The 60948-nt window shown below is 36.8% G+C and overlaps 2 protein-coding genes and 1 non-coding gene across 3 annotated transcripts; 2 read left to right on the top strand and 1 right to left on the bottom strand.

The window, feature by feature from the left end:
- Window positions 1-1892: 1892 nt before the first annotated feature.
- On the bottom strand, window positions 1893-4548 carry LOC130933222 (uncharacterized). Its single transcript, XM_057862810.1, has 5 exons — window positions 4125-4548; window positions 3681-3995; window positions 3267-3591; window positions 2803-2919; window positions 1893-2693 (listed from the first exon to the last, which is right to left on the bottom strand). Exons 1-5 carry the CDS (start codon window positions 4419-4421, stop codon window positions 2572-2574), a joined length of 1176 nt encoding a protein of 391 aa, XP_057718793.1. The 5' UTR covers window positions 4422-4548; the 3' UTR covers window positions 1893-2571.
- An 872-nt stretch (window positions 4549-5420) lies between these two features.
- LOC130979774 (uncharacterized) lies at window positions 5421-8140 on the top strand. The gene is made up of 3 exons (XM_057903315.1): window positions 5421-6009; window positions 6507-7502; window positions 7602-8140. The coding sequence occupies exons 1-3, from the start codon at window positions 5421-5423 to the stop codon at window positions 8138-8140; spliced, it is 2124 nt and encodes a 707-aa protein (XP_057759298.1).
- Window positions 8141-28469: 20329 nt separating this feature from the next.
- Window positions 28470-28577, top strand: LOC130955935 (small nucleolar RNA R71). Its single transcript, XR_009076946.1, has one exon. It is a non-coding gene; the product is annotated as a small nucleolar RNA R71 (small nucleolar RNA).
- Window positions 28578-60948: the final 32371 nt, after the last annotated feature.

The following is a 60948-nucleotide window of genomic DNA, read 5'->3' as shown; positions in this document are numbered from 1 at the left end:
GAGTAAGCTAAGATAATTGGTGCAGAAATCCACTTCTGGGGCCCACTTGGTGTGTGCTGGGGCTGAGACTAAAGCTATCCACGAGTAGAGGCCTTTCTTGGCGTTAAACTCCAGGTTATGACGTGTTTTGGGCGTTCAACTCCGGATCATGACGTTTTTCTGGCGTTTAACTCCAGACAGCAACATGTACTTGGCGTTCAACGCCAAGTTACGTCGTCTATTCTCGTGCAAAGTATGGACTATTATATATTGCTGGAAAGCCCTGGATGTCTACTTTCCAACGCCGTTGAGAGCGCGCCAATTGGACTCCTGTAGCTCCAGAAAATCCATTTTGAGTGCAGGGAGGTCAGGATCCAACAGCATCAGCAGTCCTTTTTCAGCCTAAGTCAGATTTTTGCTCAGCTTCCTCAATTTCAGCCAGAAAATACCTGAAATCACAGAAAAATACACACACTCATAGTAAAGTCCAGAAATATGATTTTTGCCTAAAAACTAATAATATTTAACTAAAAACCAATTAAAACATGCTAAAATCTACATGAAATTACCCCCAAAAAGCGTATAAAATATCCGCTCATCACTACGCATAAAAGGTGGAACGTCTATTGGTTGACTAACTGCGCCACTGCGGGAGGAACCACTACATTCTCCACTGCTGCCTCTAAACCCACACCACCATCCTCGTCTTCGTCGCCGACTTCATAAGTAGCTTTGAAGTCCTCTTCGTTATGACGCTATCACTGTTCATTCCTTTGTACACTTCAACTCTATCATCCTCTATATCTCTAAATCATATTGAATCCCATCTTCTATATTTTCAAACTCAACATACAGCTCAATCTTTGGCTGTCGCACTAAAGTCTGCCATTGAATATGGAACATATTCTATATACTTGCATCGTTAATGATCAGCATAATATCAAACTGTATTAGACCACTAAAAACTATAACGGGATTCCCATACAAAATATTGCTTACTCTCCTGAACATATCGTTCTCCATACTTTGACAGAGACTGTTCTGAAACTCCATGAACATCTAGTGTATGGAACCACAAACGAAAACAGATTCTCACACACAAAACTCACTCTCTCATGAGTATTATGTATAATCTCACCGTTGTGATACCAAATTTGCAGTACCCTCCATCACATCAGAAACACACTCAAACAACTCTTTTCTTCGCAATGAAATGATACCGAACTTTACTTTATATAGGAAGAGCATTCATAACACCCCCACGTGTTGCATCTCCAAGCAACCTGAGACACGTGTCATCACGCGCAGACTCAACAACCCCCTCCCCCTTTGTTGGCGGCAGTTATCTACACTAAATGCACCCATTTTTATTAAAAGCACAAACAATATTTTCATATTAAAAAAAGGAAAATGATGAATCGATCTCTGTTTTTTTGGTTCGCAGACATTTAAATCCCTGAAGATTTAAAAATATATTTAAGTCATTGATCTCTTCAAAATCAGACATATCGATCCCTAGATCTAATTTGTTCAATTTTAAAAACTCTCTCACGTATACATCCGTATAAACCAGATTAGTACAATGACTATTGAGTCTGACAAACTTAAGTATCATGAGAGATTAATATGTCTAAATTTTAAAAATGTCAAAAATTTAAATATATTTTTAAATTCTCAAAAATTTAATGTCTGCCAATGTCCTTTCCTCTAAAAAAATATCCTGTAATTACCCTTTCATCGTACAAAATTTAAATGATATTTACTGGCTAATGCGGCCGACATGGGCATCTCTACAAGTTCTAATTTTCGGAATTTTGATTTATTACACATAGAAAAAAGAAAGTAAACTTGATTACCAAAACAGAACAACGGCTGGTACGCATGAATGGCACGATTAACAAGCAGAGACAAGATCAAGAAAATTCCTTTCTTTATTATTTCATAGTATTTAAGATGGACAGGCTGGAATCAGAATTTTACTGACAAGTAATTCCCCAAAACGATTCCGTTCGTAATACACTCGACGATTGGAAGGAAGGCCTCAAAACCCCTCTGCAAATCTGGTCTTAGCCCCCTTCAAATTCCGTCGCTGGCTTTAACCCAAAACTAAAAGCACCACACCATTTAAAAATTCAAAAACAGAAGAAGACAAAAATTGACCCATCCATCTTTTGCTTGTGAGTTGTGACCTTCGAAGCCCCCATCAAAAGGAACAAAAGCATCATATTATCACTACAATGCTACCTGGCAATATGGCTCTTTCCCAGAGGCTCCCAACTTATACTTTATTTTCAACCTATACTCTCTACCTTTTGTGGAAAGCAACAACCCACAACCCACACACCCCCCCCCCCCAAAAAAAAAAAACAAAAACAAAAAAATAAAATAATAGTAAAATAAAATCATATCTATAACCCACCTCACAAACAATACCCCCTGTAGAAGAAGACTACACTACATTTCCCTTCTAAACACTTTCAATTTCCTACCCTAGATTTTATCCCTCTAATTCGAAAAACCAAATAACAAAAGAAGTGATTTACTATTCCATTTTTCCCCATACAAACAAAAGGGATGAATATGAATTTAACTTCAATACGTCCACTCCTGCGGCAGCTTGATTTCATTGTTACTGTTGAGTGCGTGCTGGGGCCTCATGTTGCGCTTCTGCTGAGACGTATGGACATAATTGCTTCTGAGCCTTGGACTAACAACTGCATATGCAACAAAAGTCAAAGATCCACACAGCTCAGTGAACCCAATGTTCAATTAAAATAATATCATTCCAAAACCATTTAATTATTATATATTATTATTGCTTACCATGTTCTTCCATGTTTGAACTGGAATTGAATCGATGCGGCAGGCACCCCACCATGTCATCAACATTCAGATTTAGGGCTTGCGCCACTCTAGCTGGAACCAACACCGTCGCACACGCTGCAAACACGCAAAATTACTTCAGTAATCCATTAACACAATTATTAGCATTAACTTCCCAATAAAATAATAATAATAATATTCCCCCCAAAGAAAAAAGCGAAAAAAAAAAAGAGAAAAAACCAAAATCATAAAACAAGGTTTAGCAATTGGAGGCAGAAACCTGCATTTACTCACTCCAACCCTTCAAGAAACCCTCATAAAACGCCACTATTAGTAACAGCCACCTTATTAAATGCAACGAACACTTGAAAAGACATGATTTTTCATTCATTTCTGAATCACAAGGACTAAAATACCCCGCAAAGGAAAAACAAAATCTAGCTAGAGGGGGAAAAAGTATTGACCTGGCTTCTTTTTGGTTTCAGGGGTATCAACACGACGCGGGAGGAAGACGCCAGTGCCAGCACATTCCCTGGTAGTGGAAGGGTTGGTGAGGAACACAGCCCTCATTCCAGAACCGTACTGCTGCTGTTGCTGCTGATTATGGTGCTTGTGGTGCTTGTTCTGGTTCTTGGCAGCATGTAACGAAGGCCATGCAGATGGAGACAAGCCAAGTGGCCTAACACTTCTTCCTCCTCTGTTTCTTGCTCCCATTTGGTTACTCTGCCTCTGTTGGTAAACACCTTTACCACCCCACACTGATTCGTGTTGCTGCCTCATCATCTGAATCTAAACAAGAAAATGACAAATAAATCCACTGAATAAAAAAGATAAATTTTGTCGAATGAAAATAATTGAGGGTTAAAATGGGTTATTACTTGTGCAATTTGAAACTGCTTCTGGTGGGAGAGTGCCTGCTGAGTGTAGAAAGAAAAGTCCGAATTGGCGCCGGCGGCTGTGTTGGGAATGGAAGGGGAAGGGTTGTAGGGGTAAGATGGTAATTGTGGTTGCTGTTGTTGTTGTTGTTGGGAGAGGCGCATCCTTTCGACTTCCCCTGCAGCCGCGTGCAGGAGATCCCATGTGGCCTTTGCGGAGCAGAGGTTGCAAACGCTGCTAGGACTTCCCTCGCTCGACCCCTTACTGCACCGGAAGGCGCATAGCGTCGATTGTGGCGAACCAGATGCGTAACCGCCCTGCACAAAAACCACGAAAAAACATAACCGTCACAACTAATTCAACAAAAAGAATCAGTTTCTTTGAGAATAAAAAGAAGGGGGGGAGGGGGGGAGGGGGGGGGGGGCAGTAAGTGCTTAGTATATTACTGTGGGTTTGGTGGAATGGGAATGTACGGTAGAGTGAGCAACTTGGTGAGTCAACTCGGCGACTCGGTGGAGATGGTCGTCCTCGTCGCTCTCGGTCTCGCTGGAGCCACTGATGGGAGAGCTTAGGTCAGAGGAAGCCGCCCCGGTAGAGAAGCCGAAGGGAAACACAAAATCGTCGCCACTAGAGTGGTACAGCGAGTCTTCGTTCGAGGGGAACGAGGCCGTTTCGTCGTCGTCGTTGTCGACGAGAAACTGCGGCGGAAGCCAAAACTCACCGTCGTCCAAATTCTCAGCCATAACGAACAAACCACAAAGGGCAGAAAGGGAAATGTGAAAAAGCGAGGGAACGGTTGTTACTTGTGAGGAAAGGTTATGAGAATATGGAGAGAGAGAGAGAGAGAGAGAGAGAGTGCGGGTCGGAGTGTGGTTTCGGTGGGAGATGGAGAGAGAGAAATCCAGGGGGTATTTGTAGAGGGGGGTTTGTGTGGGGTGAAAAGCGCGGTGCTGTATTTGTCTACGCGCTGTTGCGGTAAGTGTGCGGCATGCGCGCGCCGGTCTTCCAGTTTCAGAAATATCTGCTTTTATTTAACAAAATCTTCCTTTCTTGATAAATAATTAATACTAGAAAAAATTGATAAATTAAAAATTTTATATAAATAAGAAAGAAAGTAATGATTAAAATTTTACACCGATAATTCTATCTTAAAAAATTAGAAAGACTAGTGCATCAATGCGGCTCATTTTTTTCGAAATGGGGGCATGAGTGAGCTTTACTCCGATATGGTTAAGGGGGGAAACAGACACATATGTAGGACAGATTGTTGTCAGTTTGAGCAGCAGAAATACGGACCGTGTGTTTTTTTTGTAATCAAAATTTTGAATAAGAAATCGCAGGGTCCGATTAGTGTGGGGAGGAGCAGAATTTAGTGTTATTGAAGTCGGACCCTACGAATTCAAGATGATTGATATTTCGAACATATCGTTGGGTCCGAGTTCATAGCCGAGGTAACATTGAAATCGGACCCTCCGTGTTGTGGAGGATCTCGGACGGTCCGAGTTGGTGGCATACATTTTAAACTTGCTGCAATGCATGGTTAACCTAGTCGAAGGGTCCGATTTCTGCAACGATGGTGATATAAAAGTGTGAGGTGAGTTGGTGGGTGCTTTGTGGCGTCTTCTTCGTATCTGAACTGCCGCTTCTTCTTCCTTCTTCTCTCCATTTTTTACCGTTTTGAGTTTTGAGAATCTTGTAGTTAAAGATTAATGTAATGCCTTTTTTGTGTTGAGTGAGAAAAAATGAGTGATAGAGTATTACTAAAAGTATACTACTTTGGTCAGATCTTGTTACAAACGACAGAAGGAGTTAAATTTATTTGTGAAAATCCACTAGATGTTGTTATTCCCTTTGTTATCTCATTTGAAGAGTTGAAAGGTGTAATATGTGAAAAGATTGATTCTGAGAGGGCAAGAAAGATATCGTGTATGCTATACAGATATCCCATACCGGTGTTTGGTGGATTCGTCCAGTATCAAACCAAATATGTGACGGACGAAGCGAGCATGCAGGAGATGTTTTCAATGTATTTTGAAAATCGGTTCCAGATCTCGTGGATCGAGATGTATGTTGAGTTCGAACAATCTGAGGCAGACCGAAATATTCTACGGGAAGATTATAATAGTGACAGTGAGGAAGAGTTCGAAAGCAACTATGAATTTGTTGCCCCAAATGGAGATGAAGATGAAGGTGACGCACCCATGGCCCCAGATGTCACGGAAGTGGCAAATGCACTCGGGAACGAAGTTCCGTTTGAGGAGCCATCGTTCATGCGAGTTTTAGACCTGGAAGCCATGCATGTTCCAGAATTTCCAGAATATATGACTGCAGGTACGTGAATGTTGTGTTAGTCCTTTATTACATAGACATTCATTCAGTTATGAGTTAGCAAGTATAGGGGTGTTTTTTTTATTTATGAGTTAACTTTTATATGCTAGAAGTATGAATTAGAAATTAATAATAAAATTGTGCATGGTATGGTGGTTATGACGGATTGAATGAGTTTGTGATAATGATTTGCACTGGTGCGTGCCTTTTAACGGTTCAACTCCCATGAACCGGACCAGACAGGGCCGGTCCGGTTTAAAGGTTTGCCGGTTGAACCAGCCTGACCGGTCCGGTTCGTTTGGTATCCCAGTTGAACCGAGAAATACGGATTGCTTTTTAAATATGCTGATGTTCTTAGTTATTTGTATGGAGTGACATCATAACATGTTGTGAGGTTCCGAGTTATAGCATGCTGGATTAATTGAAATTTGATTAACCTTTATAATTGCTTTTTAAATATGTACGTGTTAATGAAATTTTTGGTATTTCTGTTGTCCCAGCAGAAATTCCTATTGTGGAAGACAGTGAATTTGGCGTAGGTATAGAGTTCAGTTCAAGAGAAGCTGTTATTAAGGCGGTAAAAGACTATAGCATACGACGAAGCGTAGACTACCGGGTGTTTGAGTCTGAGCCGTTGACATTTTATGCCAAGTGTACACAATATGGGTCAGGGTGTGATTGGCTTATTAGGGTTAGCTTGATCAGCAGGAGGTACTGTTGGGTTATAAGGAGGTATAATGGTAGTCACACATGTACTAGAGCCACCATTTCACAGGATCATTCGAAGCTGGATTCTATCACAATTGCAGAAGCAATTAAGCCACTGGTTGAGGCGGACCCAGCATTGAAGGTAAAATCGGTTATAGCTGAAGTCCAATCGAAGTTCAACTACACCGTCAGTTACCGGAAAGCATGGTTGGCTAAGCAAAAAGCAGTTGAAAAAATATTTGGTGGTTGGGAGGCATCTTATGAAGCGTTGCCAATATGGTTTGAGGCCATGTGTCACAAGGAGCCATCAGCTGTTGTTCATTTTGAGACTATGCCTGCATATCAAGGCGATGACTTGGTGGCTGATATTCGTGTAATGCATCGTGTATTTTGGAGTTATTATCCTTGTATTAGGGCATTCAGACATTGTAAGCCAATTGTACAGGTAGATGGGACGCACTTATACGAAAAGTATAAGGGTTGTTTGCTTGTGGCAGTTTCACAAGATGGCAACAACAATATCATCCCAATTGCATTTGCTATTGTGGAGGGAGAGACATCCGATGCATGGCATTTTTTCCTTAGCAACCTTCGTCAACATGTTGTAACTCGTGATGGTGTGGGACTAATATCCGACAGGCACGAATCCATAAATGCGGCTGTGGAACGCAGTAACGGAGCGTGGTCACCTTCAAGAGCTTTTCATATATTTTGCATCAGGCATATAGAGTCAAACTTCTTGAGAAAGTTCAAGGCACCGTACCTCCAAAAATTGGTCGTGAACATCGGTAACCATTTATCAAATTTAAGCAATTTATTTTTATATGTTCCTTACATAAATCTACTGACCTACACTCATTTGCTTTGCATATGTTGTCATCTTCTAGGATATTCTAGGACGGTGCGGGAGTATGAGGTGCGTTACGAGCGGTTACGGGAACGTGGTGAGGCGTACACAAACTGGTTAAACCGAATTCCTCGCGAGCAGTACGCATTGGCCTTCGATGGTGGGTATCGATGGGGGCACATGACAACGAATCTTGTGGAGTGCATTAATTCAGTTTTGAAGGGTGCACGCAACCTCCCCATAACTGCTCTTGTGAAGGCAACATTCTACAGGCTAAATGAGTTATTCACCCGAAAAAGAGCGGAGGCGGAAGCAAGGATCAATGCTGGGCATGCGTTCTCTGAAATCGTGACATCCAAGTTGCATGCAAACCAACTTGCATCAGGAAATATTCAGGTTAGTTGCTTTGACCGCCAGAATGAGGTCTTTGAGGTTCGGGAGATGCCAAGTGGAATGGAGTTTGCAGTCGATCTACGTGGCCTCCGATGTGACTGTGGTGAGTTCCAGGTGGACAGGATCCCCTGCTATTTACTATTACATAATGTCCCTAATATACTAAACATATTACTAATATACTAAACATAGTTTCCAACACAAAGATATTACTACACTAAGTCATTACTACATAGTTTCCAACATATACCAATTCTCCAACAAAAAACTAAACAACTACTTTCTCATTCCCCATTTTACATCCTTCACAATGCTCTTGCATTTCTTGACCGCTTTTTTAAATACAGAAGGAGTAAAACGATTAGCGCTCCGACGTGGGGGATCGATCCTTAGATTGTAACCTTTGACGTTGTCATCCGGACTGTGTGCCTGACCTGTTACCAATCAAGGGATAAAGAACTAGATGCAGCATATTACATATTCATAAGCAACATAATTACAACAAATCAAGAAGAAAAATCCACATACAGATGCCAATTATGCAAACAAGATACATTCAAATATAGAATAAGTCAAGTAAAATATTAAACATAATACCATCGTTACGAGATTCTTCATCCTCATCAAACTCTTCAATATCATCCTCCTCATCATCGCCTTCCTCATCTGGGTCGTCAACTAGATAGGCATCGGTTTCTCGTTCGAGTGTGTTAGTGTCTTCCTCAATAAGTCCCATGTTAAGACGGCTAGGATTTTGACTATTAATGACACCGCGACCACCGTCACTCCTACTAGAGTCGACAGATACGAACCCTCCAGAAGCAACGGATGAGGTATGGCCTGGATACCTCGCATCCAGTGAATACCTGCCTGGCATGATCTCAGGCTGATGGCCATATTGTGACTGTGTTGCATCTGCAGTCATGAAACCAAGCAACTGGCTAAAAGAAGGTCCTTCACCTGTTTCAAACTGTGACATACCCCAATATTGTTGCTGCATTGGAAATGATGAGGTGAACTGTGTCTGATGTTGATACTGGGTTGTGTCTTGAGGTTCTTCTTCTTGAGTCGGATTTGGAGGTGATATTTGTGGCTCTTGATCTTCATTGTCCTCATCCATATCCTGACTACCCTCCTCAGTATCCTGGTTACCCCCATCCATATCATCATTACCCGCATCCATGTCCTGGTTACCTTCATCATTATCTTCACCCACAAGATTCAACAAGGCTAAGCGGTTTCCATATTTTGTACGGTACCAGTTCATGTAAGTATCCAAATGATGCTCTGAAGGCGTGGGAAGCTCAGAAAGAACATAGTGATACCTGTTTGTCCAATGCATCACCCATTTTGAATGACTCGGTGCCGTGGCCCAGTTAAGATTCTTAGGACCAGTCAGAACCTCTCCATGGGCCTTATCCAAATTCTGCTCAACAGTAGGTACTCCCTGAAAGAAACCAAACTGTCGCCTGACCCTATCGGTCGCATGCCACTCGATACATTCAAATGACACTAATGGAACTGTAGCGCTCCAAACAACCACTTGCATGTAGACCTCAGCAGGAATTATGTTTGGATCCACACGATCCACAGCATAAGCAACCCAAACAAACTGAAAAAATAGGGAATACTCATCATAACAACCCACAATGCAAGTAAATTCTAAAAACGCATGATGCTTTCTAAGAAAACTTGTTTTACTAAAACTGACCTGTCCTTCCTGAAGTTCATCAAAAGCCTTCCTAAAGTGATCTAGCTTCAAATATCTAAATCGTCGGTCACCACGCTCCCAGTTACGCCACCTAAAATGATGTTCTCAATTAGATCAACTGAAGCTTAAATATCAAGAAATGGGTACATTGTAACATAGTATTACCTGTTTGCTAGTGGAAAACTGCGTGGTTCTCTAGGAACCGGCGATAGATAAGGTAGTCGGATCCAAGCCCATACCAGCAGAAGTGTTAGTGGACCATCTATTTCCTTACAGTTATAACGAGATGCCCTGCATAACGCCCTGTAAAGGTGTGCTAGGCATGCCGAGCCCCAACTATACTGGCCAATATTCACAAAATCACGTAGCAAGGGTAGAAATTTCCAATGAACACCTGCCCCAGACTTATCCCCAAACAGGATCGTTCCAATCAGCAACATAATGTGGCACCTAACATACCTCTGTATATTTATTTCATCAGTCAATTGTAAATTCTCTTTTAGATTCCTCAGTCACGTCAGTTTTATGCAGCTAGATCTACACTCCTCCTTTCGCGGTGCAACCCCTAACTGAAGCAAACACTCCGCCTCCAAAGCTTCATAACTACTCATTGTCATCCCTGTCACTGGAAGACCATCTGTGGGAAGACCAAGAATTAAAGCTACATCTTCAAGTGTCACAGAACATTCACCAATGGGAAGGTGAAACGTATGTGTGTCTGGATGCCAACGTTCGATTAGAGCATTTACCAATGCTTTCTGACACTGCACTATCCCAATCTGAGACACATGATAGAACCCGGTAATTCGCAAATGATCCTCCACCCTATCGTTGTACCGATCCGGAGGAACTGGATGGTTACATGTCAACATTCTTGATTTCTACAATAAAAAAAACATAACAACTTACTAGTCAGATAATTAACAACTACTAACTTACCATCATGAATGAATTTACCGATTATATAACTAATTCTTCTAATTTCCAAAATAATTTAATTAATCCTAAAAATTATTCGTAACTGCAGCTGAAACCCATTACACCCACATATATTCCTAATCATTATTTTCAACAATATTACATCATTTACAATAAAGTCGAATGTTAATTACTCTTTTGCTAAATATTTTTTTCCTCCATAATAAAAATTATTAACAATCAGTATATGCCATCAATTATATTCTCACAACAGTAATCATTAACTTGCTAATAATAATTACTAAAATTAATAATTTATAAATATTCTCATAAAGGAAAATCAAACATGCTTTAATTAAAAAGAATCTAACTAATCATTCAGCATTAACACTTTCTCACAAGAACAATAACATTAACATAACTATTGCCATAACAGAACAATTATACTTAATTTTTTTATAAATTAATTTAAATAAGATTGTATTACACTTAATTATAATTATAATAAAAATTAATATAAAATTCAAAATACAAAAACATTAAACTCCTAGTGACTTACTAATATCTACGGTCTCTCCCTCTCTGCAACACTCCAAAACACAAAACCTATCAACAATAACAATAAAAAATTGCCTAACACTGATATATAAATATAATTAATAATCTGTAAATAAAATTAAAAAAAAACTATATAATAATCATTTTATTTATATTTCACAACTACTTAGACTTTAACATTAACAACAACAATTATGATAATTAATTTTTAAATTTTAATAATTATTCACATAAAAAATTACATACGTTTTACCAAAAATTTAAAAAATTTAAAAAATACTTACATAATCAGGATCACTGAGATAATGTATAATGTGAAGCTCAGAACGATCAAAATCTTTAATTTTATATTTTTTTGACATTTTTCTTCTCCTCCACCATGCAACACCAGTACAGAGAAAGGAAGAAGAAGCTGAGTTTGAGAGTGAAATTTGAGATAGTGGTGTATTCGGATGGTGAGAGAGAGGGGTTTCTTGTTTTAACATAGCACCGTATATGCATCAGGTGGGGAAGCGACGCGTGTCTCCTGTCCAGCGAACTCGGACCGTGCGATTGGCGAAAGGGAAATCGGACGGTCCGCATGCATTCCAGAACTCTGAGGGTCCGAGTTGCTGCGTGACGTCACCCAAATGCATGGAACTCGGACCATGCGTTTTCTGTTCATAACTCGGACGGTCCGAGTTGCTTCAGGACTGTCACCACATTCTTGTTAAGCACCCCCACCCCCATATCGTGTTCATACACCAGCCTTTGGGCCATATGTAAATTAAAAAACCGCATCGATGCACTACTTTATTTATTAGATGTATACAATAATACTAATAAATATAAAATCAGTCAAAATGGTAAATATTTTATATTTTCATAATAAATTTCGAGTTCAACTGCATTTTTTATATTCTCACGTATTTATTGATTTATTTTTTTATTATTAAATTAATAATAAAATAATAAACATGTAATTAACCAATATAGCAAAAAAACTTATACTACTACTAGGAAATTTTGAGAATAAATTCTAACAGTTGTATATTATAACGAATATAAAAATATAATTTATATATTAAAATTAACTATAAAATTAATTATTAAAATTAGTTATTATATATTTATTTATAAAAGTATATATTATTTAATTTATATTTAAAATATATTTTATATTTTAAAATATATTTTGTATTAAAAATTTATTTTAATAACTAATTTTAATATATACTTAACATAAATAAAACGAATAATATTTTAGGTTAAGAAATTTGTGCGTCAAATTTTTTTCAGTCGTCGTTGTAAAATGTAGATAGTAGAATAATAAATATTAATAAATTATAATTTATAGAAGATAAGAAATAGAAGTAGATAACATTATGTTAAAAATTATATTCATGATTCAATTAATGATAAAATAATTATTTTGATTTGGTATTTTAAATTTTATAATAATATGGAGTGTATTAACAAAGATAATTATTTTATCCGAGCACATTAACATTACTCAATATCTTCGTTTAAAGATTATAAATTTATTTAATTGTATTTTTCAGAATTGATGCTCCTTGCAAAAAATATTCTTCGAATTTTAATATATTTGTTTCTTTAACTAAAAATTTCTTAGAAAATTCTCTAAATTCCCAAGAGTAAATTAAAATATTTTTGGTCTATGATGTATATTCCTAGAATTATAAAATTATCAAAACATTCGTAATATATTTAATTATAAAATTATTATACTTTTGAAAGAGTTTTTTTAAATTTTATATATAAAATCATATTCCCAAGTCGTGGAACTTCTTTACTGTCCACCTCTTTGCTGGAAAAATATTAGAAATAAAAATATAATTCCTGAAAATATTAAATATATGATAATTATTTTTTATTTCTTACAACAAATATGAAAATATATTATTCTCAATTCATTAAACGAGTAAAGAAAACACTTTTCTAGAGCTTTTTTCTTTTAAAAAAAATTGATAAACGATAAATCTATAAATTTGTCATAAAATGTTTTGGAGAAATCGATCCCGATGTCAAATTTTATTCACCAAAGAAAATTCCTTGTGAATTAGTAGTTGCATATACCATAATGTATTTTATGCTGCTTGGTACATTGTGTAGCTAGTACATATATAAAAATATGCATAAAACATTAGAAATTAGAAAATAATCATATAGTATTCTTCTTAGTCGTTGGATCCAGCAAAATATGAGCTAAGTATGATTTAGGGTCAGTCACATGATTTGCAATCTTTTTAAGATAACTTATTTATAATTGCACATATTGTTTATTTTTCATCTGAAAAGAAAAGATTTGGAAAGTGTAAAAAGCACATTGATTTGTTGAGGTGTGTGTGACAGTGAGACTGTGAGAGCGTGAGTTATGCAAGCAATTTTCAAAAAGGAAAGGAAGCAGTCGCACAAGCCACGACGTGAGTTGAACTTTGAGCCACAGTGGGTCCATTCAAAATCCATAAAACATGAAATTTTTTTTATTTAAATTAAATAAATATATAAATTACTAAAATACATATATTTACGAAAATACGTACTCTACATAACATATCTTAGATGCTGAGGGATAATTCAAAAACTAAACATACTTTGATGTCTGAGACATCGTTCTATGATAGGATAATGTTGATATGTAACATCTTAACTATTAAAATGTTACGTTTTCGGTTGTATTATTCTGATAGTTTGGATATTACGACGACTCTTAAAATACGTAATACTAAAATATGAGATTGTTTAAAATTTTAAATCGTATTTTTCAAAAATCATTTTTTTAAAAACATAAATCCATACTTATAATTAGAGGTGTGCATGGTCCGACTCGGCTCGAAGATCCGGTCCGGTCCCGAACACTTTAGGGACTAATTTGGTATGATTTCATCGGGTTTAGGGTCGGATAAGGGTCTCAAAAATAGACCCGATCATTATTTTGGGTCAAGGTCCGGGCCATAACTCGAGTCACCCGAAATTAGTCCGGTGGCCCGGTCACCATACACAATAAATATTTTGTATTATTAGTGATGGATGATGGCTATTATTATGTGAAATTTAAGTATTGTAGACCTTAATATTTTGTATTATTAGTCATTATATATAAGACTATAAGTTAATGTTTTATATTTAAAATGCATAAAATTTTAGACTAATGCATAATATTGTGTTATTTGTATTGATTTAAATATTATGTATTATTAGGCAATATTAGTATTGATTATGGTTATGCTTTAATTTTAGAGAAGAGTTAGTTCTTGTTATATTTTTCTAAGTGAATTTTACCATGGCAAATAATGGTTGGAGTCTTAGAAATTTGGATATTTTTACATGCTAACTTATAAGAAAGTATCAAAGTAATATAATGTTAACGGCCCGATTTTCACCCGGTATAGTTGTGGCCCGAAAGGGTATAGGTTTCATCGGGTCTAGGGTCGAGTTCGGGTCTCATAAATGGACCCGGTGCATATTTCGGGTCGGGTCTGGGTCACATCAAATCCGGTTTCACCCGACCCATGCACACCCCTACTTACAATACTTACAAGACACACACACACACACACACACACACACACATATATATAATTGTTTACAAGTATTTCATATCAAAATCTTATCCCTCTTACAGAACTTGCAAAGTTAAAGACGAGGGAAACATAAATACTAAAACAATACAAAAATATCGTCTAAACAGAAAAGAAATAAGCTCTTCTAAACTTCATTGTCCATTACCTGAAAAAGAAAAGACCTGTAGGGGAGTGAGAACATCGTCCTCGCTAATTCTCACTATGGTAGCGTTTGGTGGAGAGGCAGAGACAGAAAGACTGAGACTGAGAGACAGAGACTAAGAGACAGATTGAAATAGTATTCTGTTTGGTACAAAGTGGAAGATAGAAATTGAAATAAGAATAAAATTCTAATTTAATTTGTACAAAAGGATAAAATTGGAATCAATTAATTGAAATGAAGATATTTTAGAAATAAAATGTTATTAAAATTTCAGTCTCCATCTCTAAAAATTTTAGTCTCCTGTGTTCCCACTTTTTGGAGGTATTGAAATACTAAAATTTTAGAGACAGAGATAGAAATTTTAGTACCAGTCTCTAAACCAACAAATATGATGCCGAGTCTCAGTCTCCCAGTCTCTGTCTCAGTATCTCAAAACAACCGCTACCATAGGATTAGAGAATTACTATAATAGGATACGTGAAAATAAAATTATTTTTAAAGTACAGTGATTAATAACCGCCTTAGGTATCTTTTCAAAACCAAAGATTTATATTCAAAAATCCTAGATCCTTTTCAAAAGAGAAAATTGTTAATTCTTCAAAAATTCTAAACCATTTTTTAAAAGTTTTTCCTAGATAGCAGGAAAGACCAAGCTGATCCAAGCATAGGTTCATTAAGTCTATGCTGAACCAGTTTAATTTTTCATACTTTTCTAAACCAAAAACGCAAACCAAACATGGCCTTTGGCCCATCTTATAATCAACCACGGTCCTAGGCCCAAACAACTCAATCCACGGCCAATTCACCACAAATTCAACCAATTTCAGACACAAACACAAGTAAGAAGGTTCAAACACGAACAAACAGTTACATTAAGTAGAGCAATTAGCTTTTAAACATAATTATTCATATAGAAAAATCAATTACAATATGCACACCCAAACAATGTCATATAGATGCATATGATGAATGCATGTCCTATGGCTGATGAGTCTCATCTGTCAGTTATATAGCCAACCCGACAAGTCTTGGTAGCTAACCATTGGACTGTCCCTCTGTCGTGCATCCCAAATCTCAAATCATATAACACACACCGGTGTATATCCATGGGGGTGAGCTCATCCAGAAATTTCACAGTGACCGGCCACACTTACGACATAGGGTTAGCAGAGTATCGAGTCTTGATCCGGAGCACGTGGTGGCAAGCCACTGCTTTCACCCAGGGATACTCGTGTCTCAGATATAGAAGTGCATACTTATATAATCATTCATATTTCATTCATCCAATCTCATTATAGCCATTTCTCATAACGCACATACAGTGTATAAGTACTTCCTCAACAATCCACATTAAATCAATCATCATTCATGCCATAGGTCACTTTTCTCAAATCACTTTATTTTAAAACCGAAATCAAATTAATCTCTGTCTGAATTTTGAAATCCTCATTTCTCAAATGATTTCAAACTCATAAGCCATTTTGCCTCAAAAGTAAATTCCTAAACAAAGCCACTTTCCACAAAATCTTTCCAAACTTCCAAAACCATGCCAATAAAAATATATTCTGCAAGATTCAAAATTATTCATCCTAAAAACAAGGTTTGGTAATAAAATTTCTCAGCAGAGTCTCAAGATTTTAGGAGAGAATAACCTAACTCATTTTTCTCAAATTCATTGAAAATATCTAAAACCTTAGTTTCTTGATTTAAATAAATAAAAATAGAATTTAAGCCAAACCAAGTCGTGCAATCAATTACTCCGAACAAATTTTAAAAAAATAATCTCTTTTACTTAAACCAAAACTAACTCCAATTCCATGATTAAATCTGAAGCGTTTCCAATTGCTCAGAAATTGTTTTAGTTTTGCAAAATCCATAATTTAAAGAATACTTCAAACTTTTCCTAAAACGTTGTAAAATGCGACTTGTCAATCGAAATTCAAACTTTTTCAAAGTTACTGAAACTCCTCTAATTGAAATTCTCAAGTCAAATTCAAAAACATAAACCCTTTTCATGTTTAAAACAGCCTTAAAACATAAGTTTCTTCGCAATGACTTGCTCTCAAAAGAGATATAATACTTTTCTTAAGAAACAAGACTAAATCATAATTCTCATTTTAATAATTCATTTCAAAACCTAGTTCATCGCTTTCTTAAATAATTCAAGTAAAATAATTAAAGTCTTAAATTCACAATTTTCCAAATAACATTTCAAATAAAGTATTGGATTTTATAGGAATTTTGGCAGCACCTCCCCTAAAATTTGAACTTTGTCACCCTTTTCGGGTTCCAACCAAACCATTCTACAACCCTCTTCAACGAGTTCAAAATCGAATTAGTTCAAAATCAAGCTGATTCCAAAAGTGCATATTATTTTCCTATTTCAAGAAAACCGGTTTAAACTCATTTTCAAGACTTTAAAGAATCACTTCAAGAACTATTTGTTTAACAAAAAACCAAACAATAATCTAGTCAAACAAACATTCATAGCCATCCAAGACAACCAAACAATACATAAGACTTATATAATCACTAAATGTACATTTTCTCACATTAATATCTATATATAACAATTCCAAATCATAAAGTTTAGTTTTCTGCCCCTACCTCTATATGTCGAATCCCATAACCCAAACGCGTCAAAGAATTCATTTTCTCTCGACCCGAAATCAACGACAGCTTCAAATCATAGCCCCGCACACTTTTGCAACAGCATAAATAGCTTTAAAACACAACATGCAACCTCGATTACTAACTCCTAACACATTAATATCGCAAAGACTTATTATCCGTAACAGAACACTAATGCGGGGGCTTATCAAAACATAAATACTTACTGTAATAAGAAAACGGAGCAGGGGCGGTGTCTGAACCGGTTTGGCGGCAGCCCTGGTAGCCATCCCAAGTGACAGCGGCGACCAGAACTCCAACGACAGCGACAACCAAACACGATGACGTCTTCTCCTCACCAGTGGCAAAACCCATGGTGGCGACAATGGCGAGGCGGCTGGGCTCGTCCACGACGACGCAGAGGCAGTTTCTCCCTCTCCCACGTGCGTCGCCCTCTTCCATCAGTCTCTATCTTTCTTTGCGAACTTCAAGGATGACGACGACTTGGTGAGGACGAACGGCGACGACGAACAGAAGCGGCAACTTCTTGGACGACGGCGGTGGCGCAAGCAACACGACGCAGTAACAACGGCGGTCCACGATGATGGTGCGAGCTCCTCCCTCCTCCACCTCTCCTTCTTCTCCAAGGCCCCTCCCTTTTTTCCCATTTCTTCTTTCTTTTTTTTTCCTTCTTTCTTCTTTCTAAAGTGTTGATGTGTTAGGTTTGTGTTTAATGGGTGTGTGCGTGGGTGACCAGAGTGGGGGGGGGGGGGGTTGAGAGAGTGAGTGTAAGTGTGTTAGGGTTTGGGTGGTGTGGGTTAGTTTAGGTATTTTTGTTAAAAATAGGGGTAGTAATATAATTTTATAAAATAATTAAAAGTTGAATAATAATTAAAAATCAAATTAAATATAGAGTATCCATCTTTAAAATACCTTTCAATTACAATTTGCAAATTATTTTTATTCACATGCTAATTTAATAAAAATTGGAGATAAGTAAATTAATTCTGCTTTATTTATAAAATAAGGTTAAAAATATTAAAATTAAGACATATAGAATACTCATTATTTTTAAATTATAAAAAATTCTAAATTGTAAATAAGAATTTGCCTGGTATATATACAAAATCTCAAAAATATAATCTCAAGTAATTATAATAAATTATAAATAATTTATTAATAACTTTTCAAAATCTGAGGTTTTACACAAGACATATCCTGAGTGCACCCGGATGTGTGTTATTACGGAGATCGAATATTGAGCACCCGAGATATGTGACAAATTAGAAAGGGGTTTTAGTGTTCAGGATGTATACAATTTGACTGATTTGGGTCTTAGCATCCCGAAATATGCTCGGATGCATATATAAGGTCATAGCAACCGAGATTGCTGTGCATTTGAATAATTTTTAAGAATTTTGTTAATTTTTGAACGCTTAGGTTTGAGTTCCTTAAGTAAATATGGCTCCCCAAGAACATATCCGCGATATATACATCAATAGACTGAATGCTACTTGGTACGTAGCTGGAGTTTTAGATTTTGATGTTAGTAGTTTTTCTTATTTTATTTTCAGTAAATAATTAGTTTATATGTTTAGACTTTAGTAACTTAGTTTATGTGATAGGACTTAATGACTAGACAAAATTAGGCAATATATATATATATATATATATATATATATATATATATATTATTTATTTATTTATTTATTTAGTCAGGTATAGTATGGTTTGATATTTTATATAATTGATTGTAACTAATTGTAACTTAAGTTAAATAAATAAAACAGGTAACTAATTGTAACTTAAGTTAAATAAATAAAATAGGTAACTATTAATTAATACGTTAGTGAAATTAACAAGTAATTAATTGAAGTCATACCCAAATGTGACAGTCAGGTTAGAATAGTGCAACATAAATGATTTACTTTTTTATATATTACTTGATAGTCCTGTCTTTAGTTAGTGCTATGAATATTAACAATACAAATTATATTCATACTATATCTGTTACATTTATTATCGATGTTTATCTACTTGATTTAGAATTTTTAGTAATGGTTAAACACAATTAATAGTTTAAACGAGATTAATATGCAAGAGTAAATATTATGGATATTGCAGAGACCACAGTTACTGTTGCCACGCCGTGTGACTCTGGGTCTCCTCCCATCGGACATCCTATTGCCTTACATTAAGGAGGCAGGATTTGGACATGCAGTAGAGTTGATGGATTTCATGTTTGACAATTCATTGATCTCTACATTTGTCGAGCAGTGGAGGTCCGAGACCCACACGTTTCACCTTCCATAGGGTGAGGTCAGCATTATGCTCTAGGATGTTGCCTACCACATTTGGTCTGCGTACTGATGGAAAGTTGATTGGGGGTTGTACCAAAGACTTTCAACGATGACATGGACACCCCACGTGGGAGTGGGTTGAGGATTTACTTGGCGCCAGGCCGCCACCACAACCAAAGGGAGGGAAGCATGTTTTCGGGGTGAGGATGAACTGGTAGAGGGACAAGGTTTTACACATTCCAACTAGGGTAGTTCTGGATACACTCCGTCAGTACACCTGGTGCTACTTGATGATGCTTATCAGGGAGTTTCTGTTCACAAGCAAGTCTGCTACACTTGTCCCTTTGAGATGGCTGCCGCTGTTGGAGGATTTTCATCGTTGCAGCCAGTTGTCATAAGAGTCTGCACTGCTCTGTCATACATATCACTCATTGTACACCGCGACAGAGCGTGATGTGACCGACATTGTGGGTTGCATGCTGCTTCTTGTCTCCTTCATCACCGTGTTTTACTATCCGATTGGAATAAATCACAACAAAAAAAGAATTGATTATGCCCCATCAAATCAAAACAGAAAGAAGAGGAAGAAAAGATTAATTTGTGAATTGTGAGTAGATGGTTGAGGGATGGGTTCTATAAATAGAATTATTCTGCAACATATCTTGGGTGCAGAGACACCTAAACCATAATACATATATCTCAGATACTGAGATCCAAATTACATCCTTGACTATATCTCGGATGCTGAGACCCCATCCAGAGTATTGTACATATCTCGAGTTTTGAGATTCCATTCTATGTTGCCATATATTTCGAGTGTTCAAAATCCGATCTCTTTAATAACACATATCCCGGGAGCACCCAGGATATGTCTTGGCATCGTTTGATTACAGCACGGGGTATCAGATGTCGAGATATGTTCATTTTTTAGCTTACCCCTCAGCATCCGAGATGTGTAAGATTACGCATTTTTGTAAATATCTTATATTTTATGTATTTCTGTAATTTATATATTTATTTAATTCAAATAAAAAATTCCAAAACATGCCAATAATTTAATCAAAGTATTTTTTTAATAAAAGAGAAAATATAAGTAACTGATTAAGAGTACAGCTAATTGCAGTTAACTAATAAAAAATCTAATTAAAATGTTAAAAAATTATTTTAAAATTTAAGAAAACACAAAATCCTTTGAACAAGGCTTCTATTATCTCTTCCAACGTCTTTATTATCTCCTCCAATTGTAATACCCTTACTACCAGAATGGCACGCTTCTAGATGCACCATAACAAAGTCATTACGATAACATCCATATATTTAAAAATAAAAATAGAAGCCTTTAACTCGAATCCACATCAACTTTTCTTGGAAAACTTGAAATACTTATTTTTTGAAAATTAGTGCACGAATTTCCACACTTTGTACAACTAAACTAGCAAGTGCACTGGGTCATCCAAGTAATACCTGATTGAATCAGGGTCAACGATCCCACGAGGATTGTGATTTGAAGCAAGCTATGATTATCTTGTAGATTTTAGTCAGGCGGATAGAAGAGTTATTGGATTTGAATGCATAAAAGTGAAATAGAATATAAAATACTTTGTGAAATTGAATGTAACCATGGATGAGAAGATGGTTGAGGATTGGAGATGCTTTGTCCTTCTGGATTAACTCTGGTCTTACTGTCTTCTTCAACAGTGAATGATTTCTTATATGGTAAGCTATATGTGATTGACGCTGGTTTGAGCAGCCGCCAATACTCCTCCAGATCTTAACCCCAGGGTTAGTTTGGATCCATTCTGAGTGAGGGTGAAGCTCCTGCAGTCCATTCTCCTTCATGATCCTACTCAAAACGCCACAAACAAGGTCGGATCTTCCGGATTAGAGAATGTTGTGCCTTTGGGTTCTAGCCTCTACCACAAAGCCCCTAATCTCCCCATACCTCGGCTAAACTAGTGTCTTGAGAGTCTCCAACGAGGTCGTGGATTAGCCATCTAAGAGATGTATAATCAAGTTGGTGGTTTGATGATTTCCAGTTACGTATTTACACGAACCTAAGAAGAACACAGGTGGTTGTCAGGCACGCGGTCTTAGTATGAAAAACAAAGATGATTGTCACGGGTCATCCCGTTCATCAAGTTGAAGAACAAATATACATCTTAGAAGTGAATCAAACACGGATTGAAGAGAAATAGTAATACTTTTATTAATCTATAAAACTCAGTAGGACTCGTCCCCTCAACCTAGGAGGTTTAGAAACTCATACTGAGAGAATATATGGTGTGCGAAATTGTGATCACTACTTTTCACAACTCAAATAATCCCTAGTAATGGCCCCAAAAACTTAGTGCTCAATACCATGGCATAAACACAACTTTGCACAACTAACCAGCAAGTGCACTGGGTCGTCCAAGTAATAAACCTTACGCGAGTAAGGGTCGATCCCACGGAGATTGTTGGTATGAAGCAAGCTATGGTCACCTTGTAAATCTTAGTCAGGCAGACTCAAATGGGTATGGGTGATATACGAATAAAACATAAAGATAAAGATAGAGATACTTATGTATATCATTGGTGAGAGCTTCAGATAAGCGTATGAAGATGCTTGTCCCTTCCGTCTCTCTGCTTTCCTACTGTCTTCATCCAATCCTTCTTACTCCTTTCCATGGCAAGCTTATGCAAGGGTTTCACCGTTGTCAGTGGCTACCTCCCATCCTCTCAGTGGAAATGTTCAACGCACCCTGTCACGGCACGGCTATCCATCTGTCGGTTCTCGATCAGGCCGGAATAGAATCCATTGATTCTTTTGCGTCTGTCACTAACGCCCCGCCCTCAAGAGTTTGAAGCACGTCACAGTCATTCAATCATTGAATCCTACTCAGAATACCACAGACAAGGTTAGACCTTCCGGATTCTCTTGAATGCCGCCATCAGTTCTTGCCTATACCACGAGGACTCTGATCTCACGGAATGGCTGGCTCGTTTGTCAGGCGAGCACTCGGTTGTCAGGCGATCAACCATGCATCATGTATCAGGAATCCAAGAGATAAACATTAGAGCCTTGTTGCTTGTAGAACGGCAGTGGTTGTCAATCACTTGTTCATAAGTGAGAATGATGATGAGCGTCACATAATCATCACATTCATCAAGTTCTTGAGTGCAAATGAATATCTTGGAACAAGAACAAGCGAATTGAATGGAAGAACAATAGTAATTGCATTAATACTCGAGGTACAGCAGAGCTCCACACCTTAATCTATGGTGTGTAGAAACTCCACCGTTGAAAATACATAAGAACAAGGTCTAGGCATGGCCGTGAGGCCAGCCTCCCAATGATCTAAGAACTAGATGTCCAAAGATGATCTAGAGATCTAAAGTGATTAAAGATGTAAAGATCAAAAGATGTAAATACAATAGTAAAAGGTCCTATATATAGAGAACTAGTAGCCTAGGGTGTACAGAGATGAGTAAATGACATAAAAATCCACTTCCGGGCCCACTTGGTGTGTGCTTAGGCTGAGCATTGAAGAATTTTCGTGTAGAGACTCTTCTTGGAGTTAAACGCCAGCTTTTATGCCAGTTTGGGCGTTTAACTCCCATTTTGGTGCCAGTTCCGGCGTTTAACGCTGGGAATTCTGAAGGTGACTTTGAATGCCGGTTTGGGCCATCAAATCTTGGGCAAAGTATGGACTATCATATATTGCTGGAAAGCCCAGGATGTCTACTTTCCAACGCCGTTGAGAGCGCGCCAATTGGGCTTCTGTAGCTCCAGAAAATTCACTTCGAGTGCAGGGAGGTCAGAATCCAACAGCATCTGCAGTCCTTTTCAGTCTCTGAATCAGATTTTTGCTCAGGTCCCTCAATTTCAGCCAGAAAATACCTGAAATCACAGAAAAACACACAAACTCATAGTAAAGTCCAGAAAAGTGAATTTTAACTAAAAACTAATAAAAATATACTAAGAATTCAACTAAAACTACTAAAAACATACTAAAAACAATGCCAAAAAGCGTACAAATTATCCGCTCATCACAACACCAAACTTAAATTGTTGCTTGTCCTCAAGCAACTGAAAATCAAATAAGATAAAAAGAAGAGAATATGCAATGAACTCCAAAAACATCTATGAAGATCAGTATTAATTAGATGAGCGGGGCTTTTAGCTTTTTGCCTCTGAATAGTTTTGGCATCTCACTTTATCCTTTGAAATTCAGAATGATTGGATTCTTTAGGAACTCAGAATCCAGATAGTGTCATTGATTCTCCTAGTTAAGTATGATGATTCTTGAACACAGCTACTTCATGAGTCTTGGCCGTGGCCCAAAGCACTCTGTCTTCCAGTATTACCACCGGATACATACATGCCACAGACACATAATTGGGTGAACCTTTTCAGATTGTGACTTAGCTTTGCTAGAGTCCCCAATTAGAGGTGTCCAGGGTTCTTAAGCACACTCTTTTTGCCTTGGATCACAACTTTATTTCTTTCTTTTTTTTTCTTTTCGTTTTTTTTTTCGCTTCTCTTTTTTTTTTTGTATTCACTGCTTTTTCTTGCTTCAAGAATCATTTTTATGATTTTTCAGATCCTCAGTAACATGTCTCCTTTTTCATCATTCTTTCAAGAGCCAATATTCATGAACCACAAATTCAAAAGACATATGCACTGTTTAAGCATACATTCAGAAAACAAAAGTATTGCCACCACATCAAAATAATTAAACTGTTATAAAATTCAAAATTCATGCAATTCTTATCTTTTTCAATTAAGAACATTGTTTATTTAAGAAAGGTGATGGATTCATAGGACATTCATAACTTTAAGGCATAGACACTAAGACACTAATGATCATAAGACACAAACATAGATAAATATAAGCACTAAAATTCGAAAAACAAGAAAATAAAGAACAAGGAGATTAAAGAACGGGTCCACCTTAGTGATGGCGGCTTGTTCTTCCTCTTGAAGGTCTTATGGAGTGCTTGAGCTCCTCAATATCTCTTCCTTGTCTTTGTTGCTCCTCTCTCATGATTCTTTGATCTTCTCTAATTTCATGGAGGAGGATGGAATGTTCTTGGTGCTCCACCCTTAGTTGTCCCATGTTGGAACTCAATTCTCCTAGGGAGGTGTTCAGTTGCTCCCAATAGTCTTGTGGAGGAAAGTGCATCCCTTGAGGCATCTCAGGGATCTCATGATGAGAGGGGTCTCTTGTTTGCTCCATCCTCTTCTTAGTGATGGGCTTGTCCTCATCAATGGGGATGTCTCCCGCTATGTCAACTCCAACTGAATAACAGAGGTGACAAATGAGGTGAGAAAAGGCTAACCTTGCTAAGGTAGAGGACTTGTCCGCCACCTTATAAAGTTCTTGGGCTATAACCTCATGAACTTCCACTTCTTCTCCAATCATGATGCTATGGATCATGATGGCTCGGTCTAGAGTAACTTCGGACCGGTTGCTAGTGGGGATAATTGAGCGTTGGATAAACTCCAACCATCCTCTAGCCACGGGTTTGAGGTCATGCCTTCTCAATTGAACCGGCTTCCCTCTTGAATCTCTCTTCCATTGGGCGCCCTCTTCACAAATGTCAGTGAGGACTTGGTCCAACCTTTGATCAAAGTTGACCCTTCTTGTGTAAGGATGTTCATCTCCTTGCATCATAGGCAAGTTGAATGCCAACCTTACATTTTCCAGACTAAAATCCAAGTACTTCCCCCGAACCATAGTAAGTCAATTCTTTGGATCCGGATTCACACTTTGATCATGGTTCTTGGTGATCCATGCATTGGCATAGAACTCTTAAACCATTAAGATTCCGACTTGTTGAATGGGGTTGGTGAGAACTTCCCAACCTCTTCTTCGGATCTCATGTCGGATCTCCGGATATTCACTCTTTTTGAGTGAAAAAGGGACCTCGGGGATCACCTTTTTCAAGGCCACAACTTCATAGAAGTGGTCTTGATGCACCCTTGAGATGAATCTCTCCATCTCCCATGACTCGGAGGTGGAAGCTTTTGCCTTCCCTTTCCTCTTTCTAGAGGTTTTTCCGGCCTTGGATGCCATAAATGGTTATGGAAAAACAAAAAGCAATGCTTTTACCACACCAAACTTAAAAGGTTTGCTCGTCCTCGAGCAAAAGAAGAAAGAAGAGAGTAGAAAAAGAAGAAATGAGGAAGAAGGGAGTGGCTTTGTGTTCGGCCAAAGAGTGGGAGAAGTGGTGTTTAGTTTGTGTGAAAATGGAGGGGTGAAGAAGGGTTTATATAGGAGAGGGGGGCTCATGGTTCGGTCATGTATGGGTGGGTTTTGGGAGGGAAAGTGGTTTGAATTTGAAGGGTGAGGTAGGTGGGGTTTTATGAAGGATGGATGTGAGTGGTGAAGAGAAAGATGGGATTTGATAGGTGAAGGATTTTTGGGGAAGAGGTGTTGAGGTGATTGGTGAATGGGTGAAGAAGAGAGAGAGTGGTGGGGTTGGTGGGGATCCTGTGGGGTCCACAGATCCTGAGGTGTCAAGGAAAAGTCATCCCTGCACCAAATGGCATGCAAAATCACGTTTTGAGCCAATTCTGGCGTTAAACGCCGGGCTGGTGCCCATTTCTGGCGTTTAACGCCAGGTTCTTGCCCTTTCCTGGCGTTTAACGCCAGTCTGGTGCCCCTTTCTGGCGTTTAACGCCAGGTTCTTGCCCTTTCCTGGCGTTTAACGCCAGTCTGGTGCCCCTTTCTGGCGTTAAACGCCCAGAATGGTGCCAGACTGGGCGTTAAACGCCCACCTGCTAGCCTTACTAGCGTTTAAACGCCAGTAGGTTCTTCCTCCAGGGTGTGCTATTTTTCTTCCTATTTTTCATTCTGTTTTTGCTTTTTCAATTGATTTTGTGACTTCTTATGATCATCAACCTACAAAAAAAAAACATTAAATAACAAAAGAAAAATAGATAAAATATAACATTGGGTTGCCTCCCAACAAGCGCTTCTTTAATGTCAGTAGCTTGACAGAGGGCTCTCATGGAGCCTCACAAATGCTCAGAGCAATGTTGGGACCTCCCAACACCAAACTTAGAGTTTGAATGTGGGGGTTCAACACCAAACTTAGAGTTTGGTTGTGGCCTCCCAACACCAAACTTAGAGTTTGACCGTGGGGGCTCTGTTTGACTCTGTTTTGAGAGAAGCTCTTCATGCTTCCTCTCCATGGTGACAGAGGGATATCCTTGAGCCTTAAACACAAGGGATTCTTCATTCACTTGAATGATCAGTTCACCTCCATCAACATCAATCACATCCTTTGCTGTGGCTAGGAAGGGTCTGCCAAGGATGATGGTTTCATCCATGCATTTCCCAGTCTCTAGGACTATGAAATCAGTAGGGATGTAATGGTCTTCAACTTTTACTAGAACATCCTCTACAAGTCCATAAGCTTATTTTCTTGAGTTGTCTGCCATCTCTAATGAGATTCTTGCAGCTTGCACCTCAAAGATCCCTAGCTTCTCCATTACAGAGAGAGGCATGAGATTTACACTTGACCCTAAGTCACACAGAGCCTTCTTGAAGGTTATGGTGCCTATGGTACAAGGTATTGAAAACTTCCCAGGATCTTGTCTCTTTTGGGGTAATTTCTGCCTAGACAAGTCATCCAGTTCTTTGGTGAGCAAAGGAGGTTCATCCTCCTAAGTCTCATTTCCAAATAACTTGTCATTTAGCTTCATGATTGCTCCAAGGTATTTAGCAACTTGCTCTTCAGTGACATACTCATCCTCTTCAGAGGAGGAATACTCATCAGAGCTCATGAAAGGCAGAAGTAAGTCCAATGGAATCTCTATGGTCTCATTTTGAGCCTCAGATTCCCATGGTTCCTCATTGGGGAACTCAGTGGAGGTCAGTGCACGCCCATTGAGGTCTTCCTCAGTGGCATTCACTTCCTCTCCTTCCTCTCCAAATTCGGCCATGTTGATGGCCTTGCACTCTCCTTTTGGATTTTCTTCTGTATTGCTTGGAAGAGTACTAGGAGGGAGTTCAGTAACTTTCTTGCTTAGCTGTCCCACTTGTGCCTCCAAGTTCCTAATGGAGGACCTTGTTTCAGTCATGAAACTTTGAGTGGTTTTGATTAGATCAGAGACCATGGTTGCTAAGTCAGAGGGGTTCTGCTTAGAATTCTCTGTCTGTTGCTGAGAAGATGATGGAAAAGGCTTGCCATTGCTAAACTTGTTTCTTCCACCATTATTGTTGTTGAAACCTTGTTGAGACCTCTCTTGATTCTTCCATGAGAAATTTGGATGATTTCCCCATGAAGAATTATAAGTGTTTCCATAGGGTTCTCCTAGGTAATTCACCTCTTCCATTGAAGGGTTCTTAGGATCATAAGCTTCTTCTTCAGATGAAGCATCCTTAGTACTGCTTGGTGCATTTTGCATTCCAGACAGACTTTGAGAAATCAAATTGACTTGTTGAGTCAATATTTTATTCTGAGCCAATATGGCATTCAGAGTATCAATCTCAAGAACTCCTTTCTTCTGATTAGTCCCATTGTTCACAGGATTCCTTTCAGAAGTGTACATGAATTGGTTATTTGCAACCATTTCAATTAGCTCTTGAGCTTCTGTAGGCGTCTTCTTCAGATGAAGAGATCCTCCAGCAGAGCTATCCAAAGACATCTTGGATAGTTCAGAGAGACCATCATAGAAAATACCTATGATGCTCCATTCAGAAAGCATGTCAGAAGGACATTTTCTGATCAATTGTTTGTATCTTTCCCAAGCTTCATAGAGGGATTCTCCATCCTTCTGTCTGAAGGTTTGGACTTCCACTCTAAGCTTACTCAAATTTTGAGGTGGAAAGAACTTTGCCAAGAAGGCATTGACTAGCTTTTCCCATGAGTCCAGGCTTTCTTTAGGTTGTGAGTCCAACCATGTCCTAGCTCTGTCTCTTATAGCAAAAGGGAATAGCATAAGTCTGTAGACCTCAGGGTCAACCCCATTAGTCTTGACAGTGTCACAGATTTGCAAGAATTCAGCTAAGAACTGATGAGGATCTTCCAATAGAAGTCCGTGGAACTTGCAATTCTGTTGCATTAGAGAAACTAATTGAGGCTTAAGCTCAAAGTTGTTTGCTCCAATGGCAGGGATAGAGATGCTTCTCCCATAGAAGTCGGGAGTAGGTGCAGTAAAGTCACCCAGCACCTTCCTTGCATTGTTGTTGTTTTCGGCTGCCATGGGTTCTTCTTCTTTGAAGATTTCTGTTAGGTACTCTGTAGAGAGTTGTGCCTTAGCTTCTCTTAGCTTTCGCTTCAAGGTCCTTTCAGGTTCAGGGTCAGCTTCAACAAGAATGCCTTTGTCTTTGTTCCTGCTCATATGAAAGAGAAGAGAGCAAGAAAATATGGAATCCTCTATGTCACAGTATAGAGATTCCTTGAGGTGTCAGAGGAACAGAAAAATAGAAGAAAGAGGTAGAAGAATTCGAACTTAGTTGGATAGGGTTCGAATTGTGCATTGAGGAGGAGTAGTACTCCATAAATAGAAGGATGTGAGAAGAGGGGAAGAGATTTTTCGAAAATTAATTAAAAAGATTTTAAAAACATTTTGAAAACTTTAATTTGATTTTCGAAAATCAAGAATGAGAAAGAGATCAAGTAATTTTTGAAAAAGATTTTGAAATTAGAAAGCAAAAAGATATGATTAAAAACTGTTTTTGAAAAAGATGTGATTAAAAAGATTTGATTAAAAAGTTATGGTTTTAAAAAGATATGATTGAAAAGATATGATTTGATTTTAAAAATTAATGACTTGCCTAACAAGAAAAGATATGATTCAAACATTAAACCTTTCTCAACAGAAAAGGCAACATATTTGAAATGTTCAATCAAATCATTAATTGTTAGCAAGTATCTTTGAAAAAGGAAAGAAATTGATTTTGAAAACATTTGATTGAAAAGATATGATTTGAAAAAGATTTGATTTTGAAAAACTTTGAAAACTTGAAAAAAATTGATTTGAAAACAAAATCTTCCCCCTTGTGCCATCCTGGCGTTAAACGCCCAGAATGGTGCACATTCTGGCGTTTAACGCCCAATGCACTACCTTTTTGGGCGTTAAACGCCCAACCAGGTACCCTGGCTGGCGTTTAAACGCCAGTCTGTCCTTCTTCACTGGGCGTTTTGAACGCCCAGCTTTTTCTGTGTAATTCCTCTGTTGCATGTTCTGAATCTTCAGTTCCCTATACTATTGACTTGAAAATAGAACCAAGATCAAATAAACAATGCATGCAAGACACCAAACTTAAAATTAGACACTAGACTCAAACAAGAAACATAAAATATTTTTGGTTTTTATGATTTTGAAATTTTTTTTTGATTTTTCGAAAATTATATGAAAATAGAAAATGAAGGTTTCAGAATTCTTAATTTGGATTCCAGGAATCATTGCAATGTTAGTCTAAGACTCCGGTCCAGGAATTAGACATGGCTTCACAGCCAGCCAAGCTTTCAAAGAAAGCTTCGGTCCAAAACACTAGACATGGCCAATGGCCAGCCAAGCCTTAGCAGATCATTGCTCCAATAGCAAGATTGACAGAAATCAACAAGCTCTTGTGATGATCAGTTGAAACCTCGGTCCAATAAGATTAGACATGGCTTCTCAGCCAGCCAGATTCCAACAGATCATCATGAAACTCTAGAACTCATTTTTAAGAATTCTGAAAAAAATACCTAATCTAAGCAACAAGATGAACCGTCAGTTGTCCATACACGAAACAATCCCCGGCAACGGCGCCAAAAACTTGGTGTGCGAAATTGTGATAACTACTTTTCACAACTCAAATAATCCCTAGTAATGGCCCCAAAAACTTGGTGCTCAATACCATGGCATAAACACAACTTTGCACAACTAACCAGCAAGTGCACTGGGTCGTCCAAGTAATAAACCTTACGCGAGTAAGGGTCGATCCCACGGAGATTGTTGGTATGAAGCAAGCTATGGTCACCTTGTAAATCTTAGTCAGGCAGACTCAAATGGGTATGGGTGATATACGAATAAAACATAAAGATAAAGATAGAGATACTTATGTATATCATTGGTGAGAGCTTCAGATAAGCGTATGAAGATGCTTGTCCCTTCCGTCTCTCTGCTTTCCTACTGTCTTCATCCAATCCTTCTTACTCCTTTCCATGGCAAGCTTATGCAAGGGTTTCACCGTTGTCAGTGGCTACCTCCCATCCTCTCAGTGGAAATGTTCAACGCACCCTGTCACGGCACGGCTATCCATCTGTCGGTTCTCGATCAGGCCGGAATAGAATCCATTGATTCTTTTGCGTCTGTCACTAACGCCCCGCCCTCAGGCGATCAACCATGCATCATGTATCAGGAATCCAAGAGATAAACATTAGAGCCTTGTTGCTTGTAGAACGGCAGTGGTTGTCAATCACTTGTTCATAAGTGAGAATGATGATGAGCGTCACATAATCATCACATTCATCAAGTTCTTGAGTGCAAATGAATATCTTGGAACAAGAACAAGCGAATTGAATGGAAGAACAATAGTAATTGCATTAATACTCGAGGTACAGCAGAGCTCCACACCTTAATCTATGGTGTGTAGAAACTCCACCGTTGAAAATACATAAGAACAAGGTCTAGGCATGGCCGTGAGGCCAGCCTCCCAATGATCTAAGAACTAGATGTCCAAAGATGATCTAGAGATCTAAAGTGATTAAAGATGTAAAGATCAAAAGATGTAAATACAATAGTAAAAGGTCCTATATATAGAGAACTAGTAGCCTAGGGTGTACAGAGATGAGTAAATGACATAAAAATCCACTTCCGGGCCCACTTGGTGTGTGCTTGGGCTGAGCATTGAAGAATTTTCGTGTAGAGACTCTTCTTGGAGTTAAACGCCAGCTTTTATGCCAGTTTGGGCGTTTAACTCCCATTTTGGTGCCAGTTCCGGCGTTTAACGCTGGAAATTCTGAAGGTGACTTTGAACGCCGGTTTGGGCCATCAAATCTTGAGCAAAGTATGGACTATCATATATTGCTGGAAAGCCCAGGATGTCTACTTTCCAACACCGTTGAGAGCGCGCCAATTGGGCTTCTGTAGCTCCAGAAAATCCACTTCGAGTGCAGGGAGGTCAGAATCCAACAGCATCTGCAGTCCTTTTCAGTCTCTGAATCAGATTTTTGCTCAGGTCCCTCAATTTCAGCCAGAAAATACCTGAAATCACAGAAAAACACACAAACTCATAGTAAAGTCCTGAAAAGTGAATTTTAACTAAAAACTAATAAAAATATACTAAGAACTCAACTAAAACTACTAAAAACATACTAAAAACAATGCCAAAAAGCGTACAAATTATCCGCTCATCAATATACAATGATAAAACATGTAAAGTGTATGTCTTCCCCTTAATGAGAGGTGTAAAAAGTCTTTAAATACTAACTAATGACTAAGGATTACGTAAAAAGGGTAAAATAATCTTTTAGTGCTAAAATCTACCTATGGGGCCTACTTGGCGAGTGTTTGGGTTGAGATTAATTGAGATCCATTTGCTAGGAGGACTCTAGGGTGTTGAACGCTGGCTAAGGGCACATCTTTGGGCGTTTGGATGCAGGTCTCTCCTTGGTGGGCGCTGGACGCCTGGAATGGGGTAGGAGGCTGGCGTTGAACGCCAGTTTTGGGCGTTCTATTCTAAAGCAAAGTATAAACTATTATATATTTCTAGAAAGCTCTCGATGTTAGCTTTCCATAGCCGTTGAGAATGCTCCATTTGGATTTCTGTAACTCCAAAAAAGCTCTTCAAACTCCTCAATTTCAGCTAGAAAATACCTGAAATTGCATTAAAACACACAAACTCATATTAGAATCCAAAAATATAAATTTAACAGTAAAACCTATGAAAACTTAATAAAACTTAAATAAAACATGCTAAAAACTATATGAAAATGATACAAAAAAACGTATAAAATATCCGCTCATAAAAAATATAGCTACATACATACAAACCAGACACAGTCACCTCATATATATACACATAATAACCAGAGTTCATTATACACATACTTACAAACATTATATATTATTACAAATCATGATTCCTATCCCTCTTTACAAAAATATAATAATAATGGCGAGGAAAAAATAATAACTAAGCTAATACAACAATATCGCATAACCAAAAGCGCAATAATCTCTTCATAAGCTTCTTCGCCCATTTCCTGAAAAGATAAGGCTATAGGTGGTGAGAACCGAACCACACAGTCTCACTAGAGAAGTTGTAGAATTGTCATAAGAGGGTATATAAAAAGAAAGTTATTTTCAATTGCAGTGATCATCCCTCGTCTTATAAATCTTTTAAAAAATCAATAATTAGTTATCAAAAATCCAAATCCATATTTTACTCATAAAATTCCAAGCAAACATAACATTTCACTGCTTGCCAAAGAACCATTCTAACCAAACTTACCACTGATTCATCCAATCACAGCCTCCGGCCCAAACAAATCATATCATGGCCTTCGGTCCAACACAAATCAAATCACAACCTTCGGCCCAACACAAATCAAATCACTGCCTCCGCCTAAAAATATGATCAAATCAACAATAAAACCACCATAATACGGAATAATCAGTCACAATCACAAGTAATGAAGTTCAAACATAATCAAGAGCAAAAACAATAAGTATAGCAATTAGCAGTTAAATAAAAATATTCATATAGGCAAATCAAATATAATATCCACACCTAAAAAATGTCACATAAATGCATATGATGCATGCCTGTCCTACTGGCCATGAGCTCACGTGTCGGTTAAATTTCCAAAACATGACATATCAAGTAGCTAACCCATATCATCTCTCACACGAAGGGAATCCTCAACCTTCCAATCAGAGAGAGACTGTGATGTAATCGGTGTGCAAAATTAAAATTCGCAACAACTTAACCGGCAAGTGCACTGGGTCATCCAAGTAATACCTCAGGTGAGTGAGGGTTGATCCCATGAGAATTGTCAGACTGAGCAAGCAATCGTTATCCTATTGGACTTAGTCAGGCAATAGTAAAAGGTGGTTCTTGTTGTAAATGTATAAACAGTAAAATAGCAAGTAAAGAAAGCAAATAAATAGATTTGGTGTAAAATAATCATGAGAAAATAGTTAAGGTCTTGAAGATGTTTATCTTTCCGGATTAAAACGTCTTACCAACTATTTTAACAATGAGTAATTCATTCTATGGCAAACCATAAGTGATTAAAACCTAATCTTTTACTGATTTAATCTCCTCTAATCCTTATCAAAAGCCACTCTTGTTGTCATTTAATTCAGATCAGAGGCTTAAGTTCAGAAAACTAGTTTAGCGCCATAAAAACCTCAATTACCCAAAGCTAACATGATTTTATGTCACATATCCCAATTAGTCCAGGTAATTATCAGTTTAGGAGGAGTGTTTTCAAGCTGTAGCTCAAGTGAGATAGCTCTCTCGAGAATCACAAGAGCTCATGTAGAATAAGGGTCATACTCTCGTTCCACCCAGATTCATAAGATTAAGAACGAAAATAACACCTTAGAATTGAATCAAACATTAATTAAAATAGAAGAATAATAATCTTAATCCATAGAAATAAACAGAGCTCCTACCCTTAACCAGGAGGTTTAGTTGCTCATAACTTTACAAAGAAAACAGGTTTTTGAAAAGATGTGGAAAAGAAGAGGATCTGATAATAAACCTAGGTGATCTACTTCTTTAAATACTAACATAATAATAATTACTAAACCTAAAGATATTATTTTAAATATAAAAATTAGAAAGATAAAATAAGATAACTAAGCTAAAATCCACTTGGAGGCCTAATAGGTGTGTGCTTCGGTCTGCATGCTGGCGTTCAGTGCCAGTCTGGGAGTTGAACGCCCATAGAGGAGAGCGCATTTATGACTTCATTCCCCCTTGTTGGCGTTGAACGCCAGTTTGGGCGTTCAGCGCCCAGGGGGAAGCTGACAGCATTTTCTATTCTTACTCCAGACTTTTCTAAACTACTCCGAATTTTACCTAAAACCATAAAAACACAAGAAAAACTCAAAGTAGTATCCAAAGGTGAATTTTGTACTAAAATATAATAAAAATTAATAAATTATAACTAAAAATAATATAAAAATAACTAGAAAAAGGGTATAAGATGCTCACGTATCACAACACCAAACTTAAACTGTTACTTGTCCTCAAGCAAACAAAAACATTATAAGACCAAGGAAGAGAAGATACACAAAATTCGAGTTGTCAATTAAGCTTAAGTCTAATTACTGAATAGAGCTAATGACACTTTATTTCTGAATAGCTTTGGCATCTCACTATCCATTGAAGCTCAGAAATATTGGTGTCTTCAAGAACTAGAACTCGGATGATATTATTGATTCTCTTCTTCAGGCTCTTGTTGATTCTTGAACATAGCTTTTCTTTTCTTTTGGTGCTTTGCGCCTTTGAGCCTAGCCGTGACTCTAAGTGTTTTGTCTTCAAGCTTGACTTGATACATAAATACCACAAACACTTAACTGGGGAACCTTTGGGTTCGATTTTTGCTTTTATTCCCAAACAGTGGTGCTCAGAGCCTTAGGCATACTCTATATAGCATTTGGGTCATGACTTTAAGTGCTTAGTCTCAAGGGTTACTTGACACTTTCACACCACAAGCATATGGTTAGGGAAAGCCATTCTTTTGAGCTTTTAGATAAATTTTGACCCTCCTAACCATTGATGCTCAAAGCCTTGGACCTTTTTCTTTTGATTTTTTTCTTTCTTTTCAAATGTTTTTACTGTTTCTTTTGCTTCAAGAATAAATCTTTTTCTTATTTCAGAGAATCAATAATATTTCTCTAAATGTCTATTCCTCAAGAACCAATATACTCAACTCCAATATCAAATATCCACAATCGAATCATACATTCAAAAAATAAAGATAAGGCCACCATATGAAAGTAATCAGAGCACATAAGGCACATATTACTCGAATGCTTATGCACTTCCTTATTAATCTTCTTTTTAATTCTTCATTTAAGTTTAGTGGGTGGTACATGATATCTTTTTCAAAAATTACTTAATAATTAACCAAAGAAAAGAAATTTCAAAATTTGAATTATTAACTAGAAAGCAAGAAATCCTAAGAGTGATCATGTAACTCAGAATGGACAAATAGAAAATCAAATAAAGTACTGAAAACAGAGGTAAGATAGGGGAGATGAGGGTGGAACTCAACCACCTTAGTTATGGTGGCTGCTGCTCTCTCTAGAGGGTCCTTTCTGGTGCTTCAACTCTTCCAATTCACGCCCTTGCTTCTTCTGCTCCTCGATCAGCTTATGAAGGATGACAGACTAGCTTTTGTGTTCTTCTTTTAGTTGGTCCATAGTGGATATCAACTGTCCAATGGATACTGCCAGTTGAGTCCAGTACTCGTGCAAAGGGATGCTTTACTCTTGAGGATGGGGTACTGGCTTCCGGATTGGTGCTTGTCCAAGTTTCTGAGTGTACTTCATGCTCTTTTTAGTGATTGGATTGTCCACTGCAATAAATATATCTCTGTAAATCTGGACTTTAGCCGCCTCACATAAGCGATAGATAAGATGAGGAAAAGCAAGCCTAGAGAGAGGTGAGGTCTTTGCTATAATATTGTATATTTCCGAAGAAAGCACTTGATGAACTTCCACTTCATTGCCCAGCATAATACAGTGGATCATCACAGCTCGGTTCACAGTGACCTCAGATCAGTTACTAGTGGAGAGGATGGAGCGCTGAATAAACTCCAGCCATCCTCTAGCAACTGGCTTGAGATAATTTCTCCTCAGTTGGAATGGCTAACCCTTAAAGTCGTTTTTCCATTGTGCTCCGGGAAGACATGTGTCCTTGAGGACTTGATCTAACCTCGGATCGGCTTGCACTCTCCTATTTAAAGAGTGAAGGTCATCCTTTGATGGGGGTAGCTTGAAGATTTCCCTTACTTTTTCCATTCTGAACTGCAGGGTCTTCCCTCGGACCATGGTGTGCCAAGTTTTGAACTCGGGGTGATCCTTCTTGTGTTTGTCCAACATTCATAGATTTACATAAAATTCTCGGACCTTTATAGCTCTGATTTTAGTTATGAGTTTGGCCAGAACTTCCCAACCCTAATTCGAATTTGCTCTTGAATTTTTGAGTACTCATCAGTCTTCAATTTGAATTTCACTTTCGGAATTATCGTTTTTTTTGCTTGTAACATTGTAGTAGTGTTCCTCATGAAGCTTGGTGTAAAACTGGTGGATCTCGTAAGCGACTGTTGAGGGGGGTCTTTTTTTCCTCTTTATTGATGATGATTCCGCAACCTTTGGTGCCATGGAAGATGAAAAAGTGAAAAAGCGGAGTGTCTTCAACACCAAACTTAAGAACTTTGCTCGTCCTCGAGCAAAGAAAGATGTAAAGAAAGAGATAGAAAGTAAGGTGAGAAGAAGAAAGAAGATTAGGGAGGAGGTGTGGGAAAAGTGAGGGGAGTGTGCATATATATAGGTGTGGGGGGTAGTGAATTCGGTTATGGGAGGGGTGGTGGAGAATGTGGAGTCAATATTTGATTTATAAAGAGGTGAGATGGAAAGGTATGTATATGATTTGTGGTGATATAAAAAAAGATATGATATGAAAAGATATGAGTAAAATCTAGGAGATTTGGTTGAATATCTATCTTATGGTTGAAGTTGCCCCTCTCACGGCGTTGAACGCCAGTTTGGCATTGAACGCGGAGAGTGGGTTTTTTCTTTTCTGGGGTTCAATGCCAAGATTGGGTGTTAAACGTCCATGGGGGACTAAAATTTTGTCTTGACTACCTCTCTTTTGGATGTTTAATGTCCAAGCTCCTACTCCCCCCTGGGCGCTGAACGCTAGATCTAGCGTTTAACGCCAGCAAAGGGGTATCCTCCAGGGTGTTCTGTTTTTCCTGTTGTGCTTTTCTGTTTCTGTTCTAAGTGCTGTACATGATCACAAATAGTAGAAAATGAGGAACGCTAAAAAATTCGATATAAAATGAACCAATATGAAATCAAACTCAAATAAACTAAAATAAAATAAAAGAAAGAGAAAGTAGACCATATGGTGCGTATGGTTAGGTTGCCTCCCAACAAGTGCTTCTTTATTGTCATTAGGTTGACATTCACCGCTGTCATGTCAGTAGGAGGGTGGATTGCTCGCGAACCATCTCATCCCCCATGTAGTGTTCTACCCTGTGGCCATTGACGATGAATTTATTGTCCGAATTCTGATCTCGAAGTTCTACATGACCATACGGGGACACTCCAATGACCACAAAGGGAACTGACCATCTTGACTTGAGCTTTCCAAGGAATAGCTTGAGTCTAGAATTGAATAGCAAAACCTTCTGGCCGGGCTCAAAAACTCTGGAGGATATTGATGAGCGGATATTTTATACGCTTTTTGACATCATTTTCATATAATTTTTAGTAGTTTTATTGAGCTTTTATAGGTTTTAGTGTTAAATTTATATTTTTGAATTCTACTATGAGCTTTTGTGTTTTTGGGCAATTTCAGATAATTTCTGGCTGAAATTGAGGAGCTGGAACAGAAGTCTGATTCAGAGACAGAGAAAACACTGCAGATGCTGTCCAGATCTGACTTGCCTGTAGTCGGAAGAGCTTTTCTGGAGCTAAAGAAGTCCGAATGGAGCGCTCTCAATGGATATAGAAAGCCGACTTCCAGAGCTTTCCAGCAATATTAATAGTCCATACTTTGCTTCGGATTAGAAGGCCCAAAACTGGCGTCCAATGCCAGCTATTTGCCCCCTTCTTGGCGTCTAGCGCCCAAAGAGCAGAGACCAATGTACAAACACCCAGAGAGGATCCTCTGGCTGGCGTTCCACGCCCAAGAAGCCTTATAGCACGTGGATCTCATCAAAGCTCAGCCCAAACACTCACCAAGTGGGCCCCAGAAGTAGATTTTAGCACTAAATAGACTATTTTACCCTTACTAGTCATCTGTTTAGCAAGGTTGCGAGAACCGGACCGGTCAATAAACCGGTAGAGTGACTGGTTCAATGGTTCGACCGGGGTTCAACCGGGATTCAACCGGTTTAATTAAATATTCAATAAAATTATTAAAATTTAAATATATAATTTCAAATATTTAAAAAAAATTCATCAATCATCAACGAAATTATTTTAAAAAATTTAACATAACACCAACAACTATCATCAAAATTTATCAAAATTCAAGAGATCAGTAAAACACCATAACAAAATTATGCCAGATTTCCTGAAATCAACCATCAACAATTATTCCAATTTCATAAAAATTATAAAAACAAAAAACTTAACACACTACAGAGGCAGCAACAAGCCAACAACACTATTCTCCCCTAAGTTCTCACAAGTAATCAACAATCCTCATCAATCAGCAACAAAAGTATAAAACAAGAAAATCTTTCAAAATATTTTTTTATAATTCAATCATAGAAAAAATCAGAGAATCCAGAAATAAAAATTACACAATTAATTTAAATTCAGCCATCATACCACCATCAACACTAACTCAGAAGTCAAAACATAGCAAATAGAGAAAAACAAGTCACCCCACCTCAGAACACAACAAACAAAAAAAGAGACAGCAACCAAGAATCAGATTTCAGTAACTCAATAAAATTAATAAAATAAGCAACCATAAATTGAAGCAAACATAGATTTTAATCATTAAAATATAGAAACTCAAATTCATAGAATTAACAAAAGAAAAAATGAAGCAGAGTTACAGACGACAGAGGAATCAATCTGTCATTGAAGGAAGAGCGAAACATGCGGCAAGGAAAGAACGAAACTCAACTACCGATAAGGAGGAACGACGAGACAGAGACGAGGATCGACCAAACTGACCAGCGATGGAGGAATCCAACCGACCGCACTTCGATATGCAAGTCCACGACGAAGAAGACGAAGATGATGTAGTGAAGACGACCACGAGCTTCGATTTGCACGTGTAAAGGCGACGACATGGAGGAGAAGAGAATGGACGGCCAAGAACTTTGAGCTAATCCTCTGTTTGTCACTGCTGGCGGTGAGGCACCCTCTGGCTGACAAGAAGAGTTTGGCGACGGTGGAGGAGGTGGCTACTGCTGAGAGAGAAGAGGGGCTGCTGGCACTGAGAGAGAAGAGGGGGGTAGTGCCGTAGTGGGTTAGGGTTTTTTTGTGAGGGAGGGGGAACGGGAAATTAGGTATTTATATGATCCATTTTTTTTTTAATGATAATTTTAAAAACTGTTAAAAAACCGACCAGTTTTATCGGTTCACCGGTTAATCGCCGGTTCAACCGATTTTTTACCGGTTTTTTGCTAGACGATTTTCCACATTAACCGAACCGACTAGAAGATCGGTTCTCGGTTAATCCGGTCGAACTGGCCAGTCCGGTTCGGTTTTCAAAAGCATGCTATTTAGTATTTAAGGGATTTCATTTATGTAATTTAAAGGAGAAGAGGATTTTAGAACCATCAATGCACATCATTCAGCCCTATTTTCGATTTTGCTTTGTATTTTACTTCTGTATGAGTTTCTAAACCTCCTAGGTTGAGGGGAGGAGCCCTACTGAGTCCTATGAATTAATAAAAGTATTACTGTTTCTTTTTCGATCCGTGTTTGATCTATCTCTAAGATGTATATCTCGATCTTCATCATGGTGAATAGGATGATCTAACCAATTAGCTTTGTTCAACACATTAAAACGAACGTGCCTGACAAATACCCGCGTCTACTTGGGTTCGTGTGAGTACCTGGAAGAAAAGCACGAGCCAACAGTTATGTTTATACATCTCTCATACAGTTATTCCACGACTTTGTTGGGGACTTCTCGAGACACCAGTTCAGCCGATTTTCGGGGAGATTAGGGTCTCCGTGATATAGGCTAGAATCCAAAGAAGCAGCGTTCTTTGATCCGGAAGATTTGACCTTGTCTGTGGAATTTTGAGTAGGATCGCCAAGAGAATGGGCTGCTATGCGCTTCACCCTTCGTCAGATTGAATGACCACGGCCAATGGCCACGACCAATGGTGTTCAGTCTATAGTAGAGGAGATCAATGACCACGGAAATGGCTTTGATCACTTACAGCCTATCATAGAAGAAGATCATTCACAAGCAAAGAAGACAGTAGTACCAGAGTTAATTCAGAAGGACAAAGTAACTCCAATTCTCAACTCTATTCCCATCATATAATTCCTAGTATTCCTTCCATAGTTTCATGATACTTCATCCAACTCCATATACTTAATCCAACAACTTCTGATCCTCCTGACTAAGACCTGCAAGACAACCATAGCTTGCTTCAAGTGACAATCCTCGTGGGATCGACCTTGACTCGCTTAGGTATTACTTGGACGACCCAGTACACTTACTGGTACTGCTGCTAAACGAAAAGGTGTGGGGGTTTTTCGTACACGCGCACCAAATTTTTGGCGCCGTTGCTGGGGGTTGTTGAGTTTGGACAAACTGTTGGATTGTCTTACTCCCTAGATCAAGTAATTTTTATTTTCTTTTCTTTATCATTCCTAATTGATTCCTAATTGACTCTTTTTTTTCTTCTTCTTCAAAATTTTCGAAAATTCTAAAAACTTTTTCAAAAAAATATTTTTCTTTTCTTTGTTCAGTTTATGTTCTTGTCGAGTCTTTGATTTTTGGCAAGAGTATAACTTTGATTAAAGTCTTTTATTTTTATTTTCTTCTTCCTCAAATTTTCGAAAATTTTAAAAGCTTTTTCAAAAATATTTTTCTTTTCTTTGTTTAATCTGTGTTCTTGATTTGAGTCATGTGTTCTTTGAGTCTTTGATTTTTGCAAGAGTATAATTTTCTTTTTCATTTGAGTATTTTATTTTATTTTTCCTTTCCATTTTTTGAAAATTCTAAAAGGTTTTTCAAAAATATTTTATTTTCTTTGCTCAATTGGTTACAGCATTAGCTTATGTCCTTGGTAATTGTTGTTCCTTTGAGTCTTTCTTTCTAAAATTTTTCAAAAATAATTTTTCTTTGTTTAAATCTTGTTTCAATTTTTAAGTTTGCCATTTTCTTGTGTTTTTCTTTTTCGAAAATTTTGTCTTGGTTTTCTAAAAATTTTAAGTTTGGTGTTCTTTTTATGCTCTTGTGTTCTTTGAGTCTTTAAATTTTGTTTTTGGTGTTCTTGTGAGTCTTCAAAGTGTTCTTGAGTCTTGTGTGTGTTTTGATCTTAAAATTTTTTAAGTTTGGTGTCTCTTGGTGTTTCCCTCCAAAAATTTTCAAAAAACAAGAGTGTTAGATCTAAAAATTTTAAGTCTTGTGTCTTTTTTGTGTTTTCTCTTTCATCATTAAATTAAAAAATAAAAAATATCTTTTCTAACTTAATTTTAACCAAATTTTCAAAAATAACAAAAAAATTTCAGATTTAATTTTTAAAATTTTTTATCTTATCATATCTTAGTTGTCAAGTTTTCAAAAAAATCAAAATTTTTCAAAAATAAAAATCATATATTTTTCAAAAATCTTATCTTTTTCAAAATTCAAAAATCTCATCTTATCTTTTTCAAATTTTGAATTTTTAAAATTAAATCTTTTTCAAAATCAATTTTCTAATCTTATTTTTTTCTTATCTTATCTCTTCTAACTTCTAATTTTTAAATCATATCTTTTTCAAAACTTTTTAAAATCTTATCTTATCTTTTTCTAATTTTAAATTTCAATTTCAAATCTTTTCTTATCTTATGTTCTATTTTATTTTTAAAATTAAAAATCTTTTCTTAATTAATATCTTATCTTCTCTCTCATCTTTTTCAAAACCTACTAACTAACTTTTCTATTCTTAATTTTCGAAAATACTTCTTATATTTCTCTCTCATCTTTTTCAAAACTACCTAACTAACTATTCTCTTCCTTAATTTTTTGAAAATATATTTTTTCTTCTCTCTCTTCTTTTTCAAAACTAACTAACTAACTCTCATCTCTCTTAATTTTCGAAAACTTCTTCTCTTCCCTCCTCTATTTTCGAAAATTTAACAATTAAAATTCAAATCATTTTAAATTAATTATTTTAATTTTTGAAAATAAATAATAAATAAAATAAAAACAAAAATATTTTAATTTTTATTTACTTTTTCTATTTATACTTCTTCTCTTCTCACCTCTGTTCATTCAATTCTACTTCTTTCAACTCTTTACCTACAATTCTTTATCTTATTTCCTTTCTACTTCACATCTCACTTGAAGCTTCTTGCCAATTGGCACAAAAAGCTTTCTTGTGATTTCATTTCTTTATTTAATCTTATCTACTATATTCAAGGTATTTTTTTTCTTTTATTTCTTCTGTTTCTTCTGTTTCTTCTTCTTCCTTCTTCTATTCTGACTCTAAGGAGGAGCTTCTTGTCTATTGGAAGTCTTTTTCTTTTCTTCTTTTTCTTTTCTTCTTGTTTATGACCAGGAATAGGGATAAAGAACCTCTCTTGTCGGAGGAGACATTTAAAACAAGCTAAAGCATAACACTTTGGAAGAGACCTTTCAGAAAGTCTTGAACAAGAATTGGAGGACATGGTCGAACCACAAGAGGAGCCTAGAAAGGTCCTTGGTGACTTCACCATGCCTACCTCTGATTTTTATGGCAAAAGCATTGCTGTACCTACCATTGGAGCTAACAATTTTGAGCTTAAGCCTTAGTTAGTCTCTCTTCTAAAGCAAAACTGCAAATGTCATGGACTTCCACTGGAAGATCCACATTAGTTCCTAGTAGAATTTTTACAGATTTGTGATATTGTAAAGACTAATGGAGTTAATCCTGAAGTATACAAGCTGATGCTCTTTCCCTTTACCTTAAGAGACAGAGCTAAGTTTTGGTTAGATGCCCAACCTAGAGAGAGTCTTGACTCTTGGGAAAAGCTAGTTAATGCTTTTCTTGCTAAATTCTTTCTCCCTCAAAAGATGAGCAAGATTAGAGTGGAAGTTCAAACCTTCAAACAAGGAGAAGGTGAATCCCTCTATGAAGCTTGAAAAAAGTACAAGCAATTGATCAGGAGATGTCTTCCTGACATGCTCTCTGAGTGGTCCATCATAGGCGTGTTCTATGATGGTCTGTCTGAGATGTCCATGATTTCATTGGACAGCTCTGTAGGTGGATCTCTCCACTTAAAGAAAATACCTGCAGAAGTAAGAGAGCTCATTGAGATGGTTGTAAACAACAAATTCATGTACAGCTCTGAGAAAAATCCTGTAAACCATGAAATCTCTCAGAAGAAAGGAGTTCATGAAGTTAAGACTCTGAATGCCATCCTGGCTCAGAATAAGATCTTGACCCAACAGGTCAACATGATCTTTTAACATCTCATTGGGATGCAAACTGCACCTGGCAGTAATCAGGAAGCTTCTCTTCAAGAAGAATTTTATGATCCTGATCAACCCACTATGGAGGAGGTGAATTACATGGGAGAACCCTATGAAAACACTTACAACCCTTCATGGAGGAATCATCCTAACCTCTCATGGAAGGATCAACAGAAACCTCAGTAAGGTTTCTATCAAGGTGGTAGGAACCAGAATAGGTTCAATAATAGACCATCATTCCCATATTCTCAAGGGAACATGGAAGCCTCTAATCAGAGCCTTGACTTATCCATTATGGTTTCCAGCCTCACTAAGACCACCCATTGTTTCATTAATGAAACAAGGTCCTCCATTAGAAATTTGGAGGTATAGGTTGGTCAACTGAGCAAGAGGATCCTTGAGATCCCTCTTGACATTCTTTCCAGTAATACTGAGGTTAATCCTAGAGAAGAGTGTAAGGCCATAACCATGGAGGTTGAGGCCAAATTAGAGGAGAATGGGAAGGCGTTGAACGACAGTGAAAAAGCCTTCATTGGGCGTTCAACACCCACAATGGTAGCAAGTCTGGCGTTAAACACCAGTGAAAAACCCTTCACTGGGCGTTTAAGGCCCGTCCTAGCAGAAAAGTTGGCGTGCCAGCCAGGGAGCACTGGCTGGGCGTTCAACGCCCAAATAGGAAGTCTTTCTGGCACTAAACACATTCCTCACTGGACGTTTAATGCCCAACCAGGCAGCCATTCTGGCGCTGAATGCCAATGAAAAACCCTTCACTGGGCGTTCAACGTCCACCAGCCCTGGAAAACTGGCGTTGAATGCCAACAAGGACATCCATGCTGGGCGTTCAACGCCCAAAATGCTAGAGGAACTGGCGTTTAATGCCAGTCAGAGTGCATAGCAAGGGCGTTCAATACTCAATAAGCTGACAAAGATGGCGTTGAACGCCAGTAAAAACACACCCTTTGAGTGTTTAAAGCCCACTTAAGAACCCTCTAGCTCAAAACCAAAGAAAACCATAAAAACAATTGATGTTCCTTTGAATGCACTTCTAGACTTTGGAATACTCAATTCGGAGCAAAAAAGCAAAACTTGATAGCTACTAAGATGAGACCAAATAAGCAGACAAGTTGCTATGCTTTTTTGATATTATTAAATATATTATGTTATAATATTAAAAATAAGAATAATTTATTATATATATATATATATATATATAAAATTTTTGTCATGTACTTAAATAGTTAATTATAAAAAGAAAAATATTTGGGTGTTCTGAGAGCATTATGAATGCTCTTATTATTTGCTATTTATTGTGTTAGTTTTATGGTAGTTCTTATTTGATTGATTTTGCTATCTTGTGTCCTAAAGATATATATTAAATATATCATAAAAGAAAATATTTTATAAATTTTTTTATTATTTTGTTGGTCCTATAGTTTTGTGAAAATTTTAATTAGGTTCTTATACTTTTTTTTTTTTTAATTTGGTTCCTGCACTATTTTTTTTAATTAGGTCCCTCTTGATAGTAATTAGTTTAATTGTATAGGGACCCAACTAAAAAAAATTGGTGCAGGGATCCAAATAAAAGAAAAAAAAAGTATAGGGACCCAATTAAAAAAAAATTGGTGTAAGGACTCAATTAAAAGAAAAAAAATATAGAGATCTAATTAAAAATTTTGCAAAACTATAAGGACCAAGAGAATAATTAAACCTTATAAAAATTAGGAAAACTACCAAAATATACTCGAATAATTTTATCACTGACAAAAATACACTTGAATTTTATTATCGACGAAAATACCTTCAAATAATTTTAAAACGCGATAAAAATGCCCAACATTAAATATGTATTCTCAAAAAATAGTTTAGAAAATAAATTTTGATGTATTTTTTTTACAAGTATGATTAGAAAATTGAGATATTTTTATCCTTAAAATTTGGTGATTTTCTGGTAAGTATATATTATTTTACAATTTTTTTCAATAACTAATAGTATTTTTAAAAAGTAAAAAATATAGATACTTTTATCTTTTGTAGATAGTTATCTAAATATTTCTATAAAATTTTAGATCAAATGCATAAGCAATTTGTCAAATATAAAAGTTATTTGCTAATTACCAAAAAAATCTTTTTGGGCATTTTGTCCCATTTCTAAATTATTTGAGGCCATTTTTATCGTTAACAAAATTCGAATCCATTTTTATCAGTAACACAATTATTCAGGTGAGTTTTTGATAGTTTATCCTAAAAATTATTACATTTTTTTTATTTTCAATTCATTAAATACATCAAAAACACTAAAAAAATTATTATTATATTTTTAAAATATGTCCTTAAAACATAAATTAATTAAATTTTTATTTTATTAATATTTTTAATTTTTATATAATGATGATGTTGAAGACAAATGATTGATGAAAGCAAGATGAATGTCTTGCTCTTAAAGCACCTAATAATAAGTTTTAGAAAAAGAAGCCTTTTTTAAAAAACGGTTGATTTTTGATTCATTATGGCTGATCGATTTAGTAGTTTACAGGTGATTTTGACTTTTCAATCGAATCGTATAGTCAAACGATTTTTAGTATTATCGGACGATTTTGTTCGATTTTCATAACATTGTATTCATACAATATATAATAGATATTTAAGAAAACATTGATGTATACAATTTTCTTTTTAAAATATTTTTATCTATAAATTTAGAAATTTATTTATATTATTAAAAATTGAATTAAGACTATTTATTAAGAAAACAAAGTTCTATTAGTGTTTGATTCTGTGAATAATGTAGAGGAAGTATTTACTTTCAAAATGAATAACTTCTCATAATTCTTTTACCGGATATGGAGATGGGAGGAATCCAAAGTAGTGAGACTAGAAGAGTTTGGTTAGAATGTCATGGAGTGCCTTTACATGTTTGGTCAGTGAAAATGTTCAATACAATAGGCAGTTTATGGGGAGAAGTAGTCAAGTGTGATGATGTAACGAAGTTTGCCTTATCCTTCAGTGTTGGGAGAGTGTTAAGTGATACCTGTGTCTTTGATGAAATCAAGGAAAGGATTCATATCACGATTGGGACTAGTGGTTTTGATGTTTTTGTGAAGGAAATAGGACACGAAGTATATGGAGATGAATGCTTTTTGAAAGACGCAAGCGTGAAGTCATTATGTGCAAACGCTAGCTCACAAGCTGGAGAAATGTTGTCGACGGCGGCGGTGTGGGATCCGGCGGCTGACCTAATCAGGACACGAGCTAATGACGGTGGTGAAAATAATGGTACAATGGTCACAATAGACATTTTTTTGAATGAATGCAATCAAGATAATTTAATGGCCTTGAAGAGGCAACGGATGACGGATCCATTCAAAATTATTGGCTTTATTGCTAAGACTGATTTTTGGGGATTTGATTAGTGTTTAGAGTGTGAATAAGAGAGAACTGTTACACAGATATGCCTTGAAAAAAGAAGTGGGACAAAACAGTTAGAGAAAATACTTCACTGTGGGGATGAGATGAATGTGATGTTACAATGGAGAGAGGCCCACAAGGTTTGTAATAAAGCTAGGCAGCTATTGGGGCTTTCAACCAATGGGCTTGAGGAAGATTGTTGGCTTGATGGGCTGTTGGGTGGAGTCCAAATGCATCAAATATACGGACCCTAAGGAGAGCTGAGTGGGGTAGAACTCCAACAAGGAGATGGGCGTGAGGCTGGGCCGGGTAACTTGCGTCCTCACGGATCTGGGTCCAGAAAGCATGATGGGAAAAGTCAGCAACTAGAATGCGGAGATGAAGCTGGGCCGGGTCAGTCGCGTCCTCGCGGATCTGGGTCGAGGAAGCAGGATAGGGTAGACCAGCAACAAGAATACAGATCTGGGCCGGGTCAGTCGCATCCATGCATTTCTGGCTCGAGGAAGAATGAAGTTCATTCAACCAAGGGCGCACTCCGCGAGGATAGCTGTGCGACGCCCCCTTCGGTGGATGAGGTGGGCAACCGGGGTCACTCGCTTCCCTGTGCGTCGAGGAGAGGCGCTGCTGGCTGGCCTGACGGGGAAGCAGAGGAACGAAGCCATCCTCCGGTACAGTGCACCGATGAAGGAGCAGTGAGAACGGTAAGACGAAAAACGACTGGTGGCGTTGATGACGAACCGGAAGTGGAGGGGTTTGTTGATGAAGTAAGCAGCCGGTCTGAACATGAATATCAACACATGCTATGTCGGGAAAAGGTGAGCGAATTGGAAGAGATAGAAGGGGAAGATGAAGGTGTGGGTCAAGACAATGTGAATGAACGGGGTACAGAGGATGCTGGATCCGAGATAGAAATTGAAAATGCAACACCAGATTCTGATCAGAGGGGTACGCAGGCAGGACAGTTAGTAGAGAATAAGGAAATGTTGAAGCTAGCAGTGGAGTCAGGTGCAGTTTTTTATGATGATGAAAAAGATATTATGGCAATTCTACAAAGTCAGAATGAAGCAATCGCAGCAAAAAGAAAGATGGAAAAACAAAAAGAGAAAGCTAGGAGGGGCAAGCCTAAACAACATAACAAGGTGTGTAAAAATTATTTTAAATGATTTATAGTTGTTGGAATGTTAGAGGCCTAGGAGGGTATGGAAAGTGGAGTATGGTGAAAGAGTTGAAGAAAAAATATAGGTTGAATATGCTAGGTTTGATTGAAACCAAGAGGGAGGCTGTGACTAGGTTTGATGTAGCACGCTTGTGGGGTTGTGATACGGTAGATTGGGATTTTGTGGAATCAGTTGGTGCATCTGGCGGTTTACTGTTAATGTGGGATAACTTTTTATTTAAAAGATTGAACTGCTATAAAGGGGATGGTTGGTTGTGCGTTGAAGGTTTTCTGACAAAAACTAATTTCAAACGTGCTTTCTGTTTGGTGTATGGTGCACATGTTCGGAGTGAGAAACCGGTGATGTGGGAGGAGTTAAGCTACATTGTGGGTCTATGTCAGGTTTCGTTTTGTCTCATGGGATACTTTAATGAGATACTACGGTTGAAAGAAAGGAAAGGCGCTACTAGCTTACCGGCATCTGCGGAGGATTTTAAGGAATGGGTGCAAGATTTACACTAGTCGATTTACTGTTAACTGACCGGAAGTTCACATGGTTTCGAGGTCGATCTTGTAGCCGCATTAATAGGATCTTGGTCAGTTTGGAGTGGCTTGAGGAGTTCCCATATACTCGCTTGAAAGGAGGACCGAAAGGCCTATCAGATCATTGCCCATTGATTTTAGAAGATTCTAGAATTTGTGCGGGTCCAAGACCTTTTCGCAGTTTGGATTTCTGGTTTACACATGAAGGGTTTCTGAAGTTGGTAAAGGATGAGTGGAGGAAATTGGGAGATGACATGTTCACAAACAAGCTGAAGGCGTTGACAGTACCGCTCAGGAGATGGCATACGGATAATTTTGGAGACATGAACAACAGGATAAAGAAGTTTGAGGAAGAGATTAAGAAGATTGATGATAAGGTTAGTGTTGGTAGTTATGACGGAACAATGGAGGCTAGACGTAAGGCTCTAGTGACTTACTGTGCGAAGTGGTATGTTAGAAAAGAGGTGCATTGGAAGCAGATGTCCTGATCCAAACATGCTAGAGATATGGACAAGAACACTAGGTACTTCCATAACCTAGCATCGGTAAGAAGGAGGAACAACATAATTGATTCTTTAGTGATTAATGGAAGATTGGTACGGAATCAGGCCAGAATAAAGACTGCGATTATGGGTTTTTATAAAGAGCTGTATAGGTAGGAGCATGCCCCTTTGATTGGAATCCGTGACGAGCTGGTTAAGTAGATTACTGGCAAAGAGGCAGCAGTGCTAGAGGAAATGCCATCGATAGAGGAAGTACGAGAGGCAGTTTGGGATTGTGAGTCCAGTAAAGCACCAAGTAATGATGGCTATAATATGAACTTCCCAGCTGTGTTGGGCTTTTTTCAGAATGCAAAGCTACCAACAGATGCTAATGTTACTTGGGTGGCGCTAGCTCCAAAATTTGTGGGGGCCAAGGAAATCAAAGACTTAAGAATGATTAGTATGGTTGGCTGTGTCTATAAGGTGATATCCAAAGTGCTGGTAAGAAGAATGCGATTAGTGATGCCACATCTAGTGGGGGAGACTCAGTCTGCGTTTGTAAAGAGTCGCAAAATACATGATGGTGCCCTCATTGCTTGTGAGACGGTCCAATGGCTTAAGCTGCGAAAGAAGCAAGCGGCAATTGTTAAACTGGACTTTCAGAAAGCCTATGACAGAGTGAGATGGAGCTTTGTGGATATAGTGCTATAGAAGATGGGTTTTGGTCTTAGATGGAGGACCTGGGTGAAGGAATGTGTGACTACAACATCTATGTCAGTGCTGATCAATGGGTCACCAACCAAGCCGTTCAAGATGGAGAGAGGCCTCAGACAAGGCGATCCTCTCTCTCTTTTCCTGTTTGTTCTTGTTGTTGATGTTTTGCACAGGATGGTGGGGGAGGCGGTTAGGAATGGCAGAATTTCTCCACTACTGGTGGGAAAGGACAATATAGAATTGTCGCATCTCCAATTTACAGACGATACAATCTTATTTTGTCCACAGAAATGGAGACGCTAGTGAATTATAAGAGGCTCCTGCATTGTTTTGAGTTAATGTCTGGCTTGAGTATCAACTTTGAAAAGTCGAGCCTAATTTCAGTCAATTGTGAGAAGGAATGGGTGACGAATATGTGTGGTCTGTTGGGATGTGCCGAAGCGGTATTACCTGTCAGGTACTTAGGAATTTCTCTTGGCACTAATACTCGGTTGGTGAAGACTTGAAAACCAATCATAGACAAGGTGAAAGACAAGCTGAGTTTATAGAAAGCTAGATCTCTCAACAAAGTGGGTAAGTTGGTCCTCATAAAATCTGTTATCAATAGCCTACCGGTTTACTACTTAAGCTTGTATAAGATGCCAAAGGGGGTTGCAAAAAAAATCATTGGACTTCAAAGAAGGTTCTTGTGGAGTAAAGAAGATGGGAATAACGAGATACCACGGTGAAATGGGAGGTAGTTCAAGCTTCGAAAAAGCTAGGTGGCTTGGGGGTGGGAGATGCTCTAATTAGGAATGCATCGCTTCTGTTCAAGTGGTGCTGGAGCTTCTCAAATGAGGACTGCTCGCTTTGGAAGAAGGTTGTATGCTCTTGTAATCAGTTGGACCCAACTATAATGTTGTCAAACCAACCTTTGCCATCAAGAGAGGGGTCGTGGAAAGATATCTGTCAGCTTAATATTAAGGAGCAACAAGCAAGAGATATGATGATTAGGGATCTGTCCATGGAGGTGGGAAATGGCAGAAACAGTTGTTTTTAGGAGGCTGCTTGGTTAAAAGGTGGCTCTTTGAAAGACTGTTTTCCGAGACTCTTCTCTGTTTCAAATTAACAATGATCCGTAATAGGGAAGTGTGGGTTTTGGGATTGGCTAGAGTGGGTATGGGACTTCCAGTGGAGGAGAGAACTCTTCCAATAGGAGTTAGAGTTGCTCAATCAACTTCACGACCGGTTACGGGTTTTAAGGTTATCGGTTGATAGAGAGGATTCAGTTGTATGGAAATTTGATAAAAAAATGTGTTTTTTCTACTAATTCTTTTGTGCAGGTGCTACAGAAAGAGACTCTCTCAAACGACATCACGAGCTAAACTTCACAAGCTCCATTTGGAGAGGCTTGGTTCCTCCATGAGTTGAACTATTTGTATGGTTTGTGCTAGTAGGCAGGGTCAACACGAAGGAGAGGCTGAGTAGACTTGGCATTATTAATCATCATGACAATATATGTGTGTTGTGTAAAAAGGACATATAATTTGTACATCATTTATTTTTTGCTTGTGAGTTTACGTGGAAGGTGTGGTGTGCTTGGTTGACGTATACTGATAGAGCTTGGGCCATCCCGGAAACCGTTAAAGAGTTCTTTGAGAGTGAGACTGGAGTAAAAGGTGGGAAGTCTGAGCAAAAGAAATAGCTGATAGGATTCTGTACGGTTATTTAGAACATCTGGTTGGAGCGGAATAGCAGAATTTTTCAGAGTGTAGAGACAAGTGTTGAAGGAGTAAAAATTCGGTCCTTCTTGAGTTACAAGGAATGGTGTGGAGTTGATCCGTTTGGTTGTTGATGGTAATGCCGGAGATGACAACGGATTACAATTTTTTATTTGTGTTTATGTTTTGTTTTTTGTTGTCCTTTGTTCTTTTCTGTTCCACTTTATTGTGTTGAGCTACCTATGTTAAAAAAAAAATAATTTTTACTAATATTACATTTATTAATATTATTCATATTTAATCAATAAAATTAATTTATATGATTAAATCTTGATTCAATTAACTTGCAATATAAAATTTTATAATATACGATTAAGGTCACTATTAACTTGACAAAGTCGTCTAGGGAGAATTGACAGTTATGGGCTATTATGACATGAATCAATAATAATGAAAAAGGAAATTTATTTGGGTTGGTTAACTTAAAACAACGATGGTTGAGTCATTACTATTTGAAATAAATTGTATCACCTTCTATACACACATTGATTCTCTACTAACTTAGTTGATTCGTCATAACGGTTCACGAAAATTAAATGCATTGAGTCCGCCAGCATGTTGCCTAATCCTCTATTTTCGTTACCAAATATTCAAAGTTTCAGTCACATACTCCATATGCTATGAATTAAACTATTGTGGTATTATGGTAACTACCTAATCCATATATATAAAGTTGTGTTTGTGAAATTTTATAGCAATTAACATGAGAATAAACAAAAAGGAACACATGCCTTATGGGTCATTGCCTTATTTGCAATTGAACTCTATTAATATTAAGAACAACTTGATGATGAATAAAATATTGCTTTTCATTAGAAAAAAAAATGATAATATTCGAGTTTATTTAACTTTTTAGAATTCAATTTCGATTAATCAATTGAGATATACATTTGTTTATATTATCATTTAATTATATCTTATTACATCATCACGTATAATACTAATTTACTAATATATGTATCTTCTTTTAAAATGAATTATGTTATACATTAAATTTTTTTTATAACTAAATTTAATTAAGTTGGGCTAACTTAAAAAAATCAATTTTATCAACTTTTCATTAACTTGTATCCTACATTTTTTAATATGACTATATTTTTTTTCGTGTTTCTTTTTTTTTGTGTGTATTTCTTCTTCATCGTCATTCTTTATTTGCTACTGTCGTTGCTGCATTTATTTTTTTTCTTTTTTTCCTCTTCTTCTTAGTGGTTTTGCAGTATTATATATTTATTCTTCTTCTTTATTTGATTTTTGCATCTTTTATTTTTGTTAAGAGAATAAAATAAGAATCATGAGAACGTAAAACAAGAAAGAGAAGATAAATAAGAAAAGAAGAAGATGATGATGATGAAGAAAAGGAAAAAGAGTTTTGAGTTACGCAAAATTTATAAGAAAATCGCACCGAAACTTTTTATCTGTGTCATTTTGACACTGAAATTTCTTAACTGTGACATAGGTTCTTGTTAAGAGAGTGAAACAAGAATTATGAGAATGTAAGAAGAGTTTTGTTAGGAGGAGGAGGAGGAGGAGGAGGACGACGACGATGAGTTTTGAGTTATGCAAAATGTATCAAAAATAGCACCAAAATTTTTTAAGTGTATGTGACGCAGAAGTTTTTCAATTTTGATACCAAAATTTCTTAATTGTGACACATATTCTTGTTAAGAGGGTGAAATAAGAACTATAAGAATGTGAAATAATAAGAAGAAAAAGAAGAAAAAGATGATGATGATGATGACGACGACGACAATGATGAAGAAGAGGAGGAATGAGAGTTTCAAATTATGCAGAAATTATCAAAAAAATAGAACCAAAATTTTTTAATCGTGACACAGAAAATTTCTTAATTTTGACACAGAAATTTCTTAGCAGTGTCATTTCCAACTAAATGATGTACTTTTCTTAGCATTGAACTAGTTGGTGGTATTGAATTCATATATAAGAAGTTTAATCATTTCTATGTTATTTACAACAAATTGATGTATTTTTTATTCTAAAACATATTTGAATGTATTTTGCTGGTTAAGTGAGTTAAGGTTTTAGATTTGTGATTCATTAAAGATTTCTTGTGTCATTCACCAAATATTTTAGTGTCATTTCTTGCTAAATGACGTGTTTTATTATCACTAAATTGATTGTGTGGTATTAAACTAAAGAATTTCAAAAGGACGAGGATGAGTTTTGAGTTACGCAAAACTTAACAAAAACAATCCCACTAGGAAATTAACAAGGGTCTAGACAACAACAAGGCAACAAGCATTTTTGAACTGCACTCTATTCTAATTAATTTTCATTAATTAATTATTATTTAAATTTTATTTTTAAAAGATACAAAATTAATGATGATTAATTACTCTTTTTACTTTAATTCACCTTTTACCATTTATTACGCAAACTCTAATTCCTCTTTCAAAAAAAAAAAACCTTCCAAACTCCAGAAAAATACTAAAACATAAGATAATCTTAAGAAAAAAATATAAAACATAGGAAAAAGAATCATTCGGAACCAATAAAAATAATCATCCAAATCCTTAGAAAAAAAAACATAGAAAAAAATCATCCAAAACTAATAAAAAGAATCATCCGAATTTAAAAAAAAAGAAACATAAAAAATTAGTTAAAAGAATCATTCAAAAGCAAATAGGAGGAGGAGAACAAGAGCCACAGGGTGGTCGACGACGACGTCTTGGATGACATTGCATGGGCGATGGGGACTCGCGGTGGCGCGTTGCGAGGAGGAAGTCACGGAGACTGTGCATCCTGGGTGGAGAAATCGCCATGGATCGAAGTAGTTGATTGCGCGTCGCGATTGGGGGCCTGGCGGTGGCTGTGTCGCAACGGATGGAGAGCCGTGGAATGCAGATTCTGCACTGTCTGGCGCAACGGATAGAGGCCGCCGCGATGGTGTTTGCGATGCCCATGTGTTAGGATTATGATCCCGTGGCAGTGGAGGCGGCTATGTCCAATGAAAAAGGACAGCGGCGAGACGTGAGAACGAGGCCGCACAATACGATGAAAAATGCGGCGGTGGTTGGTGGGCGGCGGCGCCGAAAATTGCGTGGTGATGGCGGATTTGTGGAGGGAGAAATTTAATTATTTCCAAGTGAATGGAAAGGGATTATATTTTTTATGAATTGTTTTTATTGTTGTACTATAAATGTGATTAGGATAATTATAGATAGAATCTTTTTTGAATTTTGAATTTTGATTTTTAAATTTTTATTTATTTATAAAATTTAAATTATAATCGAGTTGGCTTATGTTGGCTGGTAGAAGAGTTATTTCCCTATACTTTTCCTAATAAAAAATAGCATCGAAATTTTTTAACCGTGACACAAGTTCTTATTGAGAGGATGAAACAAGAATTATAAGAATGTGAAACAAGAAAGTACTAAACATATTTGAATGTATTTTGTTGGTTGAGTGAGTTAAAATTTTAGATTTGTGATTCTTTACAGATTTCTTGTGTCATTTACCAAAATTTTTCTATGTCATTTTTAACAAAATGATGTATTTTTTTATTACTAAATTGATTGTGGTATTAAACTAAAGAAGAATAACAGGAGGAGTTTTGAGTTATGCATAATTTAACAAAAAATAGCACTAGAATTTTTTAATCTTAACACAAAAAAATTTCTTAATTTTGACACCGAAATATTTTAACCATGGCATAGGTTCTTATTAAAAAGGTGAAACAAGAATTATGAGAATAAGAGAAGAAGAAGATGATGATAATGAGGAGGAAGAGGAGGAGGAGGAGGATGATGAATGATAGTTTTGAATTGTGTAGAATTTATTAAAAAAATAACACCAAAATTTTTTAACCGTGACACAAATTTTTTTAATTTTGACACTGAAATTTGTTAGCCGTATTATTTAGAATTGAATAAATCGTTAAACTAATTGTGTGATATTTAACTAAGAAGAAGAAGAAAAAGAAGATTATGCTAATGATTATGGTAATGATAACGAAGGAAGAAGAGAAAAAAGATGGAAAAAAAGGAATTAAACGAAAAAAGAAGAAAGCGGAGGAGGAAGAAGATGCGGAGGAAGAAGAAAAAGTGGTGGTGGTAACGACGAGGATGATAATAAAAAAAGAGTATATACCCATTTTGGTCCTCAAAGAATTTCAAATCAGACATTTTAGTCCCCCAACTAAAATTAATTACTCGATTGGTCCCTAACGATTAATTCCGTCAGTCACTTAGGTCCTTAGCTCCGTCAACTCTAACAGAAGACAAAATGGTCCCTGAAAACTCTAACATGAGACAAAATGATCCCTGACAACTCTAACAAGGGATAAAATGATCCCTGACCCTTTTATTCGAAAACGACACTGTTCTTTCCCAACTTTTATCATATCTCGCATAACCCTAACATTCATACTCTCCTTCTTCACCTTCACAATCTTCTTTTCCATCTTTACCTTCCTCCTTTTTAGCTCCAGAATTAAGCCATGGTGTAATTGTCACATGTGTCGCACCTACCTCAACATGTCATGGACCACGCACTTCCTAAATCTTTGTGACTGGTACATCCACCTCCTCTACACTTCACCTACCAAAACCATCCACTTTCACGTCTTTGATATCATCACCTCTAACCCCGACAATGTCCACGACATCCTCAAGATCAAGTTCCACAAATACTCCAAGGGCACGCCTTTCTCCACTCTCCGGCAAGCAATATAGATTGTTGGACATTAGGACATCATGAAAAGATTCTCCTTCGGCATCATATGCAAATTCTCATTTGAAATAGACACCAAGTGCTTCATTCCTTCTTTTCCAGAGTCCAACTTGGCAGACAGCTTCGACCTCACATCCAAGCTATTACAACGAGCCATGTCGCCGTTGCTGTTCATATGGAAACTAAACGATTACTGAACATTGGTTCGGAGAAGAAACTGAAAGAAGCAATTGGAGTGGTGGACAATGTGGTCATGGATATGTTAGGGCAGAGGAGGAGGGAGATGGCAACGACGACAACGAGTTGAGAATTTTTTCTTGTGAACATTAAATTTATAGAGTGTGCATTGTGTAGTTTAAAGTTACAGTGTTAGACTGTTAGTGTTATGCGAGATATGATGAAAATTGGGAGAGAACAGTGTCGTTTTCGAACAGAGGAGATCAAGGACGATTTTGTCCCCTATTAGAGTTGTTAGAGACTATTGTCCTCCGTTAGAATTAACGGAGTAAAGAACCTAAGTGACTGACGGAGTTAATTGTTAGAGACCAATCGAGGAAACTAAAGTGTCAAGTCTAAAATTTTTTGAGAATTAAAATGGGTATATATTCTAAAAAAATAAAAAAAAATAAAAAAAGAAGAAGGAGCCGCACAATGTAAATAAGTATGTAAAAAGAAAAAGAAAAAACAAGTGTCTTAAAAAAAGAAAAAGACGCCCACACAGTACTTGATAGAACTTGGTGAAAACTTTTATTTAGTTGTTTTAAATTCTAAAATATGATTATCATTTTTTAAAAATTAACTTCAATAATAAATTAATCTTTTAAAAATTCAAATAATAGTTTACTCCTACATCTATACTTCTAAACTTCTATACTATACTATATATAATGAAAATTGGGAGGATTTTAGTGTATAATTTATTTTCCTAAAATATCATATATCATATATAATTTATATAAAAAATTATTAGCATCAAAAGTTTAACTTATAACCTATTGATTTTAACATAACATATTTACTATTTTAGTTAAAATAAAATTTTTATTGTTATCCACATTTAATATAGAAAATAATTGAATAATACACGAGTAAATCAACTTAAAATGTTAGTGGGTATTATTAGAGAAATATTCAGTCGAAATTATTTTAAAAGAAGAGTTTTGAACATGTGATGAGTGTGAGTGGGAAACACGTGAGACAACGACGATTGGATTGGATAGGCTAACCGACGTAACCGATGTTTTACGGGTCAAAGCTCCACCTCTTATTAAAGGCTAAAGAGTAAAGACTAAGGGATTGGATCCTCTCCATCACATGAATGAATTTCGGCGCTGCCAGCACATGGATATACAGTGGAAAGTGGAAACACAATTTGCACAGCAGAACCATGAGTATACCATTCAAGTTTCGTTTCATCCAGACCAAACCACACTTTGCCAGTTTGCAACACTTGCTTTATAACTCCATATATACTTATACAGTTGCTAGGCAAAAAAATATTATTATTCAAAAAATGAATTATTTAAGTAAATAAGTATAAGTTAATATATTGTCGATTGATGTTATATTATTTAATTTTTATTAAAACAGTTTCGATATATTTCGGAAAATTTTTAAGTTGACTAACCATTATTCAAAATTTGCCTAAATTTGACTAAAGACAACCATGAATGATAAAGATAATTTTAGGTTAATCTATAAATAGGAATTTGGATCTTTTAAATTTTGAATTTTCACTTGAATAAAATATGATCTCTCACTTTTAAATGTCTCATTCATGTTTTTTCTTGGCCCCATCTATAAAATAAATAGTGAGAAATCACACTTTATCCTCTAAAATGAAATTCAAAATTTAGAAGATCCAAATCCTATAAATAATATTTTAGACTAATATTGTAATCAGTTCTTTTTAAAAATACTCAAGTTGTATTTAATTTTAAAAATAAGATAAGACAAAATATTAATAATAAGATATAGATATAAAAATTAATATTTTTATATTTTATTTTGTGATAAATTGAATACAAGATAGAATAAATAATAAAAAATTTAATTAATCTTCATTTTTCTTCACAGAAAATTTAAAATAAAAAATAAAATAATAAAAAATATAATTATAAAAATTTAATAATGATAATAAAAAAAATAAAAAATAAGTTGTATCTCTATTTAGTGTTTTTATGTTATTTTTGTTAAAGAAAGACACGAAATGCACTAATTCAGTATCCAAGACATAATATTTTTGTTTATGTCTTACCTGCCAAATACGATTTTATGTCTCTATGTCGATGTCTCAGTGTCCTATCCTTATAAACAAATATAGTCTTAGAAACTCAAAAATATTTTTTAGTCTCCCTATAGAGTAAAAGTGAGAATCCGAAGTATATCATAGAGTAAAAGTGAGAATCTGAAATAGTTACTCCAAAATACGAAGTATGAACTCAAATTTGTACTCTATTTTTTATTTTTAATTAAAGTTTTTTTTTATTTTTCTTCATCTTTTTATTTTTTTTCTTTTTTAATTTTTACATTTTATTTTATCTTGATACTTTACATGTTTTTTCTTTTTTAATTTTTAAATGTTACTTCTTTAATTTATATCAATACTATAATTGAGATAATGAGACACCTGTAAAAGAAGTTGTTTTCGTTCTTTAAATTAAAATTGTGAAATAAAACTCGAAAATTATTTGTTGTTATTTTTAACAATGAAATAAAAAAAAGCCAGTAATTAAACAATAATATTACTTATAAAAGATACTTAATAGTCCGATCCGAAATAATTGGTATTTCTCTCCATGAATAAATTTTAAGGTTAAATTGTTTACATAATTAATAATAGGAATAAGTACTATTTTAGTTTTTAAGGTTTAGGGTCAAAATTGAATCTGTTCATAACTTTTTTTTTCAATTCAAAATCGTCATCAACATTTCATTATCGGACACCCCAATAATGAATGTTACAACTTGAAAAATGTCATAAAAAAACTGGTCAAAGAAGATCGGTTAGACAGGTACCTATCCAATAGACCGAACGACTAGAGGAAGAGAAGGAGGGACGAAGAGGACGGATGACAAGAGGGTCCACCTCAGACCCCAGAGCGACATGTACACATGATCAACGGGAGATTCGCTGGAGGAGGGATATCAAAATCATCACGCAAAAGGAACCTTAAAAAGGTATACCAAGTTGAGGAGGGAACTAAACTACCCGACTTACCTACCATCTCATTCACTAAAGAAGACGCCGAAGGGGTAACACTCAGGAACGACAATCCCGTGGTAATAACAATGATCCTTGCAAATTCTAACCTCCATGGAACCCTGATAGACTAAGGCAATTCAGCAGACATTCTATTCAAATTCACTTTTGATAAGCTCGGATTTGAAGAAAAGGACTTAAAAGCCTACCTAAACAGCCTGTTTGGCCTAGGGAATGCACCAATAAGACCCTTAGGATACATTCCCCTATACACTACTTTTGGAAAGGGTACAAAATTGAAGACACTGAGCATATATTACATCGCTGTTGACGTCAACTTGGCCTACAATAATTTAATAGGTCGGACTACCCTAAACCGACTTGCAGTTGTTGTCTCAAACACCCCATCTCTGCATGAAGTTTCCCACAACAAAATAAATTACCACTGTTAAGGAAAATCAGAGGCTACCTCAAAAATATTATAATGAAAGCCTCAATTCAAAAGGTAGCTCGGGGAGCAAAGAAGTCAACAAAATTAAACTATGTGAAGTCCGAACTCGAAAGGAGCTACGCCCCCAACCTGGGGGCAAAACAAAAGGAGTACAAAGCAGAGACCATCCAGACAAGACAACATATATAAGGGCTAACCTGGAGGAAAACCTAAAGGAATAACTCACTGACCTCCTAAGGGGAAAAACCGACATCTTCACCTGTAAAGCCTCAAAGATGCTTGGCATAGATCCCGACCTGATGTCCCATAAACTCGCAGTGTATCTGAGCTCTTGACATGTCTAGAAAAAACGCCGGAAGCTCGGACCAAAAAGGGCATAGGTCGTGGAAGAGCAAGTACAAGCCTTGCTGGAAGCAGGATTCATAAAAGAGGTCAAATATTCATTATGGCTAGTGATG

The sequence above is a fragment of the Arachis stenosperma genome, chromosome 1 (genome assembly GCF_014773155.1).
Source record: "Arachis stenosperma cultivar V10309 chromosome 1, arast.V10309.gnm1.PFL2, whole genome shotgun sequence".
Lineage (NCBI taxonomy): Eukaryota > Viridiplantae > Streptophyta > Magnoliopsida > Fabales > Fabaceae > Arachis > Arachis stenosperma.
This window is presented reverse-complemented; position numbering and strand designations above follow the sequence as displayed.

Excerpts from the sequence above, each read along its gene's own strand:
- LOC130933222 (XM_057862810.1), bottom strand. The coding sequence starts at position 4,421 with ATGGCTGAGAATTTGGACGACGGTGAGTTTTGGCTTCCGCCGCAGTTT. Across the intron at positions 3,592-3,680 it reads AGCAGTTTCAAATTGCACAA|ATTCAGATGATGAGGCAGCA; the intron begins GTAATAACCCAT and ends TTTCTTGTTTAG. Across the intron at positions 2,694-2,802 it reads TTCAAACATGGAAGAACATG|TTGTTAGTCCAAGGCTCAGA; the intron begins GTAAGCAATAAT and ends TTGCATATGCAG.
- LOC130979774 (XM_057903315.1), top strand. The coding sequence starts at position 5,421 with ATGAGTGATAGAGTATTACTAAAAGTATACTACTTTGGTCAGATCTTG. Across the intron at positions 6,010-6,506 it reads TCCAGAATATATGACTGCAG|CAGAAATTCCTATTGTGGAA; the intron begins GTACGTGAATGT and ends CTGTTGTCCCAG. Across the intron at positions 7,503-7,601 it reads AAAATTGGTCGTGAACATCG|GATATTCTAGGACGGTGCGG; the intron begins GTAACCATTTAT and ends GTCATCTTCTAG.